General features: G+C 45.8%; 3 protein-coding genes across 4 annotated transcripts; all 3 read left to right on the top strand.

The window, feature by feature from the left end:
* Positions 1-17,720: 17,720 nt before the first annotated feature.
* On the top strand, positions 17,721-18,944 carry LOC109734151 (dof zinc finger protein DOF3.6-like). The gene is made up of 2 exons (XM_020293369.4): positions 17,721-18,078; positions 18,163-18,944. The coding sequence occupies exons 1-2, from the start codon at positions 17,992-17,994 to the stop codon at positions 18,703-18,705; spliced, it is 630 nt and encodes a 209-aa protein (XP_020148958.1). The 5' UTR covers positions 17,721-17,991; the 3' UTR covers positions 18,706-18,944.
* Positions 18,945-19,644: 700 nt separating this feature from the next.
* On the top strand, positions 19,645-26,295 carry LOC123497425 (uncharacterized). 2 transcript variants are annotated; one of them, XM_073509367.1, is made up of 3 exons: positions 19,645-23,370; positions 23,461-25,486; positions 25,557-26,295. In XM_073509367.1, the coding sequence occupies exons 1-2, from the start codon at positions 21,851-21,853 to the stop codon at positions 23,786-23,788; spliced, it is 1,848 nt and encodes a 615-aa protein (XP_073365468.1). In that variant the 5' UTR covers positions 19,645-21,850; the 3' UTR covers positions 23,789-25,486; positions 25,557-26,295. The 2 variants fall into 2 exon arrangements, with proteins under 2 accessions (XP_073365468.1, XP_045089765.2); XM_045233830.2 differs by having other exon boundaries at positions 19,645-25,486.
* Positions 26,296-27,937: 1,642 nt separating this feature from the next.
* On the top strand, positions 27,938-32,244 carry LOC109734161 (acyl-protein thioesterase 1-like). The gene is made up of 6 exons (XM_073509685.1): positions 27,938-30,059; positions 30,841-30,949; positions 31,033-31,180; positions 31,274-31,356; positions 31,465-31,558; positions 31,644-32,244. Exons 1-6 carry the CDS (start codon positions 29,922-29,924, stop codon positions 31,729-31,731), a joined length of 660 nt encoding a protein of 219 aa, XP_073365786.1. The 5' UTR covers positions 27,938-29,921; the 3' UTR covers positions 31,732-32,244.
* Positions 32,245-72,089: the final 39,845 nt, after the last annotated feature.

Raw genomic sequence — 72,089 nt, 5'->3', positions numbered from 1 at the left:
TCTACGAAGATCTTTATCGGTCAAACCGCATAACAACATACGTCATTCCCTTTGTCATCGGTATGTTACTTGCCCGAGATTCGATCGTGGGTATCATCATACCTAGTTCAACCTCGTTACCGGCAAGTCTCTTTACTCGTTCCGTAATGCATCATGCCGTAACTAACTCATTAGTCACATTGCTTGCAAGGCTTATAGTGATGTGCATTACCGAGAGGGCCCAGAGATACCTCTACGATACTCAAAGTGACAAGTCCTAATCTTGATCTATGCCAACCCAACAAACACCTTCAGAGATACCTGTAGAGCATCTTTATAATCACCCAGTTACGTTGTGATGTTTGATATCACACAAAGTATCCTCCGGTATTCGGGAATTGCACACCCTCATAGTCAAAGGAATATGTATAAGTCATGAAGAAAGCAATAGCAATAAAACTTAACGATCATTATGCTAAGCTAACGGATGGGTCTTGACCATCACATCATTCTCCTAATGATGTGATCCCGTTCATCAAATGACAACACATGTCTATGGTTAGGAAACTTAACCATCTTTGATTAACGAGCTAGACTAGTAGAGGCTTACTAGGGACACTGTTTTTTGTCTATGTATTCGCACATGTATCAAGTTTCCAGTTAATACAATTCTAGAAAGAATAATAAACATTTATCATGATATAAGGAACTATAAATAACAACTTTATTATTGCCTCCAGGGCATATTTCCTTCAGTCTCCCACTTGCACTAGAGTCAATAATCTAGTTCACATCGTCATGTGATTTAACACCAATAGTTCACATCTTTATGTGATTAGTTCACATCGCTATGTCTCTAACACCCAAAGGGTTTACTAGAGTCAATAATCTAGTTCACATCGCTATGTGATTAACACCCAAAGAGTACTAAGGTGTGATCATGTTTTGCTTGTGAGAGAAGTTTAGTCAACGGGTCTGCCATATTTAGAGCCGTATGTATTTTGTAAATTTTCTATGTCTACAATGCTCTGCATGGAGCTACTCTAGCTAATTGCTCCCACTTTCAATATGTATCCAGATTGATACTCAGAGTCATCCGGATCGGTGTAAAAGCTTGCATCCTCGTAACTCTTTACGACGAACTCTTTATCACCTCCATAACTGAGAAATATTTCCTTAGTCCTCTTAGGTAACTAAGGATAACTTTGACCGCTGTCCAATGATCCACTCTTGGATCACCATCGTACCCCCTTGCTAAACTCATGGCAAGGTACACAATAGGTCTGGTACACAGCATAGCATACTTTATAGAACCTATGGCTGAGGCATAGGGAATGACTTTCATTCTCTTTCTATTTTCTGTCGTGGTCGGGTTTTGAGTCTTACTCAACTTTACACCTTGCAATACAGGCAAGAACTCCTTCTTTGACTGTTCCATTTTGAACTACTTCAAAATCTTGTCATGGTATGTACTCATTGAAAAATCTTATCAAGCGTCTTGATCTATCTCTATAGATCTTGATCCTCAATATGTAAGCAGCTTCACCGAGGTCTTTCTTTGAAAAATCTCCTTTCAAACACTCCTTTATGCCTTCTAGAAAATTCTACATCATTTCCGATCAACAATAGTTCATTCACATATACTTATTAGAAAGGCTGTAGTGCTCCTACTCACTTTCTTGTAAATACATGCTTCTCCAAAAGTCTATATAAAACTATATGCTTTGATCAACTAATCAAAGCGTATATTCCAACTCCGAGATGCTTGCACCAGTCCATAGATGGATCGCTGGAACTTGCACACTTCGTTAGCACCTTTAGGATCGACAAAACCTTCTGGTTGCATCATATAAATTCTTCTTTAATAAATCCATTAAGGAATGCAGTTTTGACATCCATTTGCCAGATTTCATAAAATGCGGCAATTGCTAACATGATTCGGACAGACTTAAGCATCGATACAAGTGAGAAGATCTCATCGTATTTAATACCTTAAACTTGTCAAAAACCTTTTGTGACAATTCGAACTTTGTAGATAGTAACATTACCATCAGCGTCCGTCTTCCTCTTGAAGATCCATTTATTCTCTATGGCTCGCCGATCATCGGGCAAGTCCACCAAAGTCCATACTTTGTTCTCATACATGGATCCCATCTCAGATTTCATTGCCTCAAACCATTTCGTAGAATCTGGGCTCATCATCGCTTCCTCATATTTCGTAGGTTCGTCATGGTCTAGTAACATGACTTCCAGAACAGGATTACCGTACCACTCTGGTGCGGAACGTGCTTTGTTTGACCTACGAGGCTCGGTAGTAACTTGATCCGAAGTTTCATGATCATTATCATTAGCTTCCTCACTAGTTGGTGTAAGCATCACGGGAACGGTTTTCTGTGATGAGCTACTTTCCAATTCGAGAGAAGTTACAATTACCTCATCAAGTTCTACTTTCCTCCCACTCACTTCTTTTGAGAGAAACTCCTTCTCTAGAAAGGATCCATTCTTAGCAACAAAGATCTTGCATTCGGATTTGTGATAGAAGATGTACCCAACAATTTCTTTTGGGTATCCTATGAAGAAGCACTTCTCCGATTTGGGTTCGAGCTTATCAGGATGAAGCTTTTTCACATAAGCATCGCAACCCCAAACTTTAAGAAATGACAGCTTATGTTTCTTACTAAACCACAGTTCATACGGTGTCGTCTCAACGGATTTAGACGGTGCCCTATTTAACGTGAATGCATCTGTCTCTAATGCATAACCCTAAAACAATACTGGTAAATCGGTAAGAGACATCATAGATCGCACCATATCTAATAAAGTACGGTTACGACGTTCGGACACACCGTTATGCTGTGGTGTTCCAGGTGGCGTGAGTTGTGAAACTATTCCACATTGTTTTAAATGAAGGCCAAACTCGTAACTCAAATATTCACCTCCGCAATCAGATCATAGAAACTTTATTTTCTTGTTACGATGATTTTCTACTTCACTCTGAAATTCTTTGAACTTTTCAAATGTTCAGACTTATGTTTTATTAAGTAGATATACCCATATCTGCTCAAATCATCTGTGAAGGTCAAAAAATAACGATACTCGCCACGAGCCTTAACACTCATTGGATCGCATACATCGGTATGTATTATTTCCAATAAGTCATTGGCTCGCTCCATTGTTCCGGAGAACGGAGTTTTAGTCATCTTGCCCATGAGGCATGGTTCGCAAATATCAAATGATTCATAATCAAGTGATTCCAAAAGTCCATCTGCATGGAGTTTCTTCATGCGCTTTACACCAATATGACCTAAATGGCAGTGCCACAAACATGTTGCACTATCATTATCAACTTTGCATCTTTTGGCATCAATATTATGAATATGTGTATCACTGCGATCGAGATTCAGTAAACCATTTACATTGGATGTAAGACATTCATGTCAACCGAACAACAATTATTCTCTAACTTAAATGAATAACCATATCACAATAAACATGATCTAATCATATTCATGTTCAACGCAAACACCAAATAACATTTATTTAGTACCAATACTAATTCCGAAGGTAGAGGGAGTATGCGATGGTGATCTTATCAACCTTGGAATCATTTTCAACACACATCGTTACCTTGCCCTCAACTAGTCTCTGTTCATTTTGTAACTCCTGTTGCAAGTTACTAATCTTAGCAACTGAACCGGAATCAAATACCCAGGGGTTACTATGAACACTAGTAAAGTACACATCAATAACATGTATATTAAATATACCTTTGTTCACTTTGCCATCCTTCTTATCCGCCAAGTATCTAGGGCAGTTCCACTTCTAGTGACCATTTCCTTTGCAGTAGAAGCACTCAGTTTCAGGCTTGGGTCTAGCTTTGGGCTTCTTCATGGGAGTGGCAACTTGCTTGCCATTGTTCTTGAAGTTCCCTTTCTTTCCCTTGTCATTTTCTGGAAACTAGTGGTCTTGTTAATCATCAACACTTGATGCTCTTTCTTGATTTCTACCTTCGCCGATTTCAGCATCGCGAAGAGCTCAGGAATCATTATCGTCATCCCTTGCAAATTATAGTTCATCCCAAAGTTCTAGTAGCTTCGTGATAGTGACTAGAGAATTTTGTCAATCACTATCTTATCTGGAAGATTAACTCATTCAAGCGATTGTAGTACCCAGACATTCTGAGTACATGGTCACTGGCTGAGCTATTCTCCTCCATCTTGTAGGCAAAGTACTTGTCAGAGGTCTCATACCTATCAAAACGGGCATGAGTCTGAAATACCAATTTCAACTCTTGGAACATCTCGTATGCTCCTTGGCGTTTCAAAAACATTTTTGAAGTCCCGGTTCTAAGCCGTAAAGCATGGTGCACTAAAATATCAAGTAGTCATCATACCGAGCTTGCAAAACGTTCATAACATCTGCATCTGCTCCTGTAATAGGTTCATCACCTAGTGGTGCATCAAGGACATAATTCTTCTGTGCAGCAATGAGGATAATCCTCAGATCACGGACCCAGTCCACATCATTTCCACTGTCATCTTTCAACTTAGTTTTCTCTAGGAACATATCAAAAATATACAGGAGCTACATCGCGAGCTAGTGATCTATAACATAGATATGCAAAAACTATCAGGACTAAGTTCATGAAAAATTAAGTTCAATTAATAAATATTACTTAATAACTCCCACTTAGATAGACATCCCTCTAGTCATCTAAATGATCACGTGATCCATATCAACTAAACCATGTCCGATCATCACGTGAGATGGAGTAGTTTTCATGGGTGAACATCTCTATGTTGATCATATCTACTATATGATTCATGTTCGACCTTTCGGTCTCAGTGTTGCGAGGCCATATCTGCATATGCTAGGCTCGTCAAGTTTAACCCGAGTATTCTCCACGTGCAAAACTGGCTTGCACCCGTTGTATGTGAACATAGAGCTTATCACACCCAATCATCACGTGGTGTCTCGGCACGACAAACTGTCGCAACGGTGCATATTCAGGGAGAACACTTATTCCTTGAAATTTAGTGAGGGATCATCTTATAATGCTACCACCGTACTAAGCAAAATAAGATGCATAAAAGATAAACATCACATGCAATCAAAATATGTGACATGATATGGCCATCATCATCTTGTGCCTTTGATCTCCATCTCCAAAGCACCATCATGATCTCCATTGTCACCGGCTTGACACCTTGATCTCCATCGTAGCGACGTTGTCGCCTCGCCAACTATCACTTCTACAACTATCACTGCCGCATAGTGATAAAGTAAAGCAATTACATGGCGATTGCATTTCATACAATAAAGCGACAACCATAAAGCTCCTGCCAGTTGCCGGTAACTTTTACAAAACATGATCATCTCATACAACAAATTATATCACATCATACCTTGACCATATCACATCACAACATGCCCTGCAAAAACAAGTTAGACGTCCTCTACTTTGTTGTTGCAAGTTTTACGTGGCTGCTACAGGCTTCTAGCAAGAACCATTCTTACCTACGTATCAAAACCACAATGATTTTTTGTGAAGTGTGTTTTTTTAACCTTCAACAAGGACCGGCCGTAGTCAAACTTGATTCAACTAAAGTTGGAGAAACAGACACCCGCCAGCCACCTGTGTGCAAAGCACGTCAGTAGAACCGGTCTCATGAACGTGGTCATGTAATGTTGGTCCAGGCCGCTTCATCCAACAATACCACCGAATCAAAGTCAGATATTGATGGTAAGCAGTATGACTATTATCGCCCACAACTCTTTATGTTCTACTCGTGCATATCATCTATGCATAGACCTGGCTCGGATGCCACTGTTGGGGAACGTAGCATGCAATTTCAAAAAAATTCCTATGCTCACGCAAGATCTATCTAGGAGATGCATAGCAATGAGAGGGGGAGAGTGTGTCCACGTACCCTCGTAGTCCGAAAGCGAAAGCGTTAGGTTAACGCGGTTGATGTAGTCGAACGACTTCACGATCCAACCGATCTAGTACCGAACGTACGGCACCTCCGACTTTAGCACACGTTCAGCTCGATGACGTCCTTCAAACTCTTGATCCAGCAGAGGGTCGAGGGAGAGTTCTGTCAGCACGACGGCGTGGTGACAGTGTTGATGATGTTATCCGCGCAGGGCTTCGCCTAAGCACTACGACGCTATGACCGGAGGAGTAAACTGTGGAGGGGGAACCGCACATGGCTAAGAGAATAATTGATGTTGTGCCTTTGGGGTGCCCCCTGCCCTCATATACAAAGGAGGGGAGGAGGAGGCAGCCGGCCTAGAGGGGGCGCACCAAGGGAGGAGTCCTACTAGGACTCCTAGTCCTAGTAGGATTCCCCCCCCCTTTCCTTCTCTTGGAGGTGGAAAGGGGGAAGGAGAGGGAGTAGGAGAAGGAAAGGGGGGTGGCGCCCCCTTCCCTAAACCAATTCGGCCTCCTCCCTTGTGGGGGGTGCACCAGCCCCTTGTGGGCTGGTTAGCCTCCCTCATATGGCACATATCTTCCACCGGGAGGTTCCGGTAACCCCTCTGGTACTCCGACATGTACCCGATACACTTCAGAACCCTTCCGATGTCCGAATACAACCTTCCAATATATCAATCTTTACCTCTCGACCATTTCGAGACTCCTCGTCATGTGCGTTATCTCACCCGGGACTCCGAACAAACTTCGATCACCAAAACACACAACTCATAATACAAATCATCATCGAACATTAAGCGTGCGGACCCTACGGGTTCGAGAACTATGTAGACATGACCGAGACACATCTCTGGTCAATAACGAATAGCGGAACCTGGATGCTCATATTGGTTCCTACATATTCTACCAATATCTTTATCGGTCAAACCGCATAACAACATACGTCATTCCCTTTGTCATCGATATGTTATTTGCCCGAGATTCGATCGTCGGTATCATCATACCTAGTTCAATCTCGTTACCGGCAAGTCTCTTTACTCGTTCCGTAATGCATCATCCCGTAACTAACATTGCTTGCAAGGCTTATAGTGATGTGCATTACCGAGAGGGCCCAGAGATACCTCTGCGATACTCGGAGTGACAAATCCTAATCTTGATCTATGCCAACCCAACAAACACCTTCAGAGATACCTGTAGAGCATCTTTATAATCACCCAGTTACATTGTGATGTTTGATATCACACAAAGTATTCCTCCGGTATTCAGGAGTTGCATAATCTCATAGTCAAAGGAATATGTATAAGTCATGAAGAAAGCAATAACAATAAAACTTAACGATCATTATGCTAAGCTAACGGATGGGTCTTGTCCATCACATCATTCTCCTAATGATGTGATCTCGTTTATCAAATGACAACACATGTCTATAGTTAGGAAACTTAACCATTTTTTTAACGAGCTAGACTAGTAGAGGCTTACTAGGGACACTGTGTTTTGTATATGTATTCACACATGTATCAAGTTTCCAGTTAATACAATTCTAGCATGAATAATAAACATTTATCATGATATAAGGAAATATAAACAACAACTTTATTATTGTCTCTAGGGCATATTTCCTTCAGCAACAACTAGCGAGGATGCTGGGATGACGCCATCGCGAATGCTACAAAGACTTTTAAAATGCTACAACGCAAGCACGGCGGAGCTACAAATGCTACAACCCTTCACCAAAAAAAGCTACAACCACGTTCGTTAGAGTTGGAACTTGTGTTCACCGGACTTGTAGCCGGGCGACGCCATGCTACAACAGTGTGTCGCAGTGACGTAATTTGCTACAACCATTAGTGCCAAATGCTACGAGCAGTGGCATTTTTTGCTGGGACCAGAGAAAGCAGGGGCTTTGATGGATGTGCGTCGGAGCTGCAACCATTACTGAAAATTGCTACATCCGGCAACCAAGAAAGCTACAACGGGCTTTGAAAAAAGCTTCAATTGGATACGGGGTAGCTGGAGGTCGGCCACCGCAAAAAGCTGCAACCGGCATCGAGAAAAGCTGCAACCCGCTTCTAAAAAAGCTTCAAACAGAGAATGGCTAGCTAACAATGGTGACGTTGGAGCTGCATGGCGGTGCTGCGGCGGGTGCATGGCAAGCTATGATTGCGGCTGGTGGCGATGTTGGAACCCCTCACCCGGCGGTGCTACAACCAGGGGTGGAAGACAAGTCGAGATGCAAAAGGCATGCTACAATAGGGATGACTTTCTTTCGAGCGGCCCGGCGGAGCCGCATCTGACGAGCGGCCCCGGCGAGCTGCGATGGCGAGCGGCACTGGCGAGCTGCGATGGGGCGGCCAAGGGCGAGCAAGAGGAGGCTGACTTGCAGGAGATCTTTTCCTTTTTTTGTTCTCGCATGCGTGCGTGCGGAAGGACCAAGACGGCCTGGTCATGGCAATCTCGCCCTTTGATGCATGCAAAATCCAACATTTGGCAGTCGACTGGCTCAAATTTGGGTCGGCGCACCTGCGCTTATCAGCGCCCATAGGGTGTGTTGGCAAGCGTTAGCCCCCGGCCTATCTTCGTACTATGTTAGTTGGGAGAACATGAGCGTTCTCATAGCTCAGCGACATCTGGCCGTCCATCTCGTTTTCTGATGCGATTCCATCCGTCGGATCGAGCCTCCGGACGATCTGGGCCACCAGATCGAGAGGAGACACTGCTACAATGAATAGTAGTCAAAAACGCGTGCCACCGCGTGCAATTCCGGTGCCCCGCCGGGGGCATTTCTGTCATTTCGCATGACTGGGAAAATATCCCATAGCGGCAGGTGTGAGCGCCTGGTCGTCGCTCTCCCCGCAGACCCGCACTCGCGCCGTGCCCCTCTCCTCTCCCTTCCGCCTCGCCTCTCTCCCTTCCTCCAAACCCTAGCCCCGCCCGCGCCTCCCTGCCCCGCCGCCGTCCAGTTCCAGCCCCTGCCCTGTCGAGCGGCCCATGGCGGTGCCGGATCCGGTGTCGGGGTCGAGGCGCGCTACCCGTGCGTGGGGAGAGGCACCCGGACCTCGCGTGGCCCGAGCTGTATGACGGCGTAGGGCGTGGGTCGTCTCCCTTATCATGCGTCGTCGCCTGCCTCTTCTCCTCCCCTCCTCCTTTCGTTTTGTTGCTCAATCCTCTCTGTAGTCCTGCTCCCTGGTCCATGAGTCGTCGTTGGGTTGGTCGCCGAGGGGCTCCGATGGCGGCGCGCTGGGGTGACGTTGGCTAAGGTGGTTCTCCTCTCGGTTCTTTCCTCTTTTCTGTGTTCGAATTGTCATGCCTGACCAGTTTTGGATCTTGGGTGTCTATTACTTGCAGGTCCGTTGTTCTCCTCCTCACTTGGCCAAGATTTGCTGTGCTGCTGGTCGATCTGTGCCAGTCTTCGTGTTTTCATCAGGAAACTACAGGTCGACCTCTCGTTTTCCTTATCTCTGTTTTTATGTTTCTTGTTTGTCTGTGTGTATTGCTCGGTATAGTGTGTTCATCGATCATATGGGTGTGGACGGTGGCAAATCAGTGAATTTTTTTGGTTTCTTCTTGTATTGGCTGGGTCCTCTAGTTGGATTTTGGTAGTTCACATTTGTCTCTTTATGTTGATGGAGACGAATGGTGGTGTCCTCCGGTTAGATTTTAGTAGTTCTCGATTGTGCCTCCTTTGTTTGCTTGTGCGTGACAGGTGTTTTTTTTCTTAGTTGTTTGGATCTTGCTAGGGCCGGGATTCTCTCTCTATGATTGTAGTGAGATTTTCAGAAGAGGTCGATGTACCAGGGTATTCGCCTTTTGGACTGGTTTGGTGACATTATTCTTTGTCAGGTGACGTGTGAAAAAATAAAGGGTTTGGTCTGTTAATTGGCCTCTGTCGATTGATTTGGTCTGCCTAAGTTATTATGGTTGGGTATCCCTCTGCTTGTTATAATGGTCTCAGTGCTGGATGTTTGCCTTGTCTTAAGGGGTGGATGTTTGGTTAGGAAGAGAGTGTTGGATTTGAGCTCCGCCGGGCTGTTAAGATGTTGTCCATGATGGTTGGCAACTTGGCATGGTTGGTTACAAAGAGAATTTGAGATTGTGTGCTTGATGTGTTTACAGTTCTACTAATGAGGGTGCCTTCTGATAGGGGGTGTCTGCTGTTAGCTTCTTGCTGTGAGATTCGGTTATCTGGTGTCCATGCTTTAGGCTTTCATTCTGTGTCTTTGCATGTTGACCAACTGCTCCTGAATGCGTTTCACGCTTGCTATGCTCATCTAGTCTGCTTGTTTTTGCTTGCCACCTTCAGCTATTATGTTATGTTAGTTCTCTGCTTTAGTGATTATCTGCACTTCTCAATTACAGACTTCATTGCTTCTACATATGGTTTCTCTGTTTATTAATTTGCCTTTCTTTCTTTCATGGTCCTTACTTTCTGTTTGGCAGCTTGTTTCAGTTACAACTGAGTTCTTGGGTTCCACTTTGTTGTTCGAAACTACTTACTGGTGGAGCTCCTGCTCGGTTCATAGGGTAAGTCGTGCCTTGCTATGTTTCCTATTGCTTGCTATTTAGCTGTGTTTATTACTATTTATTTCATAGGCTTCTGTGTTCTTCCCTTTGTATGGTCTGCGTTGGTATTTTTCCGGTTGCTCCTTAATAATTAATTATTACAGGCATGTTTATTATCAGTTCTTCCTGTGTGCCTCTGCTTGAGGCTGTTGCGAGCTATTGTCGATTGCCGTTTCATTCTTATGTTCGAGAGGTGGCATCCGATGGTTGTCTGCTTGGAGGGGTGGAGATTGATGTTCTTACTAGGGATGACGTGGTGCGGTGTCAAACCAATTTTTACAAGGGATATATGGGTTTGTTGTTGCAGATTACAATTACGATAGCATGTTAGCGTATAAAGGTGTTGCACAGTCGGTTCTGGTGCTTGCAGGTGCGCTTGCCCAGCCCGCCTGGCCTCTGGTACATGCAGGCGGGCATGTTGATGTCGCTGGTATAAATACAAGTGTTCAATTACAATTATTGTATTCACAGCTGGTCAATTCGGTGTCTGGGTTCTAAAGCCCATCTAGGAGTGTCTTAGATAGATTATGTCTGGTCATTATATTGTTCCCTTGGTTATGCTTGTAATAAACAGCTCTTTGTATGCATGAATCATTATTATTTCATTTAATTGGCTCTACTGTCTCTTGTGCTCCTGTTTGATACTTTTTTGCATTTACCTGTGCTGTCTTTACTTCGGTTTCGTCTTAATATGCAGTATTTGCATATATGTGTGCTCATTGTTGATGATGGCTCGCCGTCGGAGTGTTTTGCATGCTCCTGTTGTTGGTGTTTGTGGTATTCGTAAGAGAAAGGGTATGTTATCTATATGGTCATTTCCTTAGGTTTTGTTTGGCTTGCATCTGTTCATTTGTGTCGGTTCTGTCGTTTTTTAGGGGATGCCTGGTTCCCAGTGCTCACTCCTGCCATGTCGGCTAGAAATCGGAAGAGGCGTAAATTACTTAGGGTCCTTCGTTGCCATGGTGTTACATGTACTGGTCTTCTTGGTCGAGGTTCCTGTCTTTCCGTCCTTAGTATCTTTGTTTTGGCTGTTGTTTCTCATAACAACTTGCCAACTGATTGGACTGGTTTTCCTGTCGAGGTAGTTGACAATCGCAAATGTACTAACTATTAGGTTGATGTTAGTTTTGTTTTTTCCTTTTCCTGTCATGACGGCCTCCTTGAGTATTGTGTTTTCTGTAGTTTCCTATAAGGACAGATCTTACTATGGTCCTCCTGAGTACCAGTACCCTCACTGCAACGCTTCTTTTTGGTTTGAGGAGAGGGCCAATCCATATTCTTCATGGGTGCTACGTAAAATTGTTTATAACCTTTGTTGCAAAGGTGGAAAAGTCGTTCTTAAACCTTTCAGAAATCCTCCTGCTTTATTGAGTCGTTTATTATTCTGTCATGGTGATCGTGTTTCCAAGCAATTCCTGACAAAGATACGGCATCACAGTTGGACGTTTGCATTTACGTCTATTGTGGCGACGTCATTCGTTCGCTGGAAGGCACGCGGGGGTTAATATCTTCAAAATTTGTGGTCAGGTCCATCATCTTATTGGTTCTCTTTTGCCGATGAAAACGATTGTGCCGTCCAGCCATACCACTGGTGGGCGTTACTACCAGGAGAACTTTCAGGATGGTCTTACAATTTGTCGAGTGGATGAGGCCCCTGATACTTTTACTATTTTTACATGTAGTCCAATGTGGCTTGAGATTACTAAGATGAAGCTTAACGAATATCTAGATGAAATCCAGTCAGGCCATGCCTATGGTCCTATAAACGCTGGTACCATTTTATTTACCCTTTCCATGCAACTACAGCTTGAAATTTCTGACGATGTTTAAGGCTTTCTGTTTTTCTATCTCATTTGCTGTTGTTTTGCTTTGCTTTGCAGTTCTGTACACCGTCGAGTTTCAGAAGTTCCTGGTATTCCTGTGGAAGTATGTTTTTAGACCAGTGGAAGGTCATTTAATGATTAAGTTTACAAAGTGCACTGAACTTGTGGAGAGAACCGGAATGGAAGCAGAGTTCCCCTTCTGTACGTATGCATTGACTCCAACAGCTCAGCTCCCTAGGCCTACAGATATGCCTCCCTAGGCCTACAGATATGCCTGAACGCTTTACAAGTGATTTTGTGACTAATCATCTTTTCTCTCGTTTGTTTGGTGGTGATTTTATAATAACTCTTCTTTGCTTGCTTAGATGTCATTGGAGTGATTACTGGAATCTCTGAAGCTGTTCAGTATGTTAGTGCAAAATCTCAGTGCGTTCTTTTTAAAGACAAAGCAGTTTGTTGACACAGACAAAGAGAGCTTGGTAACTTCCAGATCATCTGTATTTTCAAACGTCTCCTTCCTTCTATGCTTATTTATGCATGTTTCTTCTCACATGCCATTGAAACAGTCTGATCAGTTAATGAGTCTGTCACTGAAAAGGAAAATTCACCACAGCTTGGCAGTTCCATGGAGAAGGATAACTTACCGTTGCCTGATCAGACCTCCGATGCAAAAAGGTGCTCGCCATTTCTTTACTTATACCCAAGTATTTTGCTCGCATTGCAAGATACTCAATCCAGTGTGCCATTTTCAGGCCCCAACCATCTGTCCCTGTCGATGCTCGAAGCAATCCGAGCAAGCGGGGCAGATAGAAGTAGAAACATCGCCTGGGTAATCATAGGGCTTTCTTTTTTCCAAATTCTTCCGGACCTTCTTGTGGTCTTTGTTACCACCACACATTCTCATGAGTGGTTCCCTGTTGGTCTTCGTGCTCTTTCAGTAGGCGAGGCATCTTTTGGAGACCCAAGACTTTTTGTTAACGTTGCTGTAAATGGACGGTTTCTTATTAGTATGCCTGTACGAGCGAGTCCCGTGCTTGAGCTTCGGCTCGTAGGCACTTACCGCCACATCACTTGGTTGCTTATGGGCAACAATGGCAGCTATCACAATCATGTTTCTGTCCATCCGGACTATCAGGCTACTTGGCTAGAAGCTGTATTTTTGTCAGGTTTGAATGATCCAGATTCGCTTATTGCAGTCTCATTTCTTGGTTTAAGCCTTTATAATATTCTGTGCTGAGTCCTTGTCTGTTGCATGTGTGCAGGAATGCAGGGTATGAGATCGATGTATACATGCATGCCCTAGACTCGGTGCCCCGGAGTGAAATGGGAGTCGAACGGCTAGACATGCCATACCCTGCGAAGCGCTTTTAGCCCTTTTATTTCAGTTTCAGTCATGGCGATATCCGTATTTAGAGGCTAGCAAGTACTTCATGCCAAGGTTATTTCCTTTGTAAATATATGGGCGATTGATACACTCTCCTTTAAACTTAATCAGTACCAGGACTGTACTTCAGAATCTGATTTACAAGTGTTCCATCTATTTGCTCCCCTGTGTTGTTCAACTCGTTTTATTTTGTATTCGTGTTCCATATGCTGGGATTAGCAAATTACTTTGACGAGTGCACCTGTTTATTTAGGAGATTGTGAACACTATCTTGTCCTATCAATCATGTTAAGTGCATTGCTAATCAGGTATAAACATGTTTCTAGATGACAATGTTGCCTTCTTTTCCGCAATACCCTGATTACCCAATTCCTGATGTACATTCTGATTCGTGTCTCTACTGCAGAACTTTAGCTCATAGAGCAGAAAACTCGTATCATCTCTCTATGTATGCCAAATAGAGTAATTCCGATAACATCTCATGCATTTTACCTTCAAATTTTATTAACTCTAAACAATTATCGTTATGATATATGTTTACAAGATGCTAAAGTCATCTCCATTAACATCTCAAAGTCTTATCCTTTGGCCCCCTATCTAGTATCATAGTGCTAACTGATGATGAGTGTGAGAGACATAAAAAGAACGAGAAAAAAATGGGAGAAATGCTCAAGGAAAAAAATAGTACTTATTTTTACCTTCACACATATTTATTGTTTTTAAATTCAGGTTACAAGTAGTGATCTCCAAACAAAACAAAAAAGCTCAAACACGAGCGACCTTGACCTACACGAGCATACAAAATTTTCCGCAGCGTGCATGCATTGATGCCCGTACTTCAATCAAGTTCACACACCCTAAACAAACCCTTGGTCGCTATCACGCATCCTAGTCAGAATGATGGGTGTTTTACAGACCTCGTTTTGGGGATCTTGCTGGAAAGCTCGCGTGGATCCGTGGCAGATCATATAATTAACTAATAACAAATCATCCCCCGCAAAAAAAAAAAACTAATAACAAATTATATTAGCGTGACATGTCCATCGCGCTCACACAACAAGTTGATCAGATGATGAGATCCATGACCAGCAATTGTCCTTGGTGCATGTTGAGTGTTGACTAGTATATGGCCCCAACTAGTCATGGTCGATCCTTGCACGTACATACGTACAAATAATAACATATTTTCCTCCGGCGACGGAAACTAATCATTTAAATAAAACGGCGACGGGAACATATTTTCTTTTGTCCCAAATATGTGTTAGTATATTACTGGTAAGTTGTAACAAGAAATTAACAAGTTCCTTTTTTTTTCTGCGGGTGAGAAATTAACAAGTTGATAACTGGGCGAGAGGGGAAGTGGGAGACGTGCGTACACGTACCAGCAGCCGTTCGGGCAAGGCCAGGATAACGGCCATGAGCACCTGTATCTGCAACGCTGAGGCCTCATTCGGTTTGGAGAATTTTGGTAGGAAAAACATAGGAACAAGAATTCCGGAAGCATAGGGAGCGGTTGACGTCCGTGCGTGCATACGGATTGCCGAAAGTTCCAGTTCTCTACTGATTTCTTCGTTGAGCCTTGTACTCCTGGTACAGGTCGAAGCTAAGCTAGCAAGTCTTCTGCCGACACACTCTACTCACGTTTACACTGGATCGATCATCAGAACAAACATGTTAGCTGCCTCGTAACGCGAGCCGGATCGAGATTCGACACACACCCACGTTCGTCAAATCTGATGGCTTGTCAGGGCATCTCCAACGTTGACCCGGCAATTAGCTCCGGTGTCCGTTCACTAATGAGAAATCAGTCTCCGGACATGGATGCGAGAGTCGGTCATCTAAAGCTAGTCGTATATGTTCGCTTACATTTCAAACAGTGTTTCAACTAACCGAAAAAACTCATGCAAATACGACGGATTTCATCAAAGTTCGGATAGAAAATATATAGCACAAATCACTCATACATAGCATGCTAATAAGTCTAGTACAAGAATAGTTTAAATTCAACGAGATTAACCAGATGTTTAACCAGTATTTCATGAAGGGATCTTGTCATCCGACACATACTATACCTTTAGCTTCATCCAACAGTATGTGTGCGTAAATGGCCGTCCCTCTGTCCTGTGGTACATCATGGCAGCATGTGCGGGCTACATAATGTGTATACCATAATTGAGTGAATGATTCAATCAACAAGTTGAATAAGAATAAGCAAAACTTACGATCTCTTCCTCAGTCGCGCGCAATGGCCACCTTGCCTCCAGCCGAGCAACCGCGTCACAAAACTTGATGACGGAAGTATGGATGGCATACTATCGTATCTGCATGTCGTAGGGCACAATGTGCTTTCGCGCGTGAAACAAATAATGCACGCGCTGCCAGATCCCCCCCCCCCCCCCCCCTCTTGCCTACAAAATCCGCGGATACGGCCAATCACACACCGCACAACAACTCATCCTCCATGATCGAGTATACCCCGCCATCCTTCGTACTCTAAGAAAACAACATGGCGTCCGAAAATTAGCTCAACGACATTTGACCGAACATCTACACCGGGCATGGTGTCCGCCATGGACGACGTCGAAGGGAGTGTGGCGAAATGTACTTGACTACGGACGGGTCCTGGGTAGACGACGCCGCCGAGCCGCGTTTCATCCAGAATGCGTTCGCGTAGCCATCCTGAGCGGCCGCCGCCACCACCTCCTCGAGGTCCATGTCACAGCGACCGCCGCCTTCGCCGACGAAGTGCCACGGCATGCGGCAGCGACCGAGGGCTACTCGGGCGACAGACATAAAAAATCTGGACACGCGGGGAGGAGCGGTGACTCGGCACAGTCGCCACCATTGAGCAGGCGGTGCATGTGCACGACATGACGGCGTTCCGTTACTTCGGCAGCCGGGCAAAGCTTAACTTCCCTCCTCGGCATTTTGAAAGTTTCTTTCCAAAGAAGTAGATTCCGTGTGTGTGTTTTCGTTGGAATGAGTATGCCAATATGTATGTAAATGCCCGCGCCTTGAAAGAAAATTTAAAAGAATGAAAATTACACCGCACGACTATATAACACCATCGATTTAGACACGAGGAAATCTTACTTGATTTAGATGTAAAAAATAGTCAGGACTTGACCCTTGACAAATCGTCCAAATTAACTGAAAGAAATCGTCCAAATTAACTGAATCCGGAACCTGCAGAGTAAACAGGACTTGACTCTTGACAACGCCGATCGAGCAGCAGAGGAGCCACCGTATCCGTCGTCGACGAGAGAGACGCGGAAGAATCGCTCAGGCGGCCCTCTGCGCCTAGCATCGGCCAGCCATGAATGAAACTAACCTCGCAGCAATGACGACAGACAGAACCCACGACGGTGACAGCTCCGTCGCCCTCATGGCGCGTAGAAAAAGCGGCACCGGCCATGTCCCCCCTTTGTCCTCTCTCTCGCCTAGCTCGCCAACCTCCGCCGGGCCCCGCGCCGCTTCACGGTAACGCGACGACCACCCGCCAGCTCGAGTCCGTCCCCATTAACGCCGACCCGGCCCCGTCGTCCGTTCGTTCGCCAAGGTTGCCGCGCACCCAAACACACACTGGATGCATGCGTCGGTCTCACCGCGTGTCCGGCCGGCGCCCGCTATCACGGCGAGCTCCCAGTCGCGGCGCAAGAGCGCGCGTGCATGCATGTTTGGTGCTAGCGGCAACTCGCAAGATTCCATCCACATGAACACGACGGTCGAAGACGGGCCGAGAACTCTCCAGTCTCCTCTGCACGATCGGTTTCCTCGGTAAACTGAACGGAACCGTCCTACTCCTACCAAGAGGCATGGCCGTGCCCGTCGGGTCTGCATCGCCGCTCGTGCCAGACATATATAGAACGCGACGGCGACACACACGGATGGGGGCGCACCGTGCACGGTGGAGGAAGCAACCTTCGGACGCAAGGAGAGCATCTAGCTCTGCCGCCGTGCATCCTTGCCGCGTCACCCGCGGGCCCCGCCACCCCGCCGGCTTCCATATATAGGCCAGGACCAACCGCTCCCGTCGACCGATCCGTCAGCTCCATCATCTGATTGCCGCGCCGCCCGTCCAGCTCAGACTGACCGCTACGTCTCACTCTCTCCTACCTCTCCTAGCTAACTGGCTAGCTACGACTACGAGTAGCTCGGTTAGAGCTAGCTAGCTGGTGATCAGACTGACCGCTGCAGGCGGAACGCGAATGTAGATGCCTTTTCCCTGGTGATCACCACGCGCGCCCGCAGCTCGTTTTAAGCCGGCCGGTTCGGACAAGGCATGCGCTGCTCCGTTCTTCCCGCACAAGATGGCTCCAGCTTCCGCCTCGCTCCTCGCCGGCGCCAAGCGCTCCGCGGACGCCGCCCCTGACGCTGCTGAGCTTCCACCAGCGCAGGTCAGTCACTGCATGCTCACTCTGTCTCCTCTCCGGCAAGCGACATACGTACGTACTGATGCGCGCGCGTGGTGAACTTGTCAGGAGGGCGCGGTGACCAAGAAGAACGGCCCGAGCCAGCAGCAGCAGCAGAAGCTGGAGTGCCCGCGCTGCAGCTCCACGGACACCAAGTTCTGCTACTACAACAACTACAGCACATCGCAGCCGCGCCACTACTGCCGCACCTGCCGCCGCTACTGGACGCAAGGCGGCACGCTGCGCAACGTCCCCGTCGGCGGGGCATGCCGCCGCCGCGGCAGCGGCAAGCGCCGCAGGCCCTCCGCTGAGCCCCAGACGACCTCCTCCGACTCGCCGCAGCCGGACATGCAGGAGACGCGCGCTCTCTCTGACCACCCGCTCCCAGTCTTCCCGTTCCTCGCCGACGGCGGCCCCGTCTTCCGGCCACAGTTCGATCTCGGGCTCGGCGGGTTCCCCTGGACACCGGCGACCACGGACCACCTCTACGACGGGCTCGCGGCGCCGTGGGGTGGCTGCGACCGGGCGCTCTCCCTCACCGGCGCGTGGGACGACCTCGGCGGCATCGAGCTCGCCTGGCCACCACCACCACCGCCACCGGCCGGGAACTGATCAGCGTCATCATGTCAGTCAGCGTTTCGCCAGCGCGTTCGAGGCTCCTGTTTTATCATCGCAGCCTCGATCGAGGCTAATAGTGCTAGCTTGCATGGGAAATTGTACGTCTCCTGTTTACAGTAGTAGATATATCTTTTTGACCACACTAATTGTCTTTTTACCTAGCTCGATGCATCTCAGGTTATACTTGCATGTATATATGGATGTGGCTAGAAAGTGTTGGAATTTCGCCCTCAGGATCACATCAAATCACACAAACACACGCGCACGAAAAACTAATAGCCCCGCGCACGAAAAACTAATAGCCAAGGGCTTGTATCTGCCCTGTTTTTCCTCTATTTATTGCTTTTCTTGTTTTCTTCTTTTTCTCTCGGTACAAACTCACGCACCCTGTCTGCGTTTATATATGTTTACGCAGCAGACAAATCTCAACGCACGCACGTACTCAAACTCAACTCCGACTACTACTCTACTCAGACATCTAACTAGTTACTAAGCTCCCAGGAAATGCACGCTCCTAATGAATCGCGGCTGGTGAGGATCGATGAGGAGATTGTATTGCTGTCCTGTGGCCCCTGGTTGTCAGGTATAGTCGGTTTGCTTCTTGCACGTACAAGCCCGACCCTCTCTTCTTTTCTTTGATGTTCTCTTCCTGCTCGAGTCTTCACCCGCTGCTCTCCTGGCCGCCACCGGCCATCTCCTCCACCGCCGCACCACCCTCCTCTCTTTGATGTTTTCTTTGATGTCGACTCTGATAAAAAAATTTATTTGGGCAGGGGAGAGGTGGTCAGCGGCTCAGATTTCCGTGGGGCGGCGCGCACGGCTCCGTTTTCCTGCTGCGGGTGGAGGGCGCTGCCGTGGTTGTTGTATGGGTCGTCCGTCTCGGTCTTCTTCCTGTTTCGGCTACTACGGCCATCTCCGTCCAGACTGGTGCGTTCCTTTTCCTTCATCGTTGGCTCTAATTTCTTTGTTTATTTGGGATGGGGATGGTGATGCCCTGCTGTTGCGGTGGTGCTTGCAAGCCGGCATCGTTCGATTAGGCGCTGTGATTTTTGGGTTGTGGTTGTTGTGGTGGTGGAGTCTTCATGTAGGGGGCTTCCTGATGTTGGTGCGGCCGATTGGGTTCTGGATTGCGCCGAGCACATTCGTTGTGCCACATCGTCTGGTGAGGTTTTGGTGTTTACCTGCGGTGATGGGTTGTGGGTTTCCTTTGTCGGTCGGGCTCGGCTGCGGTGGCGGGGGTGGATTTGGCGGAGTGGTGGCCTGGTGTGGGTCAGGCCATTTTTCCTTCTAATTTTTATTGGGATATTTAAATTAGTGCCCCTGGTTCCTTAGTTGTGCTCACTTTTCCCCACACTCCAAACTTTTGCTCACTTTTCTTCTCTTCCTTAGCTGAAACTCTCACAAATGCTCATAGCGGGCGTTTGCCGTCTTGACCGTCCATTGACCGTTAATTGCTGACGAGTGGGGCCAAGTCTTCGTCTGACTGTTGCTTGCTGACGGGTGGGACCGCAAGGAGACACGTATTGGGCAGCCTGTCTGAATCTGAAACAAATCTAGATAGGCCGCACTGCACCGCGCCGCCCCTCCCCCTCCGCCGGCGTCGTGCCGCGTCCACCACAGTTGTTTCCTCCACCCTATGCCCCTATTCAGTTCGTCGGCGACGCCGCGTCTCCGCCAGATATAGCCCACCTCCCCACCTGGGATTACGTAGCGATGTTGAGTGAGGATGGCCGGAATGCAGTCGACCGTGGAGAGGATTGGGTGGAATCTGCGGCAGATAATTCATGGATTAAACCTGGGTAAGCATTGTTTCCTCTCGAATTGACGTTCTAAGTCGTATTGTAGGCCGTATTTGACTTCTGTTTGCTTGAATCGTTTGAATTTGTGCTCGATTTTACCCGGCTAACTGAAGCCTTTGTTTCCTTCAACAAAATAGGATTGATCCCGCGCTGGCTTTCCGGCTGGCGATTAGAATGGAAACTAGTGTGCTGCGTGGTACTAAACCGCATTTGATTTCATCATTTTTCTATCCCAAAGTGGTAGAAACCAGCATATCTTTCAAAGATTTGCGAGCTGAGCTCCGAAACACCTATCCCTGGAGTGATGCCGATGCTGTTGAACTGAATTACTTCAGCAGTGACGAGCAAAGATTTCTCCCACTAACTTGCGACGATCATATGCCGTTGCTTTTTGCTGGGATTGCTGGCTGCCGATTTGGTAAACTCCAAATCGATGTGCTTCAGCCACGCGCAGAACGGGCGAAGGGGAAGGGAGTTCAGACATCATCTGTCTGGCTAATAGCCAGCACCCCGGCACTCCTTGTAGGTCGACACCAAGTAAAGCAAGTGGTTCATGGAGCCAGAACATGCCTGCTGCCAATTCTGGTTCCGATTCAGCTGCTGCTTCTCGTGTACCTTCTGCAGTTGGTGTAGAAGAAGATGCAGAACCTGACGAGGCAGTGCCTACAAATGATGATGAAGACGAGATGATGTTTCCTGAACTGGTCGATGTAGCCAGTCAGCAAGTAGTGGATGACGAATATATGGAGGAGCCCATCAGCCAAGCTAGGTTTGATGACACTGACGATGAAGAGAAGGTGGAGAACATGGAGAGCTTAATCGAGGATGAATACGATGGTGATGACATGCCAACAATTGAGTGGAACAGGGAAAAACCTGAGCTTAGTGTAGGTACCATTTTCCAATCAATGGTGGACTGTCGGAATGCAGTGACAACATGGTGCATTATATCTGAAAACACCTATAAGATTAAAAGGAGTGAGCCAGCAAGGTTCACAGTATTTTGTCCATATCCTAGGTGTAGGTGGAAGTTGCATGCATCTCGTATGATCAAGAGCAAATATATTCAGGTAATCCAAGTTCAGTTAGTAATTTAGTTTCAGATCGTTGAGTAAGGTTTCTCAACTGTTTTTTACCCTTTTATTTTGTTTCAGATAAAGAAAAACCCACACAAGCACACATGTCCACCTGGAGGGGGAGGGGGAAAGGCCAAAACCAAGCTAGCAAAAACTAGGTGGGTGGCAGATGCTATATTGGATTGGCTGAGAGAAGAACCTGGACTTGGTCCAACAGCACTCCATGGGAAGCTTTTTGAGAAGTACAAGATAGAAATTCCTTACATGAGAATTTTCAATGCTAGGGAAAGGGCTCTTGACAGAATTAATGGTCAATGGAATGACAGTTTTCAGCTGCTTTACACTTTCAAAGCTGAAGTGGAGATGGCAAGTCCAGGGAGTGTTGTAGAGATTGACAAGCATACAGTTCCATTCAAAATAAATGGGAAGTCATTTCAGAAGGAGTGCTTCAGAAGGGCTTTTGTTTGTTTCAAGGCTTGCTGGCAGGGGTTTCTAGATGGTTGCAGGCCCTATTTGGCTGTAGATGCTACACATTTGACTGGAAGATGGAGAGGACAGCTAGTAGCAGCTTCTGCAGTTGATGGACACAACTGGCTATTCCCAGTTGCATTTGGTGTGGTGGAGGCAGAGTCTGAGGAAAGTTGGGTCTGGTTTCTGCAGCAGTTGCGCAACATTATAGGCACACCCCCAGGTTTAGCTATACACGCAGATGCTTGCAAGGGTTTAGAGAGTGCAGTGGAAATTGTATTCCCTGGAGTGGAGCATAGGGAATGTATGCGACACCTAGCGCATAATTTCAAAAAGAAGTTCAAAGGTAAAGTTTATGATGAGAACTTATGGCCAGCATCATACACATGCAGCAAAAGGAAGCATGAACACCATTTGAGAGTGTTGTATGCTCAAAATCCTCTTGTGAAGGAGTACATGGATGCACATCATGGTAAGGTGTGGTCAAGAAGCCAATTCAACGAAATCTGCAAAGTAGATTATGTGACCAGTAACCTTGCAGAATGCTTCAATTCAAAGTTCAAGTCAGTGAAAGGGCTCTTGTTGTGGCAAGCATTTGACAAGATGAGGCAAATGATCATGATAAAGATGGCTCTTCGCAAAAGAATTGCAGAAACACAATATGTTGGTCATCAAATGCTCCCATCACTGATTAAGGCATTGCACTTGAAGGCAAGAGGACTGAAGATGAAATGTATTCGATCTGGTACATATGAGGGAGAGGTTACATATACTGACACTAAAAATAGGGTATGGAGGTATCCTGTGAACCTAAGTACTAGAGAATGTACTTGTAGGCAATGGCAGATCCGTGGGAAGCCATGCATACATGCCCTACATCTGATGACCGTTATCGGGGATGCAGATGGTGAAGTTGATCAATATTGCTCTGAGTATTTCTCTGTTGCCAAATTTATGTCTGCTTATGCTGACAATGTGCCTGCACTATTGGGGAAAGATCAATGGAACATAGTAGATCTAGGGTTCAAACTCCACGCTCCTGTCATTACTAGACCACCAGGAAGACCAAGGAACCAGAGGATTAGAGCAGGTGAGGAGGGTCGTCTACCAAAGAAACGTGCTTGCAAAAAATGTGGAGTTCTGGGGCATATTGCTAGGCTTTGTACCAATGCAGTGGATGCATCATTTGGAGAGGAGGAAAGATGGACAGCAGCCAATGCTGAGGAGAATGCAGCAGCAATGGAGACTGAAGATGCAGTGGAGAATGCAGCAGCAATTGAAGCAGTGGAGAATGCAGCAGCAAATGAAGCATCTTGGTATGTGTTTGCACCCTTTGTAGAATGCAGCTACCCTTTTGTTTGCATTTGTTGTCTTTTTTGCCTATGGCTTATAATTTTATTTACCAGCTCTAGGGAGAAAAGGCCAAGAGATGAAGAAGCAGAAGATTTTGAAACCATGGCCTTTGATGGTTTTGAAGCTATAAGAGAGGAAGAGGAGGGGGTAATTTTTCCAACTGTGCCTTTAAAGATTATTGAACCCATAGATGACCGTCAAATGGACGTCAAGTGCTCGGCGAGTGGAACTACTCCATCAACACCTCCACGGGAAAAACCCCAAGTAAAGCCCAAGATCAAAAGGAACAAGAGTCTGAAAGAAAAGAGCATCTCAACTAGGGAAACCAGGAGCAAGACGGTGAAGCCAGCTGCAAACACAAGGAGCAAGTCGAAAATTTGAATTAAGTTGTTGGGAAATGTTTGTGTTGTCAATTTGAGGGCGAGTCGATCGCTTAAAACTTTGTAGATTTGTATTAAGATGTTGGCATCTTAAAACTTGGTATATTTGAGCTACTGTGAAAACTTATCAGTTGTAATAAGGGATCCCTTGTAATAATGTTGCTTCTACTTTGGTTTCTTATTTGTGTCAGAATTCAAATTTCCATCAAAATTTGAATTTAAATCAATATTTTAATTTGGGCCAAAATTTGGATTCGAGCCAAAGTTGAAGTTGAACATTGGAGGTTCATTGCTCTGTGTGGTGTATTTGATCGAGCATTTGAAGCCCAATATTCGTAGGTGAACAGTCCGAATGAGAAATGTGCTAGAAACAAGCTCGAAAGCTAGGGTAAACAGCCCTATTTGAAATCAAGTTTTTTTTACCTTGGCTAAATGAGGCATATATATTTTTATGAACACTTGTTCCATATATATATATGGTAAAAACGAAGTCTCACTATTTATTGATTAATATTCATATTACTACATTTTTTTTGAAAAAATATGCTTTTAATTCAAAACCGTGAAATAACACGTTTTGGATATGAAAATGAAAAAGTAAGTTCAGATCCTTCTTATTCACTCGAAAATGAAGCTATGGAGATTTTTTCTGATTTTTTTGATTTTTTTGATTTTTTTTCAAACCCTAAACCCTCTCTCCCTATTATACGAACTCTGAACATGTTCATAGGTGATAGCTCATTTGTGTGAAGCCTTTTTTCATGAAAATGACCTACACCAAGTTTATATTTTTTTCTCATAACCTTGTCACATATGACGGCTATGTGCACAAGAATTACAACATTTTGAGTTTTTTTGAATTTTTAAAAAACATTTGAACTTGATTTTGACAGATCACTTCAAAAAATGATTTTTCAAAAAAATGCCCCTATACCGAGTTTATATTTTTTTATGGTAACTAGGTCTCATAAACGGACGAACTACATTTGTTTTATATTTTTGCGATTTTTTCTAATTTAGTTATGGCCATTTGAAATCTGGTCAAACCCTAATAACCCCGTTGACTCGCTCATAACCCCGCAGAAATGCTCCAAACCCTAGCGTCGAACGTCCGTCGTCGGATCCTACCAAGCGCCAAACACCACCCGTCAGATGTGGGCAGGCATGCGCGATCCGCGTGATGCATCCTGATTGGCTACTGCACTGTCCTTCTCGGGTTTTTACGATCTGCCCCACTTTACATATGAAATTGTATTTTTCGCACATGACCACCACATGTCAGTGTTAAGAGTTGGTTCAAATATTCAAACTACAAAATACAATGTGGCAAATCGTCAATATAGCTTCCCCTTCTCCTCTTCTCCATCTGACAGACAAAGGCATCGAGCAGATAGGGCAATTCCTCTGTTTCTTTCCCCATCTTCTCGTTCTTCTTCCTCTCGAGCAATTCCTCTGTTTCTTTCCCCATCTTCTCGTTCTTCTTCCTCTCGAGCAATTCCTCTGTTTCTTCCTCTCGGGCGATATGTCGACCTCCTCGTCAGCCCCCCGTTCCACGTGGCCGGTGTATGGTCCAGTGCCGATGACTCGATGCACTGACTGCCCACGGACTGCGCCACTGAAGCGGTTGACTTCGAAGGAGGAGAAGAATGGGAACTTTGGGCGCGAGTTCGTCAAATGCGAGAGCAAGCCGGAGGGGCAGGTTAGATCTGAGTTTTCCTCGCATCCTTTATGTCTAATTTCTCAAAAAATCTATCACATTTCGTTTTCAGATCGTGAAGAAATGCCACCATTTCGAGTGGATGGATGATTACATCCAGAGGCTTCAAGGGTTGGGCTTGCTGGATTCGAGGGGGAATGCAATCCGCGAGTTCAATCTGCCCCATGACAGTGCCGCTCCGGCAGCAACAGCGCGTCCGGAATACCCGACGGTGGTAGATGTCGAACTGAAGACGGAATTGAAGAAGATGAACAAGAACTTCAAGCAGCTGATTGAGTTGAAGAAGCAATCCAATCTGATAGCTTTAGGAATACTTGCTCTAGGAATTTTTTACTTGATGTCCATCTCTCGTTAGAGATGTTTGTCTACTGTTGTTGCCACTGTTTAGCAATCCAAGTCTGTTTATCTCAAATGCAACTCTGTTTAGTGCAACTGTCGATCTCTGAATGTATGCAGTTTACTGTTAAGTTTCGACACTTTCAGTTTCGGCAGAAGACAAGTACCAGTTCAGTGATAGGATTATTTTGTTAGCAAATAACCTTGAGTGTTGGATCATACCCTAGCTCGTCAGATGACAGTAAGTAGTACTTGAGCAGCACAAGGGATATACATCAAGTTCATCTCTTCTCTCTCGCACTTGCCAAACTTTTGTCCTCGAGTTCGTCAGTTCTGCTAGAAACCTAGTTCGCGGGCCCAAAGAGAATCAAGCTGCAATAGGCCCACAAAGGATAAATGAGGCCCAGAAACAAGCGATGTTTCTTTTTTTTGTTTAGGAACGATTGCTTTGTCCTTTTTTGTTTCTGATTGCTTTTTTCATTAATTTGATTGCCCAATCTCTTCTATCTCATTGAGGATTTTTTTTGCTTTCCTTTATGGGTCCCTTTATTTTTTAGAATCAAAGTATTTGCAAACCGCAGTATTATTATGCCTAGAGAACCAATACTTCATGATTGGAAAAAGAGGTCCAACCCTCTTTTTTATATACTTCAAACATAGTGTAGTTTTCTACATATTAAAGTATATAAAACTACACTTTTGACTAAAGCCAAACATCTCAAAGTATTTGATACTTCAATATTTCTGAAAACCAAAGTATTCTTGGAATACCTAAAAAATACAGAGCTCTCAAACCAAAGCCGTGTACAAATGTACAATATGTTCTTATTTTTAGAAGGCATCTATGAACACATCATTTTTAGTTAGTTTGGTTAATTTTCCCCACGCCAATTAGCCGTGTCTAAACTTGGGACAAACAAAATACAAAGGGAAATACAAACATAACAAAGCATTAATATAACACACATAAATTAACTTAGATAGTAGGGTTGCTAGGGCAACAAACATAACAAAACATTAATATAACACACATAAATAGATAGGGTTGCTAGGGCAACATAAGTTCCCAAGTTCTTACATAGCTAGGTCGGGCAACACGCACACCAAACTCACACTCACACTACATAGTAGATAGGGATAGGGTAGCTAGGGCAACACGCACACCGCCGGCTTCACCGTCTTCTTCGCCGTCGGCTTCAGTACTCCTCCTCAAGGCCGTTGTCGCCGACGTAGTACGGGAGGCTGTGCATGCGGTTGCGAGCGGGGAAGACGCTCTCGAAGTCCGTGAAGATGTTATGGGTGGTGAATGCGATGAACTCGCACCCACACCAATACACCTTGCCGAGCAGGTAGTAGGCATCGAACCTGCTGGTGAAGTGGACGACGAGCCCTACCACTGGAGCGTTGGCGTGGGGACGCTGCTCCACGAGGTTGAACATGGGCGGCGAGCCCGGCGGGAGGTGGTGGAAGCCCGCATGGAGGAACCCCCGTGCAAGCTCAGTGCTACCCCTCCAGCTTGAGATCGCCCACACGCGGAGCGATGCCTCGACGATGACGTTGGCGGGGTACCGCCGTTCCGGCACGGTGGGCGGCGCTTGGAACGTCGGCCCGTTGTACTGCATCTTGAAACGCTTCGCTGAGTGGAACGGCTTTGGCTTTTGGGGGAAGAAGAGAAGTGGGAGGCGCAGATGGATCTGTAGAAGAAGAGGCAATGAAGGGCAGTTTAAATAGCCAGGAGAGACGAAGTGGGTACACGCGCAAACGGCGTAGATCGTGACTCAGTGCATGCGTGAACCGATGCGATCATAAATGTGTGAACGTGAATCCATGCGAACGTGCTTTGCGTGCTCTGCGTTGGCGGCTGCCTGCCTCCCCCTTCTGCGTGCTCTGCGTTGGCGGCTGCCTGCCTCCCACAACTGAATCGAGCGGCACTCGTGCCGCGTGAACCGATGCCTCGACATAGACGCGAGCGTGCGTGCAGCCTGCCCCTTCTGCCACCGGCACGTATGCCTGCGACGCGTGAAACGACGCTGCGGAGCGACTAAATCCACCGGCAACCGGGCGGCAAGGATCGATGCGTGCGTCTCGGCGTGCATGCATGCGTTTAGGTCTAGGTCACTAGATGCGTGCGTGGCGGTGTTCGCATGCATAGCAGGCTAAATCGATGCCAAAGCCGGGCATGCATAGCAGGCTGCATCCATCGATAGAAGGCTTTTTTAATTTATTCCCAACAAACTAACGGGCCCGTCCTATGAACACAAACACGGCCCAACCAGCGAAGCCACAACCACAGTCAACAGAGTCCAACGTGGCCCCACAAGTCAGTTAACGGCCAAGACGGCAAACGTCTGTTATGAACATTTGTGAGAGTTTCAGCTAAGGGAGTGGGGAAAAGTGAGCAAAAGTTTAAAGCGTGGGAAAAACTGAGCACAACTAAGGAATTGGGGGCACAGATGGAATAAGCCCATTTTAATTCTATCATGTCCATGGCTAAGTGGTCGTACTGATTTGTTCGGCGTGTGGCAGGGTTTTCCTTTTGTTGTGCTCTGCTGCGGCAGAGTTTTTGGTGCATTAAGCTAGCTGCATGGAGTACTTGAGTTTACAAGTTTAAAACATTCTTCTGATGCTGGATTTCAAAGGTACTCTCTATTGATGATGGCTAAGAATAAAGAAAACATACTTTCCGACAATTCAAACTGCTCTAACTTTTATGTCCCTGAATAGCTAGCAGCTGAAGGCTTCCTTTTTTTCTTTCCTGCCGAGGGATAATCTGATATCCCCATATATGAATTCTTTCTAATTTTGCAACGTGGTTGACTTTTCCAGTTTTCTCTTTCCTTATGTTCTATGTCTGACATATATAGGATGCCTGCACCAAAAGTTTAAATTCCGTCAGTACCTGTAGATATGTTAGGAACAGACATGTTGTTCCAAGCAACAATACAAAATAATATGAACTATAATAGCATGAACCATAGCAATGTACCATTACTGTTTTCGTGTAAGACTATTTGTAGTTTTGTCACTGCCCAACATACAAAGACAGAGATACACAAGCAGAATTGTCATCATGCAGTAGTATTACTATAGAAGCAACAGAAATATAGAAATGAGATCAACGGAGATAGTATCTTTTGATGTAATCTGTACCCTTCAGTTCAAACACAAAATAATGTTATCACTATCAAATCGGACCATTCAGTAGCAATACCATGAAATTCTGAAACCAATGTGCAAATCTTACACCAACAGGTCTGCAACGATGCAGTTGACTAACCATGATAGGGCTTCCTGGTTGTTGAGAATTAAGGGAGAACTCATAGTAAAATCTTTGTTCATACTTTGCACACTAATAGTGTGATTGGTTGGGTGTATAAGCTTAGGCTATGCTGAGTTTGTGCAGAATCCTTTTTTTTTCATCACACTGAAATCCTTGTCCCTTTTGAACCATCGGTACATTATAGATGACTAAATTGTATGCCCCTTGATATGTGCAAAGCTTTCAGAGGAGCTGCGACGCGCAAGAAACAACGTAAGTGTCTTTCCTTATGCAAAATTTGCATGCATCTCCTTGCGATCGATCCATGTCGCAGTGGCGGCTGGCGGTTGGGCCAGCTCTTCCTGCATGATGTGTGTGCGTGTTGTGTGTGTGCAGTGCCTGGTGCTTGTGGATGTGCTGGATCGTGTGTGCGAGATGGATGGTGCTCCACTTGCTGTTAATTGCTTTAAATGGGAAACCAAATATTGTGTACTTGCTCAATTATGAATTATATTTTCATAGATTGAATTATTGTTTACTGTATTTTTGGCCTTCGCATTGCAATACCTATAGATGAGTGTTTTTGTGAATTGTCACAGGTTAGATCCCATCTGCAAATTTTACCAGCCTATTTTATTTGATAAATATCATTGTTAACACATGATCCCATTGTTGTTTAGGTGATAATTGTTTGTGTGTGACAGATGTAGAGTAGGCATAGATCACAATTTCTTAGTTTCTTACAGTTATTTGACATGAAAATATAATGGCTCTCACCATTGTTGGTTTCACTGGTATATAGATCAAAATATTAAGGTGAAAATGACAATCCAGGAGGAGGGAGCTACAGAGGTTGACAGTGATGACATGGGCGGTATCGATGCAGTTGACTACACAAGTGGTGGATTGATTGTCCTTTCTATTTGTTTAGGATTAGGAAAAAAGGGCTTATTTAATTCAGTATGTTCGTGGCAACGTTGTGTTTATATCAGGCAATTAACTGTTTTCGATGTACTGGGGGCATGATGTGTTTATATCAGCCAGTTTAGCTTCAGCTGTATAACCCGGTCTACTAGCACGAGTGGCTGGTGTGGACTGAGAGCCACGAGGTGGGCGAGGGTTTCTGCTGTGTGCGCAACCTCAACTTTAAAGCCCTCGACAATGAAATTGTTCCGGGGTGACTCACATACCAGTGCTAGAATACCCTTCCCTGCTCTGAGTAATATGATCCAACTTGATGGACTATCTTCCACTGTTTGTTTTGTATTATTAAGTGTTGCTTCTTGCGACTACAGAGATGTGACTCGGAGGTCCAGAAGCCAGCATCAGCATCACCATCGCCATTAGTTAATATGGCCTCCTGTGGTTGCGTGCTCTTATACTGCTAGCTAATAATGCTGCTAGTGAAATATAACCACGCATGGTACATGGCAATGGTGCCTGATGTGTGTGTATGCGTTGTGACTTGTGAGCCGGCTTCCAAGATAGTGGAGTGAGTAGGATGGCTTTTGAATTCCGATATAACTCATCTGTGTATCTCAAACAGGGGTTTGTACTACTTTGTGGCCTGCATTGTTTTCTTAATTTTCTTCAGTCTAATCAATGAGCTCACTATCTTGCACCTTGTTGTCTGTTCTGTTCTTCCTCTGTTGTTGCTATGACCAGTTTATCAGATAAAATTAGCTGGATTGCATACTGAAATGACCATCTTTGCACTGCATTGCATACTGAAATGAAACAGGGTCCGATCGATGTGGAGGAGACTTCGGTTGACGGCCCCGACGACGTCCAAGGGCTGGACGCATCCGCCGCACACATAGTAAACTTGCTATCGTCCGAGCCCTCTGATGGTAATCTGATTTTTTTCGACATGTACCACATTCATTTAGCGAATAAAAATTATGTACTAATGCTAATAGCGCACGATCTCCAGTGAGGCTTGGGATAGGCGGTTTCAGCATGGGAGCCGCCACTGCGTTCCACTCTGCCGCATGTTATGCTCATGGAAGGTTCTCAAACGGTGTTGCGTACCCTACCCTCAGCGCTATCATTGGGTTGAGCGGCTGGCTTCCCTGCTCCAGGTCTGACACTGATATTTTTGACGAAAAAACAGTCATGTTATTGATACAGTATATTGGTAGTATCTGTTAAGCTCATATTCGAATATTGTTTAGGACCCTGAGGACCAAGATTGAGAGCTCACAGACTGCTTTCAGGAGGGCTGCTGCCTTGCCGATAATGCTTGGCCATGGAAGAGGTTAGCATTGCCTATTGTTTTGCTGTCCATGTGCTGAATTAATCTCTTCTGAATTGTGAAATTTACTACTACTAAAAATGCTTAATTTCCTTCTTTGTGTTCCTGCAGGGGACGAGGCAGTCACGTACAGGAACGGTGAGAGGTCAGCCGAGTTTCTGCGGAACTCGGGCTTTTCTTACCTGAATTTCAAAGCCTACAACGGGTACTACAGATGGACATGCACAATTTTCCCACTTCGTATTTTTCTTCTGAAATTTAGTAGTACTGACATCATGTCATTTGTGCAGACTGGGCCATCACACCACCCCTGAGGAAATGGACGATGTCTCCAAGTGGCTCAGGGCAAGGCTCGGGCTTGATCGCTCTTGCGGCTAAGTGGAGAAGCTTGTGCCTTGGTGGCTGACACATGACATGAGAGAAAAGTATTGACACTATAGAGGAGAAGGTTGATATATATAGGTTAATCATATGAAGAGACCACGACCGGCATGTGTTGATATATAAGTCGTCACTACTGAATTTCATGTTACACTTATATTGTACTAGTAAGAGTTGTACCCCAGTTATATTGTTTGTTTTGATTGACCACACCAGTAATTCATGACGGTAGCTTTTAATATATGGTTGTGTTCTACTTCTATATCAGTCCAGTGTAGACTTTTCACGTCACGTCATATCATCATCAAAACACACCAGAGAGATTCATAAAATTCTCAGGGAAAAGATTTGGAAGATAATAATCATATATGTACCAATTAGGGATTCATAAAATTCTCAGGGAAATTATTTGCGGCTATTTGGAAGATAATAAACTACACTGAGCAAATCTCAAACTAGGCGAGCTGTATGTATCAGCATCACAATACTCAAGTGGAGTATGGTTTTAAGTTGATCATCAGCTTCATCAAGATCGAATTCCACTGAGTTTGTTGATCTGGCTACCATGGTGGAGAAGATCACAAGTGTCAGTTTTTGAAGGGCCCTGCTCTAGTAGGGAGTTTGCGTCATTGCTCAGCGATGCATCGGCCTGCTGCGCCAACCCCTGATGTGCTTGGGGATCAATATTGTGCTGAAAGTCTGAATAGAAGATGATGTCCTCGAGGCCGCCGTCACTACACAAAGGAACACATGATTAGAATGCTAACACATCCTATTTACCGTAAACTGTCACTTGCATGTTGTTCCAATGAAGACCGTGGAGCAGGTGTAAACACATCACAAAGAAGACTATCACGACAAACTGTTCTTTTAAGAAAGGGGACGTTCATAAAAGTTTGTCGCGGCAAAGTCTGGTAAACTGGATAACTTACCAATTCGATTTTTTTTCTTTTGAAATTTCACTCCGCTCGGCATAGCAGTAGCGCAGGAGTAGATGGCATTTGACAAGGATGTTGAAAATATAACTCACCCCAGGGTTTGAGTTGGTGGACCAAGATCAACATCCATGTGACTCAATTCGCTGGGGATGTGGATATCGTCCATGATGCTTGTTTCTGTCAACTGAGAAGCCATGTCGTCGTTGATGATTGCGGACGATCCATTAGAACGGGCAAGTGTTTCACCGGAGCCGCCAGATGTTCCTTCAGGACTATCACTATGTGCTTGTTGAGCCGCTGGCAATTGATCATGCAAGAACACGACTGAGCATAAATGTATAAATGCTATAAATAAAGGGATAAGTATATTTTTCGTCCTCGAACTCTTCCGAGAGTTTAGAAATCGTCCCTCAACTCTAAACCGGAGAGTTTTCGTCCCTCAACTATCAAAACCGGATAGTTTTCGTCCCTCGTGCCGCCTCGGGCGGTTTTAGTCTGGGATGAACAGTAAATCGGTGAACAATAAAATCGAAAAAATAGCAAAAAGAAAATCAAAAAAATCTGAAATTTTACAACATCGAAGATAATATGGTGTGCAAGACCCGTGCAAAATTTCGTGGTGTTTCGACATTCAAGCAGCTCGTGGCAAACAAAAAACTGTAAATATGTGCGTCGGTGAACAATAAAAAAAAAGCAAAAACAATAATAAAAATTGAAACATTTTGGCATCAAAGATGCTCAGGTATGCAAGATGCATGCAAAATTTCATGATCAAATGACATACGAGGAGCTCTAGCAAAAAATAAAATAAAATAGCGCACTTTTTCAAAAAAATAAATCTGAGCCAAATTTTGTTTTTTTGTCACGAGTTCATACAATACCCAAACATCATGAAAATTTGCACGCACGTTGGGCACCCAAGCCTCTTTTATGCCAAAACAATTCATACTGCTTTGAAATTTTTTGCTATTTTGAATTATTGTTCACTGACGTACATATTTATAGTTTTTTGTTTGCCACGAGTTGCTCGAATATCAAAACACCACAAAATTTTGCACGTGTCTTGCGCACCAAAGTATCTTCGATGCTGTAAAATTCCAGAGTTTTTTGATTTTTGTTGCTATTTTTTTGATTGTACTGTTCACCGATTTACTGTACACTCGGGACTAAAACCGCCCCAAGCGGCACGAGGGACGAAAACTATTCGGTTTTGATAGTTGAGGGACGAAAACTCTCCGGTTTAGAGTTGAGGGACGATTTCTAAACTCTAGGAAGAGTTCGAGGGCGAAAAATATACTTATCTCTTAAATAAAATAAATGAAAGTAGAAGAGAATATATGTGTGGCGATCGATGCACTCACCGCCTTTCACTCCGAAGGTGTTGGCGCACCCTGTGCACTGGCACTTGTCGCTGCACCCGACGCCGTGCTTCGATTCGAGACAGCCGCAAATCGAGCATGAGATCGAGCACCGACAGCACATGAAGTCATGCAAGGCAAAACCAAATAAAAGCAGAGGAGACGTGAGTATGTACGTACCTTGAAGCACTCGCAGTAGAGCTTCTTGCATTCAGAATTGCGGCAGTTGCATCCCTTGACGTGCACCCCTGCTGCTCGCTGCTGCTGCTGTTGCAGCCCAGGCCCATCGCCGGCGATGATCTTGGGCTTGAAGGCGTCGGGCTTCTTCTTCATGATGCACTCTGCGCGCTCATCCACCTCGTCGGAGTTGTCCTCTGTGTTGCGGCAGCCCTGGCAGGAGCACCCCTCGTCGCAGAACACCGAGGCCTCGAAGCAATGGCAGTAGCTGCATGCATGTGAATGCGGTTTCGGTGAGGAGGACCGTAAGAGCACGTCGGCGGCGTCGCCAGTGGCTTACTTACCGCTGGAGGCACTGGGTCTTCTCGCAGGTGCAGTGCGGCAAATCGTCCATGGCGGCCAAGGAAGAAGGGTCAGAGGGGAGAAGACTGGGTAGGAGGCAGATCTGTTCGAGTCTGATGCACGAAGTCTTCGAGGAACAAAGATGCCCTATACAATACAACTGCAGACACAGAGTCCATGCAATTCCAGTGACATTCCAAGTCCAACCGGACAGCTCTTTTCCGGTCCAGTCAAACTTGCCTATAAATTAATCAATCGGCAACGCTGATCCCAACTTAGACCTAATCTGACTCATACGTATACTACTATGACACGTCTAAGTGCAACTCTACCTGGAGTAGTATTCCCACCCCTACAGTTGGACTAGGAAACTAACTCAAACTTACCTAATCCTTGCAACACATGTTTGGATTATCCAACAGAAAGTTCATGAGATACAGTTGTTAAGTACTTTTCTTTTTGTAGAAGTGAATGTATATGCATGAGCCTGCGTCTGTATCTAATAAAACAAAGCTAGATATCACTAAAAAAAAATCACACGTTGCCGTGCGTCTGCATGTTAGCCAAGTGTAAAAACACGTATTCTCGAAATGGTGTAAGTCGAGTACCGATCAAAGCACACACAGTAACAAAAGTGAACTCGGCTTACGTAGAGGCCGTAGAAAAACACCTTGGCTTACTCAAAAATCTTGGCATCAAATTTAAAAGTACCCGCTTTAGATAGGGCTCTCGGCTACGTTTCTTGCCGCATGGCCGTCGTCGGCGCGTTTAACGACTAGCGCGACACTCAGTCTCACGTTTGAGTTATGGATCGTGGCCACCCATGCGCCCGACCCCTTCGTCTTCAAATTTTGCACCCGATCAAGCTCGTCGCTGCTACCGTTGCTGCCCTCTGCACCGATCAAGCTCGCATATCTATAGTGTTTTTTCTTTATTTAATATATAACTTTGGTATATGCATATGTGTGGATCCAGCCCGCTCCCGACCCCGACCCCGCTCCCCGCTCCTAGGGTTCCACCGCGGCGGCGGCCGGAGCCCGCCGGAGCCGCCAGCCCCTTCCCCCTCACGTTCCCCTTCTCCTCCCCCACCCCCTCCATTCCCCGTACCCCCGCGTTGCCTCCCCGAGCAAGGCGGCCGGGGGCCATTCCCTCGCGCCCCTCCAGCTCTCCCCCGCGTCCCTCCTTCCTCCCGCCGCCGTCAGCGTGCGCTGCCGGTCCCCGGCCGCGTGGTGCTGGCAGCAGTGGTATGCCTCTCCCCGCACGCGGCCTTCCCATTCTCGGGCGGTGATGGCCGGCGGCGGTGCACCTCGGCCGGCTTCAGTGCTGCCCGTCGGTGGTGATGCCGCGGGCCGTGGTGGTGCTCGACACGGCGGTGCGGCCGTTGGCCGTGGGGCGGCGCGGTGGCGCTGGGCCTGGCGGCGCCCGCCCAGCCCAGATCTAGGCCATTTTGGGCCTCATCCCGGTTGGGTGGACCGGTGGCTCGGCGTTCGGCGGCGTTGTTCCCTGGTGGTGGCGTGGGGGCGGAGTTCTCGGGCGGTGTGGGCTTCGTCGATCAGCGCGCTGCAGCGTGGTGACAGGATTGTCCGGGCCCAAGTGGACCCGGCCGGGCATTCGGTGCCAAGCAAGTCCTTCTCGCCGCGTCCGATCGGCCCCGCTGAGGCGGTGGAGGTTGTCCCCTCCCTCCGGTGGCGTTGTGGTCGCTCCCGTGGCCGTTGTTCCCTTTCCATCTCCAGGTCTCGTGTTGGCAGCTCCAATGAGGCGGCGAGGGTTGCCCGGTAATCGTGGGGGCACATGCTGGTGGGCGGATGTTGGGGTGATGCATGTCGAAATGCCAGGGGTGGTGGTGGTGGTCGTGGATCGGGAAAAATCCATGTCGGCTTGTCCGGCACCGACGCGGTGACGCCTGCAGGCGCAATCGGCCCCTCTTGAGGGGCGTCGGGTGTAATTCCCCACTATCCCCCGTGTACCGGGGGAAACCCTAGAACTTGTTCGGGCAACAACGGCGGCGCCGTCTCATCCCTTCTTGAAGGTGTTGCTTAGTGCACGCCGCTTCGAGATGCTTGGAGCGTGGTGGTACTTCTTTAGAGGGTGCAGCGGTTGTCGGGCTTCCTTTCTCCATTGATCTGCCAATGTCGGCATTTATTTCTCTTCTTTTCTCTTCTTGTTTTTTCTTTGGGCTTTGCTGTGCTGTGGCCCCAGCAATCTGGATGTATCGGTCGTCTGCTTTATATATAAAGCGGGGGGGAACCCTTTATCACAACATATGTGTGGATCCAGCTATATATAGGGTTGATATAGTTCAACAATCTTAACATTTATTTTATGATAGATGATTTATATAGTTTGTGATAAAAAATTATTGAAAAACTATAGGGTTGGGAGTGAGGCACAAATAGATCATGGAAGAATTGAGACAGTTGGGAGTGGTGGTTGCCGTTTGAGAGAAAGGAGGAGAACGAGAGGGCATGGTTCGGGTGGGGGAGATGTTGGAGGGCGGTGAGATGAGAGATTGTTTGCAATTTATACAAGTTCATAGTTTTCTGCTCATGTTGATACGTTCCTGTGTAGAGTTCATATGCTACTACTGTTATATCGGTAAATGGTTCTGCTTAGTAATGATCTCTAGCTTGAACGTGTTTGGGGTTTAGGTTAGGACTAGGGTGAAATGGTGTTGAGTTGTCTTCTAGGTTAGGGGTTTAGGGGCCACACATACGTCAGCATTGATATTCGATATTTGTGTGTAATTTCAGTCCGAAGGTGCTCCCTTTGTAAGAGATATTCTCAGAGGAAGGATACCGACCGTTGTCGTAGGGGGTCGGTCCTTCTCGTTCTCCCGCTCTGAGCCCTTGGTAAAGTAGGGGAGAAGGAGAAGGACGACCATCATCGATGGTCCAAATAACAAAGAGAGATGAGGGATGTTGTGAGAGGAATGATACCGGTTGTTGTCGTAGGGGGGCGTTGCTCCTCGTCCCTTTCTGTGAGACCTTGATAACGTGGGAAGGGACGGGAGTAATGACCATCATAGATAGGTTGAAGTACATGGCAGGGAATGCCCTACCATATTAACCATCATTTGAGAGATAGGAGTTATTGAAGGGAGCATTGACGACTGAAAGTCAACCCACATGTTGAATAAGCGAGCCTTCTACTAAAGAGAGGAAGTGACAGGGTTGGGCATTCATCATTTATTGTTAAATGTTGCAAAATCATGTTTGACACAGGGAATGTTGTCGCAGGGATTCGTGCAGGAGGATGGCGCCATGATCCCTTCAACGAGCAGGTTTCGTGGCGTTCGACTCCAGGAGTCGCACCACTATGCCGCTAAGATCACCTGCGATTGATCGGCTGTGGCTCGACACGTTGTATACCCCCGAACTGCGCGTACGATGTGGTGGCTTGCATGTATGGTCGGGGCCCGACTAACCTCAACTTCCCTGAAGATGCCAAGCATGCGGGGTTCCTTGCCTCTACTTACCGGATGTATTCCCATAAAAAGGAGAAGGCGCACGATATGTCAAGGATGGATGAGGTCGCCATGGCTAAGTACGTCAAGGCCAATCCGCAGCTCATGGCGGCGGAGCTTGAATTCTGGGCCAATAAGTAGAAGGAGCAGAGGATGAAAGAGGACGCTGGGATGGATGCCCTAATTCCACGCGGGTTGACAAGACCTTTGATGAGCTCGATGGGGAGGGTTACTTTGTCGATGATGATGTGAGGTCGTGCAGCTAGCTACCCGCAATAATGTTGAGGAAGCCCCCTCCGTTGGACCTCCAGAGGTGATCGACCTCATCTCCAAGGACGAGCTTGAAGCGGACCCAGAAACCATCAAGCTCCTTAGGCCTTATGGTGTATTTTGATCTATTAGAGTAGTCAGTCCATAGTAGTGCCAGTCTATCGTAGTATTGTTAATTTATGTAATGTTATTCTATGTAATAGTGATGATCTATGTATTGCACATTTTTGTGTTTGTATTGTTGAACAATGTAGTCGTTTAATTGTGTAGTAGTGTGGAAACGGTTATGGTTATGGTGAAATGGTCTCGAGTCTTTGAAGACGAGCCTTCTAGGTTTAGGGTTTAATTTCATTCCAATGGACTCCCTTTGAGATAGATCGATGTTCTTGGAGGAAGGATCCTGACTGTTTGTAGTAGAGGGTCGCTGTTGTACTTCTCCTCCCGCGAGACACTAGTAAAGCAGGAGGGGAAGTACAACAACGACCATCACCAACAACCGAAGTACCAGTGAAGGAGTGTCCATGCCACCACTTGAGAGAGAAGACTTGTTGAAGGGAGACTCGACGGACCAAAAGTCAACCCACATGCCCAATAAAAGAGCCTTCTAGGTTAAATTATGCTTTGTTGTTTGATACATAGGTTATATTTCCTTCCTAACACATTTTTTTTCATTATTGAATTATTTGGTGTTAGCGACGACCTCGTAAATATGTTGTCACCCGATGATTCCACTCATTTTAGGGTTGACTCCCTAGGAGAGGAGGAGGATGTGGACCGCATCACGCATGTTGTGTATATTCATTTTCATTATCCCAAGCTTGGTGTATATTCATTTTATTTCCGTTTGTTTCTATATATACCTAGGGTCAAATCCTCACCCATTTGGATTCTTGTTCAGTTGCACATGTTTGGCTCTAGTTACTTCTATATACTGTAAAAGGTATGTACTTATATAATTGCCTATGCTGTGCCCATGTAGACTATTCCAAGCTAGGTGTGGCTGGACGGCGGTGGGAAGCAGTTGTGACAATGGCCGATTGAGGAGATAAAGATACTGAGGAGCAAAAGAGGTGGCCATCAATTGGTTGGAGTGCACGTGAACACCGATGGGGTGAAGGAGATCATTGGTGCGGGAATAGAGGCTAACGTGGAGGCCGTCTTCCACATCCCAGCTTGGAAGGGGACGAGACTTTTGAGCCGAAGTGGCTATTGGACCTGCAAAAGTCGTGCTGGAAGAAAGGTGTGTCCATGCTAGGCGGGATTGATTTATTAGGTTTTCTCGTCATGGCCTTCGGCAACCTGCGGGAGCACACATCTATGTTCTTTAGTCTATTCAGACACAACCACAAATACAAAATCCTCATATGCACTTACCTCACAAGATACAATTACAACATAGCTCCCCTAATTCAGATGGATTTTAAAAAGGAACACAGTACGTTCCATTACATTATATGGCTGGACAAATCGCCAACAACAACATCTTTCAGAAAGTCCGAAACCTAGCCAAGCCAGATCTCACACAAACTGTGTCCCAGTTTAGCACTGGCAGAGCTAGACGGAATTTCTTTGGTGGGGGGGGGAGGCAAAAGATGAATGTATGGTGGAGCCAAAGACTAACCTTTTCCCAGCCTAAACCCTCCTAAGTTTTTTCCTTCACGATTTGGTCAAAGGCTAGGGAGCAATGCCCCCCCCCCCATGAGCTTCGTCTCCGAAGTTTAGAACCACTAGATGATACCCCGCATGTTGTAGCAGAATGTTTTGCAATATATTTCAATGCGATTTGATTGCATGGAACATGAATATTTGAGGTAACAAGATGATAAGTGAAACTAAAAATACATGTAATTTAATGTGTTTTATTATTGGATAGTTGTAAATTATGTAGCATGGTAGAATGGAAATTCTAGTGAATGTTTGCATGTTGAGGTGATTTTTTCCTATGCATCGTTGATGTACTGTAACAGGTCTCTACTTATATAATTGCCTATGATGTGCGCATGCAGACTGTTTCAAGAAAGATGTCGCTAGAGGGCGACGGGGAGCAATTGCTACAATGGCCGATTGAGGTGATAGAGACACTAAGGAGCAAAAGAGTCGGTCTTCAGTTGGTTGGAGTGCACGTGAACACCGGTGGGGTGAACAAGATCACTTGCACGGGTGCACATGCTGACGTGGAGGTCGTATTCCACATCCCAGCCTTGGAAAGGGCCAAGACCTTCAAGCCCAAGTGGTTGTTGGACCCGCAGAAGTTGTGCGGGGAGAAATGTGTTTTCATGTCTTGCTAGGGTCGACCCATTCGGCTTGCTAGTGATGGCCTCCAGCAACCTGGAGGAGCTCAGGTCTGTGTTTCTCAGGGTTTTTAGACACAACCCAAGCACAAAATCCTCATGTGCACTTACCTTGCAAGCTACAATTAGAGCCCAGTTTAGATGCATTTATTCTAAAGGAAGATAGTGTGTTCCATTACATAGCATGCATGGCTGGACAAATCGCAAGCAATAATATATTTTACAAAATTTGGGACCTGGCCAAGCCAGATCTCATAGAAACTTGGTCCCAGTTTAGCACTGGCAGAGCTAGACGAAATTTATTGAGGGCGGGAAGGCACAATATGAGTGTTTCGTGGGGCCAATCTTTAATTTTCCCAACCTAAACCCTCCTAAATTGTTCCTTTACAATTTGGTCAGAGTCTAGGGGGCAATGTCCCCCGCCCACACACAGTACACATAACTGCACCTAAGCAGTTTAGAACCACTAGATGCTACCACACATGTTGTTGTAGAATGTTTTGGAACCACTAGATGCTACCACACATTTGAAGTAACAATATGAGAACTAAAACTAAAAATACATGTAATTTATTGTGTTTGATTATTGGATGGTTGGAAAATATGTAGCGTAATATAATGGAAGTTCTAGAGGATGTTTGCTTGTTGAAGTGATTTTTATTCCTATGCATGGTTGGATAGTTGTGGGTAATGGAGTCAAATCCAGCAGATCTCGGGTTGGGGTCCCGAATAGGTAGTCTTGGTGCGATGGTAATAGGTGATGACCCACAAGTATAGGGGATCAATCGTAGTCCTTTCGATAATAAGAGTGTCGAACCCAACGAGGAGCAGAAGGAAATGACAAGTGGTTTTCAGCAAGGTAATTTTCTGCAAGCACTGAAATTGTCGGTAGCAGATAGTTTGATAGCAAGATATTTTGTAATAAGAAAGTAATGGTAACGGTAAGTAAGGTGCAGAAAGGTGGCCCAATCCTTTTGTGGCAAAGGACAGGCCCAAAACAATTTCTTATAATAGGCAAAGTGTTCTTGAGGTTACACGGGAATTTCATCTAGTCACTTTCATCATGTTGGTTTGATTTATGTTTGCTACTTTGATAATTTATGTGGGTGGACCGGTGCTTAGGTGATATTCTTACTTGAACAAACCTCCTACTTATGATTAACCCTCTCGCAAGCATCCGCAACTACGAGAAAAGTATTAAGATAAAATCTAACCATAGTATTAAACATTTGGATCCAAATCGGTCTCCTATGAAATAGCGCATAAACTAGGGTTTAAGCCTCTGTCACTCTAGCAACCCATCATCTAATAACTACTCCACAATGCATTCACTTAGGCCCAAATATGGTGAAGTGCCATGTAGTCGACGTTCACATGACACCACTAAGGGAATCACATCATACATATCATCAAAATATCGAACACATATCAAGTTCACATAATTACTTGCAACAAGATTTCTCCTGTGACCTCAAGAACAAAAGTAACTACTCACAAATGATAATCATGCTCAAGATCAGAGGGGTATTAAATAGCATAATGGATTTGAACATATAATCTTCCACCAAATCAACCATATAATAATCAACTACAAGATGTAATCAACACTACTAGCCACCCACAAGCACCAATCTAAGGTTCCGGTACAAAGATTGAACACAACAGATGAACTAGGATTTGAGAGGAGATGGCGTTGTTGAAGATGTTGATGGAGATTTCCCTCCCAAAGATGGGAGAGTTCTTGGTGATGACGATGACGATGATTTCCCCCTCCGGGTGGGAAGTTCCCCGGCGGAATCGCTCCGCCGGAGGGCAAAAGTGCTCCTGCCCAAGTTCCGCCTCGAGACGGCGGCGCTTCGTCCCGAAAGTCCTCCCCATGTTTTTTCTAGGTCAAAATGGCTTATATACCAGAAGAGGGGCACTAGAGGTGGGCCGAGGAGGGCACAACCCACCAGGGCGCTCCTGGGGGCCTGGCGCGCCAAGGTGGGTTGTGCCCACCTGCTGGGCCTCCTCCGGAGATTATAGTTTCTCATGCCATGCTTAAGTAACTATGAGTGGATAATGATTTATCTTGGATGTCAACATTGCGTTAACATGATTGTGATGTAGTATGATAATATGGTATCCTCCTCTGAATGTTTCGAGTGGCTTGACTTGGCATATGTTCATGCATGCAGTTGAATCAAATCAACATAGCCTCTATGATATTTATGTTCATGGTGTTCATATCCTACTCATGCTAGTATCCAATGTTCATTATGCATAATGCATGTTCATGACCGTTTTTGCTCTCTAGCTGGCCACTTCCCAACCTATTTGCTACCCTTCGCCTGTACTAAGCGGAAATACTGCTTGTGCATCAAAATCCTAAAACCCAAGTTATTCCAGATGAGTCCACCATATCTACCTATATGCGGTATTACCCTGCCGTTTTAAGTAAATTTGCATGTGCCACCTCCAAAAACTTCAAATAAACACCCATTTTTGTGTGCCTAGATTGTTCATAGAGTGACATGATGTAGTCGATATCTTCCATGCTAAGAGGGTTATTCTCATGATCAGTGTTTATTCACTCGTCCATGCACGAGAGGGGCGGTAATAGGGATTCCCAGTCCCGAAATCAAAATTGCAAATAATTAAACAAAAATCCCCCACGAATGATGTTGGTATGGATGGTACCCATGGATGCGGCTAGCCGTGGAGTGTGTTTGTTGGTGGAGGGGGAGTAAAATTTTACTTTTATCGCTTGGGAACCACCACTAATGTATTTAGCATGGAAGATATCGACAACTAATGGTCGCAAAGTAAACAGGAAGGGTGCATTTCTCAAAATTTCATTTACCTCTGTTTTAAAAACTGAGCTCTGGCACCGCTTCAAATCCCTGCTTCCCTCTGCGAAGGAACTATCTATTTAGTTTTATGTTGAGTCATCACCTTCTCAAATAAGCGCCAGATTCGAAGAGCCCTGTTGTCATCCTCATGCATTGTATATAGTTAATGTTGGATGCATCATGACTGGATCTTTTCTACCATGAATTACAATGTTTAGTCGATGCTTGAACTTTGGAGGTGCTCTGCATTTATGTTTTGCGGTCTCAGAAAGGGCTAGCGAGATACCATTATTGTAATATTATATCATGATTGTTTTGACAAGGTGTTGTCATTTGAGATACTTTATTATTGCTCGCTAGTTGATTATGTCATTGATATGAGTTAATATAATTCTTAAGAGTTATTGTTGACATGGTTAGTTATAACCCTTGCTTAAAACCTGGGTGCTACTTAAGCTTATTTATGTAAACAAGAGCAAAAAGAGTTCGTAAAAGTTTTTCTTTTCCACTTTTAGTTTATCAACTGAATTACTTGAGGACAAGCAAAGGTTTAAGCTTGGGGAAGTTGATACATCTCCATCATACACTACTGGAATCAGCTTCTTTGCTGTCCGCCATGGCGGACGGCAAAGGCACAGATCCCGGACGGCAAAGGCCTTTGCCGTCAGCCAGCAGACGGCAAAACGTTCGGCTGAATGAGCGACGGCAAAGGGCACTTTGCCGTCTGCTAGCGGACGGCAAAGGTCATGGCTCTTTGCCGTCTGCTGGCAGACAGCAAAGACAGGCTCTTTGCCGTCTGCTGGCGGATGGCAAAGACTGGATCTTTGCCGTCTGCCAGCAGATGGCAAAGAGGCCCCCCTTTGCCATCTGCTGGCAGACGGCAAAGACTGCAGGCTCTTTGCCATCTGCTAGCAGATGGCAAAGAGACCAAACAGGCATTAATTATGTATCTTCTTATATCCATTCATTTTCACAGAAAATCAAACACACACACACACACACACACATATATATATGACCAATATAGGATATCCAACACATGTTACCAATAGTAGCATCAATATACATAGTTTCATCCATACATATACATAGTTTTATCAATATTACACAGTTTCATCCATAGGTAGCAAGTTTCACAAAGTAAAAACAAACACTGAAGACAAGCACTCCATATCTGAAATTACAAGAAATGACCTAAAACTAAATATCTATTTTCCTAGGTAGCACACACTTGACCACCATAGCAGCTTGCCGGACCGTTGTATCTGTGGAGCACAAAACAGTAGTCAGCATGATTAGAAATTTTAAGGAGAGCAGTGCTAGTTTAAGAGTTATGAACAGATAGAAATGGTGCATAAATTCCTATTATTCAACAAACATAAGTTATTTCCAAGTGAAACACGGGGCAATGTTATCCACTTCAAAACAGAAGAAAACAGGACCAAATATTATTCATAGTGATGAGAGCCCGAGACACTTGCATCATACATACATAGATACAGGACCAAATATGATTTGAAATAGATAGAACCAAAGTGCAAGTAGCCTAGTATATACATGACCTCAGCAGGAACCAGAGTTATATAACAAGTAGTCCTACACAAGAACGTACTATCCGGTGGCATCAAGCACTAAACCAAACCTCATCACACACCCACCCACCTAGTTTGGTTTCACAACCAGCAGCATAGAAACTAACTAGGCTACAATAGAGCAATGTTTGCAGGGAAATAACCAACCTCACAGTGAGGGTCGCGGTGGATGACCTCATAGGTAATCTGAAACCATGCATGTGACAGTGAAAATTAATGCCTGAGCCATTGTTTTAAAGGCGTCCGTATCTCGTCGCTATAACGGACGCCATACAGACCCAGACTCGCAATACCTTTATGGCGTCGCTATATCGTCGCTATAATGCTATAAAGGGGGTGCTCGCCATAAAACGCAATACGCCATTAAAACAATGGCCTGAGCATTACGAATCACAAGCCAATTCTTTTCTTTGAAACTAAAATGAATAGGTGGGCATGTATCGCAAACCGACTCCTTGAAAAGACAAGCTAATGTCTGGACATTATGAATCATAAACCAATTCTTTTTGTTTGACAACCACAACTAGCAGTACATGATCGAAACAAATCATGCGAAAATTAGTCTGGATATCAAAAAAATTGCAAAGATAATAGCTAGTAGCACTGTCCAGAAGCATGTGTATGTGTGACAACAAAAGCAGCCATTTTTAGAAAAATTAAACCAATCCAAAATGTTAACCAATTAAGCAGCTCTCTGGTTCGCACAACATATAGGAGGGTAGTGGTCTACTATGTTTAGAACTAGAGCCCACAGACATGCATGTATCAAAATTTAGAAACAAGATTAGCTCACTTGATCTGCATTATTTCTCACACAGAAGTTAAACAAGCAACCAGCCATAGTAATCAAACGGAGGAGAACACCATTGGTATTCAACATGCTGTAAAGAAATCTACTCTGGAATAAGAGAGCATGCAACATAAAAAAAATTAAACAAGGAACGTTGAGACCTCCATGGACATGCAGATCGCCCCACCTCCCTTGCCCTTCTTCTGGTCTTTCTCCTCCTTCCTCACCCCCTTCTACTAGTTTTCTCTGGACACAGAAAGCACCAAATTAATGCCCCTAAAAACAAACCCGGTCAAATCAGAAATTGCACAAGGGAAAAAGGAAATTTTTTCCCAAATCGAAAGAAATAGGGGGTTGAGAGAGGGAGAGAGGCGAGATGGGGGAGGAGGACCTTGGCTGCCGTTGCGTGGTGGTGGATAAGGCCCTCCTCTGCCTCTGCCTTGTGGTGGAGAAGCGGCGTCCAGCAGGCGTAGCCGCGTGAGGAGCCATGCGAGGAGGCGTAGAGGACCGCCGGAGGCACGCCGGCGGCGGAGATGAGGCCGCGCACCAAACCCTAGCCGCAGAGGGATGGGTTGGGCGTGAGCGTTCGAGGGAGGGAGGGACGGATCTGGCCAGAGGAATCGATGCAGCGGGGCGGGGTGAGCTCGATAGCGTGATGCGCGCCGACCATGGCCGCCGGAGCTCGCCGGAATAAGGTCGGTGGCGGTGGCGGCGGCGGCGGCTGTGGCTAATCCTAGGGCGCGGGAGAGCAGAGAGGAGATGCGGGTGCGGGGGCAGTGGGTTCAACGCGGCCGGGTGGGGAGAGAGAGAGGAGGTGGGGGCAACAGTTTTTTTACACGCAAAAAAGATAGCCCCCTCTTTGCCATCTGCCAGCAGATGGCAAAGAATCTTTGTCGTCCATGAGCAGACGGCACAGAGTGGGGTTGGACCGTTGCAGTATAGTGGCATCCGGTGGTCTTTGCCATCTGCCAGCAGACGGCAAAGAAATAGCAGATGGTAAAGACCTTCTTTGCCGTCCGCCAGTTCTTTGCCGTCCGTTGTTTGGTAGCTGATGGCAAAGACCTTCTTTGCCGTCTGCAAGCAGACGACAAAGAACTAGCAGACGGCAAAATCCCTGATTCCAGTAGTGATATCAACTTTTCCTAACTCTTTTCCTCTTGTTTTGGACTCTAATTTGCATGATTTGAATGAAACTAACCCGGACTGATGTTGTTTTCAGCAGAACTACCATGGTGTTGCTTTTGTGTAGAAACAAAAGTTCTCGGATTGGAACGAAACTTTGTGGAGAATGTTTACGCAATAAAAGAAAATACTGGAGCCAAGAACCATCGGAGAGGGGCCCCTGGGTGAGCACAACCCACCAGGGCGCCCCCCCCCCCCCAGGCGCGCCAAGGTGGGTTGTGCTCACCTAGTGGCCCCGCAGACCCTGAGTCCAACTCCATAAATACCTATTTTTTAGAAAAAATCAGGGAGGAAGAATTGTCTCGTTTCACGATACGGAGCCGTCGTCACCTCCTGTTCTTCACACGGAGGCCAGATCTGGAGTCCGTTTTGGGCTCCGGAGAGGGCGGGTCTTCGATCTTCGTCATCACCAACCCTCCTTCATCGCCAATTCCATGATGCTCCCCACCGGGAGTGAGTAATTCCTGCATAGGCTCACTGGTCGGTGAGGAGTTGGATGAGATTCATCATGTAATCGAGATAGTTTTGTTAGGGCTTGATCCCTAGTATCCACTATGTTCTGAGATTGATGTTGATATGACTTTGTCATCCTTAATGCTTGTCACTTTGGGCCCGGGTGCCATGATTTCAGATCTGAAACGTTTATGTTATCACCATTATATCTATGTTCTAGATTCGATCTTGCAAGTTACATTCACCTATTACATGTTATGATCTGTAAACCCCGGAGTGACAATAGTCGGGATACTTTCCGATGATGGCCGTAGATTGAAGAGTTCATGTATTCACTATGTGTTAATGCTTTGTTCCGGTTCTCTATTAAAAGGCCTTAATATCCCTTAGTTTCCTTATGGACCCCGCTGCCACGGGAGGGTAGGACAAAAGATGTCATGCAACACTAGTGGAAAAAGCCCCATTCGTTCCGGTTCGTGAGGGCCTTCTGTCCCGGTTTATGAACCGGGACTAAAAGGTCATTACTAATGCCCTTGGCCTTTAGTTCCGGTTCTTACACGAACCGGGACAGATGGGCCTCCACGTGGCCGTTGCGGCCAGCCCAGGCAGGGGGGCCTTTGGTCCCGGTTGGTGACACCAACCGGGACCAATAGGCATCCACGCGTCAGCATCTGGCTGGAGCTGAGGTTTTTTTTTGAAAGGGGCTGGTTTTGGGGGTTAATTTAGGTTGTTATTAGGTAGCTAATAGAGAGAAGTGTCCTCTCTTATATCTCCGTGCTTGGTTTACCAACGCTACTGCTATGCCTAAACATGGCTTAGATTGAAGTGAAGGCAACATGTGGTGCATGTCGAAAGTAATACTAATCCTAACTTGATCAAGTTTGGATTGTACTACTTTCGACATGCACCACATGCATGTTGCCTTCACTTCAATCCAATCCATGTTCATTTCACCCGCTGATATATAATAAGTCTTCATGCTTGCATCATGCATCATCATATATAATAACAAGTCCTACTAATCATCATCATACAACTTCTACTCGTTATTAATAACAAGTCATACGATCATCATCCTCATAGTCATCGAACCAATCCTACTTAATTTTTCTTAGCACATGATCATCAGTATTAGGTAGGACCTAAATACCCTCTTTAAGGTAAAATAGCATAAAACAATATAGACCCTGACTCTCCATTATGGAGAATGGAGATCATCCTGTCTCCAATTCTTGCACTTCGCTTCCTTTTGCTTCCAAGAACCTCCTTACGACTGTCCATACATTTTTTCCACTCCTTGATTTTCATGTCTCCACTTCTTTTAGAAATCCGGTATGGACAGTTGAGATTCGTAGGATGACCTGGACGTATGTTCAAAACATCAAGGCGACCACTCTGATACATCAAATGAGGCACACAATCCTCTGGGATCATCCGTTGAAAAACATAGTAATAACTTCATAGTTAGCAATGATGTACTAGTTTTAGAAGTATGCAAAAGATGCACGGATGTCGTAATAGTAAAAAATCTTACCAGGGTATCTCCATAGTAGTTACCGTAGTTCAACACGTGCACTAGTGGCACGTATTGACCATAATGTGGAGGAGTTTTACAATAGATATTGTAATTCTCAAGATCAGTACAAAATCCGACCAGATGATTTTTCTCCCTATAAGTTAACTCAGAGACATCGGTGTAGTAGGTTCTGTCTACCATGTTCCGCACATTGTTTGAACAATCAAAATAAGCTGTCAATGGAAATAAGCTGTGAACTATTTTGAAATGAACAATATAAATTAGTTAATAACTATGTTTGAGAAACTCACATAGGGGAAGAATTGGAAGCGTATCAACAAGGACCCAAATCTCCATATTGTCTTGCTCGATTTTAGTATCACCAAGATCCATGGTGACAAGCATACCCTCATCAAAACCATAGATCTTGCAAAGTGCTTCCCAATTTTTGCAACCAAAATGGGTTACACTCTCAGAATTGTACAGCTTTACTTCAAAATCCACACCATGATGGGTCCTTAGGTGAATTTTCTTAAACCCATCCTCTCCAAGACATAGCGTCTTGCATAGCATGGGATAAGCTAGTCGAATTGGAAAAGATGAAAAGTACACGTTCAAATAGTTGAAGTCGTGCTGAATTACGAAAAAAACTCTTGTCGTCGTTGCGTACCGTTTCAACATCGAAGGTCTCCTCGAGCTTAATGCTGACGCGCCGATCTTCGTCCAGCTCAAGGAACCTGTCGCACATACCTCGGCCATCGTGGCACCAGTCGCACTCCCCCGGGCGGTTTTCGTCGTCCGAGTACGACATTTCCTATGTTCATAATTCAAATATTAAACTTGTACAATTAAATATATGTACTAAAAAAACCTAAATTAGATCATTATTATTCATCACGGGTTGACTATCGGTCTGTCGAGCCTTTTCTTGAAAACTCTCAGCTCACGTGGTGTACATATTTGACCGTCGGTGATGGTAGCTCCTGTTGGAAATATGCCCTAGAGGCAATAATAAAATGGTTATTATTATATTTCCTTGTTCATGATAATTGTCTATTGTTCATGCTATAATTGTGTTATCCGGAAATCGTAATACATGTGTGAATACATAGACCACAACGTGTCCCTAGTAAGCCTCTAGTTGACTAGCTCGTTGATCAACAGATAGTCATGGTTTCCTGGCTATGGACATTGGATGTCATTGATAACGGGATCACATCATTAGGAGAATGATATGATGGACAAGACCCAATCCTAAGCATAGCACAAAGATCGTGTAGTTCGTTTGCTAGAGCTTTTCCAATGTCAAGTATCATTTCCTTAGACCATGAGATCGTGTAACTCCCGGATGCCGTAGGAGTGCTTTGGGTGTACCAAACATCACAACGTAATTGGGTGACTATAAAGGTACACTACAGGTATCTCTGAAAGTGTCTGTTGGGTTGACACGGATCGAGACTGGGATTTGTCACTCCGTATGACGGAGAGGTATCTGTGGGCCCACTCGGTAATGCATCATCATAATGATCTTAAAGTGACCAAGTGGTTGGTCACGGGATCATGCATTACGGTACGAGTAAAGTGACTTGCCGGTAACGAGATTGAACGAGGTATTGGGATACCGACGATCGAATCTCGGGCAAGTAACGTACCGATTGACAAAGGGAATTGTATACGGGATTGATTGAATCCTCGACATCGTGGTTCATCTGATGAGATCATCGTGGAACATATGGGAGCCAACATGGGTATCCAGATCCCGCTGTTGGTTTATTGACCGGAGAGTCGTCTCGGTCATGTCTGCATGTCTCCCGAACCCGTAGGGTCTACACACTTAAGGTTCGGTGACGCTAGGGTTGTAGAGATATTAGTATGCGGTAACCCGAAAGTTGTTTGGAGTCCCGGATGAGATCCCGGACGTCACGAGGAGTTCAGGAATGGTCCGGAGGTAAAGAATTATATATAGGAAGTCCAATTTCGGCCACCGGGAAAGTTTCGGGGGTTATCGGTATTATACCGGGATCACCGGGTGGGGCCACCTATCCCGGAGGGCCCCATGGGCTGAAGTGGGAGGGGAACCAGCCCCTGGTGGGCTGGTGCGCCCCCCATGGGCCTCCCCCTGCGCCTAGGGTTGGAAACCCTGGGGGTGGGGGCGCGCCACCTGACTTGGGGGGCAAGTCCCCCCCCCCCCCCCTGGCCGCCGCCCCCCATGTAGATGGGATCCCCAGGGGCGGCGGCTCCCCAGGGGGCCTATATATAGTGGGGGGAGGGAGGGCAGCCGCACCACAGCCCCTGGCGCCTCCCTCTCCCTCCCGTGACACCTCTCTCTCCCGCTTGCGCTTGGCGAAGCCCTGCCGGGATCCCCGCTACTTCCACCACACGCCGTCGTGCTGCTGGATCTCCATCAACCTCTCCTTCCCCCTTTCTGGATCAAGAAGGAGGAGACGTCGCTGCTCCGTACGTGTGTTGAACGCGGAGGTGCCGTCCGTTCGGCACTCGTTCATCGGTGATTTGGATCACGACGAGTACGACTCCATCAACCCCGTTCACTTGAACGCTTCCGCTTGCGATCTACAAGGGTATGTAGATGCACTCATCTCTCTCGTTGCTAGATGACTCCATAGATTGATCTTGGTGATGCGTACAAAATTTTAAATTTCTGCTACGATCCCCAACAGTGGCATCATGAGCCAGGCCTATGCATAGTTTCTATGCACGAGTAGAACACAAACTTGTTGTGGGCGTAGATGTTGTCAATTTTCTTCCCACTACTAGTCTTATCTTGTTTCGGCGGCATTGTGGGATGAAGCGGCCCGGACCGACCTTACACGTACGCTTACGTGAGACAGGTTCTACCGACTGACATGCACTAGTTGCATAAGGTGGCTAGCGGGTGTCTGTCTCTCCCACTTTGGTCGGAACGGATTCGATGAAAAGGGTCCTTATGAAGGGTAAATAGAAATTGGCATATCACGTTGTGGTTTTACGTAGGTAAGAAACGTTCTTGCTAGAAACCTATAGAAGCCACGTAAAAGCATGTAACAACAATTAGAGGACGTCTAACTTGTTTTTGCGGCATATGCTTTGTGATGTGATATGGCCAGAAGATGTGATGAATGATATATGTGATGTATGAGATTGATCATGTTCTTGTAATAGGAATCACGACTTGCATGTCGATGAGTATGACAACCGGCAGGAGCCATAGGAGTTGTCTTTATTTTTGTATGACCTGCATGTCATTGAATAACGCCATGTAAATTACTTTACTTTATTGCTAAACACGTTAGCCATAGAAGTAGAAGTAATCGTTGGCGTGACAACTTCATGAAGACACGATGATGGAGATCATGATGATGGAGATCTTGGTGTCATGCCGGTGACGAAGATGATCATGGCGCCCCGAAGATGGAGATCAAAGGAGCAAAATGATATTGGCCATATCATGTCACTATTTGATTGCATGTGATGTTTATCATGTTTTACATCTTATTTGCTTAGAACGACGGTAGTAAGTAAGATGATCCCTTATAACAATTTCAAGAAAGTGTTCCCCCTAACTGTGCACCGTTGCGAAGGTTCATTGTTTCGAAGCACCACGTGATGATCGGGTGTGATAGATTCTAACGTTCGCATACAACGGGTGTTGACGAGCCTAGCATGTACAGACATGGCCTCGGAACACACGCAATACACTTAGCTTGACTTGACGAGCCTAGCATGTACAGACATGGCCTCGGAACACGGAAGACCGAAAGGTCGAGCATGAGTCGTATAGAAGATACGATCAACATGAAGATGTTCACCGATGTTGACTAGTCCGTCTCACGTGATGATCGGACACGGCCTAGTTGACTCGGATCATGTTTCACTTAGATGACTGGACGGATGTCTATCTGAGTGGGAGTTCATTGAATAATTTGATTAGATGAACTTAATTATCATGAACTTAGTCTAAAATCTTTACAATATGACTTGTAGATCAAATGGCCCACGTTGCCCTCAACTTCAACGCGTTCCTAGAGAAAACCAAGCTGAAAGATGATGGCAGCAACTATACGGACTGGGTCCGGAACCTGAGGATCATCCTCATAGCTGCCAAGAAAGATTATGTCCTAGAAGCACCGCTAGGTGATGCACCCATCCCAGAGAACCAAGAGGTTATGAACGCTTGGCAATCACGTGCTGATGATTACTCCCTCGTTCAGTGCGGCATGCTTTACAGCTTAGAACCGGGGCTCCAAAATCGTTTTGAGCAACACGGAGCATATGAGATGTTCGAAGAGCTGAAAATGGTTTTCCAAGCTCATGCCCGGGTCGAGAGATATGAAGTCTCCGACAAGTTCTTCAGTTGTAAGATGGAGGAAAACAGTTCTGTCAGTGAGCACATACTCAAAATGTCTGGGTTGCACAACCGCTTGACTCAGCTGGGAGTTAATCTCCCGGATGACGCGGTCATTGACAGAATCCTTCAGTCGCTTCCACCAAGCTACAAGAGCTTCAAGTGGGAGACTGTTGGAAATATGCCTTAGAGGCAATAATAAAATGGTTATTATTATATTTCCTTGTTCATGATAATTGTCTATTGTTCATGCTATAATTGTGTTATCCGGAAATCGTAATACATGTGTGAATACATAGACCACAACGTGTCCCTAGTAAGCCTCTAGTTGACTAGCTCGTTGATCAACAGATAGTCATGGTTTCCTGGCTATGGACATTGGATGTCATTGATAACGGGATCACATCATTAGGAGAATGATGTGATGGACAAGACCCAATCCTAAGCATAGCACAAAGATCGTGTAGTTCGTTTGCTAGAGCTTTTCCAATGTCAAGTATCATTTCCTTAGACCATGAGATCGTGTAACTCCCGGATGCCGTAGGAGTGCTTTGGGTGTACCAAACGTCACAACGTAACTGGGTGACTATAAAGGTACATTACAGGTATCTCCGAAAGTGTCTGTTGTGTTGACACGGATCGAGACTGGGATTTGTCACTCCGTATGACAAAGAGGTATCTCCGGGCCCACTCGGTAATGCATCATCATAATGAGCTCAAAGTGACCAAGTGGTTGGTCACGGGATCATGCATTACGGTACGAGTAAAGTGACTTGCCAGTAACGAGATTGAACGAGGTATTGGGATACCGACGATCGAATCTCGGGCAAGTAACGTACCGATTGACAAAGGGAATTGTATACGGGATTGATTGAATCCTCGACATCGTGGTTCATCCGATGAGATCATCGTGGAACATGTGGGAGCCAACATGGGTATCCAGATCCCGCTGTTGGTTATTGACCGGAGAGTCGTCTCGGTCATGTCTGCATGTCTCCCGAACCCGTAGGGTCTACACACTTAAGGTTCGGTGACGCTATGGTTGTAGAGATATTAGTATGCGGTAACCCGAAAGTTGTTCGGAGTCCCGGATGAGATCCCGGACGTCACGAGGAGTTCCGAAATGGTCCAGAGGTGAAGAATTATATATAGGAAGTCCAGTTTCGGCCACCGGGAAAATTTCGGGGGTTATCGGTATTGTACCGGGACCACCGGAAGGGTCCCGGGGGTCCACTGGGTGGGGCCACCTATCCCGGAGGGCCCCATGGGCTGAAGTGGGAGGGGAACCAGCCCCTGGTGGGCTGGTGCGCCCCCCATGGGCCTCCCCCTGCGCCTAGGGTTGGAAACCCTGGGGGTGGGGGGCGCCCCACCTGACTTGGGGGGCAAGTTCCCCCCTCCCCTTGGCCGCCGCCCCCCCCATATAGATGGGATCCCCAGGGCCGGCGCCCCCCTAGGGGGCCTATATATAGTGGGGGGAGGGAGGGCAGCCGCACCACAGCCCCTGGCGCCTCCCTCTCCCTCCCGTGACACCTCTCCCTCCCGCTTGCGCTTGGCGAAGCCCTGCCGGGATCCCCGCTACTTCCACCACCATGCCGTCGTGCTGCTAGATCTCCATCAACCTCTCCTTCCCCCTTGCTGGATCAAGAAGTAGGAGACGTCGCTGCTCCATACGTGTGTTGAACGCGGAGGTGCCGTCCGTTCGGCACTCGGTCATCGGTGATTTGGATCACGACGAGTACGACTCCATCAACCCCGTTCACTTGAACGCTTCCACTCGCGATCTACAAGGGTATGTAGATGCACTCATCTCTCTCGTTGCTAGATGACTCCATAGATTAATCTTGGTGATGCATAGAAAATTTTAAATTTCTGCTACGATCCCCAACAGTAGGGTCTACACACTTAAGGTTCGGTGACGCTAGAGTTGTTATGCGAAATAGTATGTGGTTACCGAAGGTTGTTCGGAGTCCCGGATGAGATCCCGGACATGAGGAGGAGCTCCGGAATGGTCCGGAGGTGAAGATTTGTATATGGGAAGTCATCATACGGTCACAGGAAATATTCGGGGGTCTACCGGTATACCGGGACCACCGGAGGGGTTCCGGGGGTCCACCGGGAGGGTCCACCTGCCCCGGGGGGCCTTATGGGCTGTAGGTGGAAGGGAACCAGCCCCTAAGTGGGCTGGGCGCCATCCCCCTAGGGCCCATGCGCCTAGGGTTGGGGGGAACCCTAAAGGGGGGCGCCCCCCTTGCTTGGGGGGCAAGCCCCCTCCCCCTTGGCCGCCGCCCCCCCTCTAGATCTCATCTAGAGGGGCCGGCCCCCTTCCCCCTTCTCCCTATAAATAGAGGGGTGGAGGGAGGGCTGCAGCACCACATCCCTGGCGCAGCCCTCTCCTCCTCCAACTCCTCCTCCTCCTCCGTAGTGCTTAGCGAAGCTCTACCGAAGAACCACGGGCTCCATTGCCACCACGCCGTCGTGCTGCCGGAGATCTCCCTCAAATTCTCCTCTCCCCTTTCTGGATCAAGAAGGAGGAGACGTCCCCGGGCTGTACGTGTGTTGAACGCGGAGGCGCCGTCCGTTCGGCGCTAGATCGGATCTACAGCGATTTGAATCGCCGCGAGTACGACTCCATCAACCGCGTTCTTGTAACGCTTCCGCTTAGCGATCTTCAAGGGTATGAAGATGCACTCCCTCTCTCTCGTTGCTAGCATATCCTAGATTGATCTTGGTGACACGTAGGAAAATTTTGAATTATTACTACGTTCCCCAACAGTGGCATCATGAGCTAGGTCTATGCGTAGATTCTATGCACGAGTAGAACACAAAGTAGTTGTGGGCGATGATTTGTTCAATTTGCTTACCGTTACTAGTCTTATCTTGATTCGGCGGCATTGTGGGATGAAGCGGCCCGGACCGACCTTACACGTACTCTTACGTGAGACAGGTTCCACCGACTGACATGCACTTGATGCATAAGGTGGCTAGCGGGTGTCTGTCTCTCCCACTTTAGTCGGATCGGATTCGATGAAGAGGGTCCTTATGAAGGGTAAATAGCAATTGGCATATCACCGTTGTGGCTTTTGCATAGGTAAGAAACGTTCTTGCTAGAAACCCATAGCAGCCACGTAAAACATGCAACAACAATTAGAGGACGTCTAACTTGTTTTTGCAGGGTATGCTATGTGATGTGATATGGCCAAAAGGATGTGATGAATTATATATATGTGATGTATGAGATTGATCATGTTCTTGTAGTAGGAATCACGACTTGCATGTCGATGATTATGACAACCGGCAGGAGCCATAGGAGTTGTCTTAATTTATTGTATAACCTGCGTGTCAATGAAAAACGCCATGTAATTACTTTACTTTATTGCTAACCGTTAGCCATAGTAGTAGAAGTAATACTTGGTGAGACAATTTCATGAAGAGACGATGATGGAGATCATGGTGTCATGCCGGTGACGAAGGTCATCATGCCGCGCCTCGAAGATGGAGATAAAAAGGCGCAAGATGATATTGGCCATATCATGTCACTTTATGATTTGCATGTGATGTTTGTCATGTTTACATCTTATTTGCTTAGAACGACGGTAGCATAAATAAGATGATCACTCACTAAAATTTCAAGAGATGTGTTCCCCCTAACTGTGCACCGTTGCGAAGGTTCGTTGTTTCGAAGCACCACGTGATGATCGGGTGTGATAGATTCTAACGTTCGCATACAACGGGTGTAAGCCAGATTTACACATGCGAAACACTTAGGTTGACTTGACGAGCCTAGCATGTACAGACATGGCCTCGGAACAAAAGAGACCGAAAGGTCGAACATGAGTCGTATAGTAGATACGATCAACATGGAGATGTTCACCGATGATGACTAGTCCGTCTCACGTGATGATCGGACACGGCCTAGTTGACTCGGATCATGTATCACTTAGATGACTAGAGGGATGTCTATCTGAGTGGGAATTCATTAAATAATTTGATTAGATGAACTTAATTATCATGAACATAGTCAAAAGGTCTTTGCAAATTATGTCGTAGCTTACGCTTTAGTTCTACTAAGATATGTTCCTAGAGAAAATATAGTTGAAAGTTGATAGTAGCAATTATGCGGACTGGGTCCGTAAACTGAGGATTGTCCTCATTGCTGCACAGAAGGCTTATGTCCTTAATGCACCGCTCGGTGTGCTGAACCTCGAGCGTCGTTTGTGGATGTTGCGAACATCTGACATACACGTTTTGATGACTACGTGATAGTTCAGTGCGTAATGTTAAACGGTTTAGAGTTGAGGCACCGAAGACATTTTGAAACGTCGTGGAACATATGAGATGTTCCAAGAGCTGAAATTGGGATTTTAGGCTCGTGCCCACGTCAAGAGGTGTGAGACCTCCGACAAGTTTCTTAAGCCTGCAAACTAAGGGAGAAAAGCTCAATCGTTGAGCATGTGCTCAGATTGTCTGAGTACTACAATCGCTTGAATCGAGTGGGAGTTGTCTTCCAGATGTGATAGTGATGGTTCTCCAAAGTCACTGCCACCAAGCTACTAGAGCTTCGTGATGAACTATAACATATCAGGGATAGATATGATGATCCTTGAGCTATTCGCGATGTTTGACACCGCGAAAGTAGAAATCAAGTAGGAGCATCAATTGTTGATGGTTAGTAAAACCACTAGTTTCAAGAAGGGCAAGGGCAAGAAGGGATACTTCATGAAACGGCAAATCAGTTGCTGCTCTAGTGAAGAAACCCAAGGTAGAACCCAAACCCGAGGCTAAGTGCTTCTGTAATGAGGGGAACGGTCACTGAAGCAGAACTACCCTAGATACTTGGTAGATGAGAAGGCTGGTAAGGTCGACAGAAGTATATTGGATATACATTATATTAATGTGTACTTTACTAGTACTCCTAGTAGCACCAGGGTATTAGATACCGGTTCGGTTGCTAAGTGTTAGTAACTCGAAATAAAAGGCTGTGGAGACTAGCTAAAGGTGAGATGACGATATGTGTTGGACGTGTTTCCAAGGTTGATGTGATCAAACATCGCATGCTCCCTCTACCATCGGGATTGGTGTTAAACCTAAATAATTGTTATTTGGTGTTTGCGTTGAGCATACACATGATTGGATTATGTTTATCGCAATACGGTTATTCATTTAAGGAGAATAATGGTTACTCTGTTTATTTGAATAATACCTTCAATGGTCTTGCACCTAAAATGAATGGTTTATTGAATCTCGATCGTAGTGATACACATGTTCATGCCAAAAGATATAAGTACCACATACTTGTGGCACTGCCATTTGAGTCATATTGGTATAAAACGCATGAAGAAGCTCCATGGTGATGGATCTTTGAACTCACTCGTTTTTGAAAAGATTGAGACATGCGAACCATGTCTATTGGTATATATGCATGAAGAAACTCCATACAGATGGATCGTTTGGACTCACTTGATTTTGAATCACTTGAGACATGCAAATCATACCACATGGGCAAGATGACTGAAAGGCCTCGTTTTCAGTAAGATGGAACAAGAAAGCAACTTGTTGGATGTAATACATTTTGATGTGTGCAGTCCAATGAGTGCTGAGGCATGCAGTGGATATCGTTATGTTCTTACTTCACAGATGATTTGAGTAGATGCTAAGTATATTTACTTGATGAAACACAAGTCTGAATTATTGAAAGGTTTAAGTAATTTCAGAGTGAAGTTGAAGATCGTCGTGACAAGAGGATAAAATGTCTATGATATGATCATAGAGATGAATATCTGAGTTACGAGTTTGGCACACAATTAAGACATGGTGGAAATTGTTTCACAACTAATACCGCCTGGAACACCATAGTGTGATGGTGTGTCCGACCATCATAACTACACCCTATTGGATATGGTGCATACCATGATGTCTCTTATCGAATTACCACTATCGTTTATGGGTTAGGCATTAGAGACAACCGCATTCACTTTAAATAGGGCACCACGCAATTCCGTTGAGACGACACCGTATGAACTATGGTTTAGAGAAACCTAAGCTGTCGTTTCTTTAAAGTTTGGGGCTGCGACGCTTATGCGAAAAAGTTTCAGGCTGATGAGCTCGAACCCAAAGCGGATAAATGCATCTTCATAGAATACCCAAAACAGTTGGGTATACCTCCTATTTCAGATCCGGAAGCAAAAGGGATTGTTTCTAGAATCGGGTCCTTTCTTGAGGAAAAAGTTTCTCTCGAAAGAATTGAGTGGGAGGATGGTGGAGACTTGAGGAGGTTATTGAACCGTCACTTCAACTAGTGTGTAGCAGGGCACAGGAAGTTGTTCCTGTGGCACCTACACCAATTGAAGTGGAAGCTTATGATAGTGATCATGAAACTTCGGATCAAGTCACTACCAAACCTCGTAGGTCGACAAGGATGCGTACTGCTTCAGAGTGGTACGTAATCCTGTCTTGGAAGTCATGTTGCTAGACAACAATGAACCTACGAACTATGGAGAAGCGATGGTGGGCCCAGATTCTGGCGAATGGCTCGAGGCCATGAAATCCGAGAGAGGATCCATGTATAAAACCAAAGTATAGACTTTGGAAGAACTACTTGATGGTCGTAAGGCTGTTGGGTGCAGATGGATTTTAAAAGGAAGACGGACAATGATGGTAAGTGTCACTATTAAAAAAGCTCGACTTGTCGTTAAGATGTTTTCCGACAAGTTCAAGGAGTTGACTACGATGAGATTTTCTCACTCGTAGCGATGCTAAGAGTCTGTTGGAATTATATTAGCAGTTACTGCATTATTTATGAAATCTTGCAGATAGGATGTCAAAAAAAACATTGTTTCCTCGACGATTTTCTTGAGGAAAGGTTGTATGTGATACAACCAGAAGGTTTTGTCAATCCTGAAAGATGCTAACAAGTATGCAAAGCTCCAGCAATCCTTCTAAGGACTGGAGTAAGCATCACGGAGTTGGAATGTACGCTTTGATGAGATGATCAAAGATTTTGGGTTTCACAAAGTTTATGAGAAACTTGTATTTCCAAAGAATTGAGTGGGAGCATTATAGAATTTTTGATGAGTATATGTTGTTAACATATTGTTGATCAGAAATGATGTAGAATTTCTGGAAAGCATACAGGGTTATTTGAAAAGTGTTTTTAATGGAAAACCTGGATTAAGCTACTTGAACATTGAGCATCAAGATCTATAAGGATAGATAAAAAACGCTTAATAGTACTTTCAAATGAATACATACCGTGACAAGATTTTGAAGGAGTTCAAAATAGATCAGCAAAGAAGGAGTTCTTGGCTGTGTTACAAGGTGTGAGTATTGAGTAAGAATCGAGACCTGACCACGGCAGAAGAGAGAGAAAGGACGAAGGTCGTCCCCTATGCTTTAGACGTAGGCTCTACAGTATGCTATGCTGTGTACCGCACCTGAAGTGTGCCTTGCCATGAGTCAGTCAAGGGGTACAAGAGTGATCCAGGAATGGATCACATGACAGTGGTCGAACTTATCCTTAGTAACTAGTGGACTAAGGAATTTTCTCGATTATGGAGGTGGTAAAAGAGTTCGTTGTAAAGGGTTACGTCGATGCAAACTTTGACACTAATCCAGATGACTCTGAGTAGTAAATCGGATTCGTATAGTAGAGCAGTTATTTGGAATAGCTCCAAGTAGCACGTGGTAGCTGCATCTACAAGATGATATAGAGATTTGTAAAGCACACACGGATCTGAAAGGTCCAGACCCGTTGACTAATAACCTCTCTCACAAGCGAGATATGAACAAACCCCATGGGTTTTGGATTCATTACAATCACATAGTGATGTGAACTAGATTATGGACTCTAGTGCAAGTGGGAGACTGTTGGAAATATGCCCTAGAGGCAATAATAAAATGGTTATTATTGTATTTCCTTGTTCATGATAATTGTCTATTGTTCATGCTATAATTGTATTAACTGGAAACCGTAATACATGTGTGAATACATAGACCACAACATGTCCCTAGTAAGCCTCTAGTTGAATAGCTCGTTGATCAATAGATGGTTATGGTTTCCTGACCATGGACATTGGATGTCATTCATAACGGGATCACATCATTAGGAGAATGATGTGATGGACAAGACCCAATCCTAAGCATAGCACAAGATCGTGTAGTTCGTTTGCTAAGAGCTTTTCTAATGTCAAGTATCGTTTGCTTAGACCATGAGATTGTGCAACTCCCGGATACCGTAGGAATGCTTTGGGTGTACCAAACGTCACAACGTAACTGGGTGGCTATAAAGGTGCACTATAGGTATCTCCGAAAGTGTCTGTTGGGTTGGCACGAATCGAGACTGGGATTTGTCACTCCGTGTGACGGAGAGGTATCTCTGGGACCACTCGGTAATGCATCATCATAATGAGCTCAATGTGACTAATGAGTTAGCCACGGGATCATGCATTACGGTACGAGTAAAGTGACTTGCCGGTAACGAGATTGAACGAGGTATTGGGATACCGACGATCGAATCTCGGGCAAGTAACGTACCGATTGACAAAGGGAATTGTATACGGGATTGATTGAATCCTCGACATCGTGGTTCATCCGATGAGATCATCGTGGAACATGTGGGAGCCAACATGGGTATCCAGATCCCGCTGTTGGTTATTGGCCGGAGAACGTCTCGGTCATGTCTGCATGGTTCCCGAACCCGTAGGGTCTACACACTTAAGGTTCGGTGACGCTAGAGTTGTTATGGGAAATAGTATGTGGTTAACGAAGGTTGTTCGGAGTCCCGGATGAGATCCCGGACATGACGAGGAGCTCCGGAATGGTCCGGAGGTGAATATTTGTATATGGGAAGTCATCATACGGTCACCGGAGATATTCGGGGGTATACCGGTATTGTACCGGGACCACCGGAGGGGTTTCGGGGGTCCACCGGGAGGGTCCACCTGCCCCGGAGGGCCTTATGGGCTGTAGGTGGAAGGGAACCAGCCCCTAAGTGGGCTGGGCGCCATCCCCCCCTAGGGCCCATGCGCCTAGGGTTGGGGGGAACCCTAAAGGGGGGCGCCCCCCTTGCTTGGGGGGCAAGCCCCCTCCCCCTTGGCCGCCGCCCCCCCTCTAGATCTCATCTAGAGGGGCCGGCCCCCTTCCCCCTTCTCCCTATAAATAGAGGGGTGGAGGGAGGGCTGCAGCACCACATCCCTGGCGCAGCCCTCTCCTCCTCCAACTCCTCCTCCTCCGTAGTGCTTAGCGAAGCTCTGCCGGAGAACCACGAGCTCCATTGCCACCACGCCGTCGTGCTGCCGGAGTTCTCCCTCAACTTCTCCTCTCCCCTTGCTGGATCAAGAAGGAGGAGACGTCCCCGGGCTGTACGTGTGTTGAACGCGGAGGCGCCGCCCGTTCGGCGCTAGATCGGATCTACAACGATTTGAATCGCCGCGAGTACGACTCCATCAACCGCGTTCTTGTAACGCTTCCGCTTAGAGATCTTCAAGGGTATGAAGATGCACTCCCTCTCTCTCGTTTCTAGCATCTCCTAGATTGATCTTGGTGACACGTAGGAAAATTTTGAATTATTACTACGTTCCCCAACAGCTCCTCCTTTCATTCCCGAGTGCATTACACCAAATTGTCTAGCACACGGGAATGAAGGGGAAGCTACGCCCACGACAATAGTCGGGATTCTTCGTCCTCTCATATATATATGGTTGGAGACTCTCCCTCACTGATTCCTCTCTGACATTTGCGACCGTCGGTGATGGTAGCTCCTCCTTTCGTTCCCGAGTGCATTACACCAAATTGTGTCTAGCACATGGGAACGAAGGAGAAGCTACCCCCACGACAACAGTCGGGATTCTTCGTCCTCTCATATATGGTGGAGACTCGAAAGACTTAAAGTCAACCCGAGGACTCATATTATAGGACTCATATTGACATGGAGATTTGGCTGGTCTCACCTCGAGGTCGGAGGGGGGTCGTTGACGGGGATGACAGCGCGGATGATGGAGGGGGCTCCTAGATTTCTGTAAAAACAAAAACCCTATAAGCTATCAAGTAATCAAATGCATACGCCTTGCATAGTGCTCTCCGATTTTAGCATTCAAAGTAGGAGTACTTTTCCAATTTGAGCATTCAATAAGCAAAACCAAATCGTAAAATAAAGTAGTATTCAAATTAGCATGCATTCAATTATAAGCAAACCTACATCATCTCTTGTGTCCGTACATCGTCGAATATTATCACTAATACCCCTCGAATACTATCATACATATAGCATCGCTAATACAGCTGCTAGAACCGTAGCGCCCGACGGGTATCGTCGCAGGCGGTGGACACCCAAAGAGAAGGGGCCATCAAAGGATCATAGCTCCAGTGAGATCCTTGAAGAACCTGCCAGGTATTGTCGAACCTGCCCTCCAACGCAACCATGTAGCGACGGACGTGCTCGTCCTCCTCGCTAACACGGTGACGTACCACCTTCGCGGTGTCCGGAAGCCTCGGCACCATCACTGGCCCATGCGACCGCCACCAAACAAGGATCGGGTCAACGATGGGCTGGCTCCTCACCAACCTACGCCCCCGGAAGGTAGCACCTCCCAATACCAGCCCGGCGGAGCCCAGCCCCGGACATGGCCCCTCTGATCAAGCGGGCCTCCTCCGCCGAGTCGACGACGAGGATGCGGATAGGCATCGTCGACGCCGATGCGGGAATAATTGCTTGAACTAAAAAATAAACTATTTATATTAATTTTCTTGCTAAAAATAAACTACTTCTATAGTAAAATAAAGTAGTTTTACTAAATCAACTAGTTCAACTACTTAGCACTTATTATAAATAAAATAAAGTAGTACTTACTAAAAATAAACTACGTACTTCTATATATAGTAAAATAAACTAGTTCAACTACTAAGCACTTAAAGAAAATAAAGTAGTACTTACTAAAAATAAACTAGTTTAACTAGTTCTATTATTTTTCTAACTAATTATATTAAACACTTTCTCTTCTTATTTTCCTTTTTCCTCTCCTGCTTTTTCTTCTAAATATGAACATATATATACATAAATGACTTTGATCATACACAATTTTCCTATATATACACAATATGAACATATACATAAATTGACAAAGAAAATTCTATGAACAAAAAAAATCATTAAATTTCTATGAACATACAAACATTTGCATATTCAACAATAATATCACCAAAAAAATCTATGAACAGAAAAAAATTCTAACACAATATGAAGAAATTACAACAACTCAATTAACTACACATCTAAACTACACATCTAAATTAACTACACATCTAAATTAGGAAAATTCTAACACAATGAGCTCACTGCGCAAGGGGGCGGCGACGAGGAGGCAGGGCACGAGGATGGCGACGGTGAGGGGCGCGGCAACAGCGACGGCGAGGGGCGCAGCGAAGGGCAACGAAGCTGGGGCACGGCGACGGCGACAGGCGACGAGGAGGCAGGGCCGGCGGCGTCGGGGCAGGGGGCGCGGGGCGGCGACGGCGTCTGGGCGGGGCCGGCGGTGTGGGTGCAGGGGGCGCGGGGCGGCGACGGTGTCTGGGCGGGGTCGGCGGCGTCGGGGCAGGCGGGCGCGGGGCGACGACGGCGACGACGAGGCGCAGAGGGGCAGCCTGGCGGCGTCGTCGGGGCGGGGAAGACGGACTGAATGAAAATTTTCACAAGTGCTAGTTATATAGACGAAGCATTGGTCCCGGTTCGTGACAGGAACCGGGATGAATGCCTCCTTTAGTCCCGCTTGGTGCCACCAACCGGGACCAAAGGCCTCTTTTCAGCAGCCCAAAGGGCGGGAAGCGGAGGCCTTTGGTACCGGTTGGTGGCACCAACCAGGACTAAAGGTGGGCATTGGTACCGGTTTGTGGCACCAACCGGGACCAAAGCCCCCCTTTAGTCCCGGTTGGTGCCACCAACCGGGACCAAAGGCCTTGCACAGCGGCGTGGTGGTGGGAGTTTAGTCCCACCTCGCTAGCTGAGAGAGAGCCGCACCTGTTTATAAGGTGCGGTGCGCCTGAGCTGTCGAGCTCCTCTCTAAAGCAGGCTTACGGGCCTAACCTCTCTATACATGCCTGTGGGCCTACTGGGCCTTCTACGGGCCTGAATCCTGGCCCATGGATGGGTTTCTAGTCGTATTCAGGCCGTGGTGGCCCAGTAGGTGGCATAATTTTTACTTTTTTCCTGTTTTTTTGTTTTCTTTTTTGCTTTATTTATTTCGTTTTGTTTCTACTTACAACAAAAAACTTATTTATTTTATTCTATTTTGTTTCTAATTACTTATGTATTTTACTTTATGATAATTCTTTGTGCTATTAAAGTTTCTAACAAAAAAAGTTCTTTATGAAAATTCTTTTTGCTTTTAATGAATTTGAACAGAAAATACTTTGACAATTTTAGTTGCATCAATTTTATATAATTTTAATTTCAATAATACTAGAGGTTGCTTATAATGTTTTGAACAGAAAATACTTTGATAATTTTAGTTTCATAAATTTTATTTATGTTATTGAAGTTTATTTTATTTTGTTTCTACTTATATATTTTATTAAAGTTTATATTATTTTGTTTCTAATTACTTACGGCCCATCTTTTATGATAATTCTTTTTGCTATTAAAGTTTGTAACAAAAAAGTTCTTTATGAAAATTCTTTTTGCTTTTAATGATTTTGAACAGAAAATGAACTCTCAAAAGGTTGAAAGTTGGCATAGTATCATCATTTCATCCACATAACTTGTCTGTTACAACAGGCATTTCAAATGAACTACGAAAAGGTTGAAAGTTGGCATGGTATCATCATAATAGTTGTGGAGAAAGTCTTCACTTTTTCTTCGCTTGTGTCCTTTCCTTATTGCGCCGTAACCATGGATAATCTTCATCATTTATCAGGATGCTTGGGTCAGCCTTGACATTGAAGGGAGGAATTTCATGAAACTTTTCATAATCTTCGAACATGTCTGTCTTGCCCTCCACTCCCACGATGTCCCTTTTTCCTGAAAGAACTATGTGGCGCTTTGGCTCATCGTATGATGTATTCGCTTCCTTTTCTTTTCTTTTTCTCGGTTTGGTAGACATGTCCTTCACATAGATAACCTGTGACATATCATTGGCTAGGACGAACGGTTCGTCAGTGTACCCAAGATTTTTCAGATCCACTGTTGTCATTCCGTACTGTGGGTCTACCTGTACTCCGCCTCCTGACAGATTGACCCATTTGCACTTAAACAAAGGGACCTTACAATCATGTCCGTAGTCAAGTTCCCATATGTCCACTATGTAACCATAATATGTGTCCTTTTCCCTCTCGGTTGCTGCATCAAAGCGGACACCGCTGTTTTGGTTGGTGCTCTTTTGATCTTGGGCGATCGTGTAAAATGTATTCCCATTTATCTCGTATACTTTGTAAGTCAGTACAGTCAAAGATGGTCCCCTGGACAAGGAGTACAGCTCATCACAAACAGTGTTGTCACCTCTGAGACGTGTTTCCAACCAACTGCCGAAAGTCCTGTGTTCACATGTAATCCAGTCGTCGCACTGCTCCGGGTGTTTGGAGCGCAGACTGTTCTTGTGTTCATCGACATACGGGGTCACCAAGGTAGAGTTCTGTAGAACTGTGTAGTGTGCTTGAGACCAAGAATATCCGTCCCTGCATATTATTGAGTCCCCTCCAAGCGTGCCTTTTCCAGTTAGTCTCCCCTCATACCGTGATTTAGGGAGACCTATCTTCTTAAGGCCAGGAATGAAGTCAACACAAAACCCAATGACATCCTCTGTTTGATGGCCCATGGAGATGCTTCCTTCTGGCCTAGCGCAGTTACGGACATATTTCTTTAGGACTCCCATGAACCTCTCAAAGGGCTACATATTGTGTAGACATACGGGGCCCAGAATGACAATCTCGTCAACTAGATGAACTAGGACGTGCGTCATGATATTGAAGAAGGATGGTGGGAACACCAGCTCGAAACTGACAAGACATTGCACCAGATCACTCCTTAGCCTTGGTATGATTTCTGGATCGATCACCTTCTGAGAGATTGCATTGAGGAATGCACATAGCTTCACAATGGCTAATCAGACGTTTTCCGGTAGAAGCCCCCTCAATGCAACCGGAAGCAGTTGCGTCATAATCACGTGGCAGTCATGAGACTTTAGGTTCTGGAACTTTTTCTCTGGCATATTTATTATTCCCTTTATATTCGATGAGAAGCCAGTCGGGACCTTCATACTAAGCAGGCATTCAAAGAAGATTTCCTTCTCTTCTTTGGTAAGAGCGTAGCTGGCAGGACCTTCATACTGCTTTGGAGGCATGCCGTCTTTTTCGTGCAAACGTTGCAGGTCCTCCCGTGCCTCAGCTGTATCTTTTTTCTTCCCATACACGCCCAAGAAGCCTAGCAGGTTCACGCAAAGGTTCTTCGTCACGTGCATCACGTCGATCGAAGAGCGGACCTCTAGGTCTTTCCAGTAGGGTAGGTCCCAAAATATAGATTTCTTCTTCCACATGGGTGTGTGTCCCTCAGCGTCACTCGGAACAGCTAGTCCGCCAGGACCCTTTCCAAAGATTACGTGTAAATCATTGACCATAGCAAGTACGTGATCACCGGTACGCATGGTGGGCTTCTTCCGGTGATCTGCCTCGCCTTTGAAATGCTTGCCTTTCTTTCGACATTGATGGTTGGTCGGAAGAAATCGACGATGGTCCAGGTACACATTCTTCCTGCATTTGTCCAGGTATATACTTTTGGTGTCAGCTAAACAGTGCGTGCATGCGTGGTATCCCTTGTTTGTCTGTCCTGAAAGGTTACTCATAGCGGGCCAATCGTTGATGGTTACAAACAGCAACGCGTGCAGGTTAAATTCCTCCTGTCTGTGCTCATCCCACGCACGTACACCGTTTCCATTCCACAGCTGTAAAAGTTCTTCAACTAATGGCCTTAGGTACACATCAATGTCGTTGCCGGGTTGCTTAGGGCCTTGGTTGAGAATTGCCATCATAATGAACTTCCGCTTCATGCACATCCAAGGAGGAAGGTTATACATACATAGAGTCACAGGCCAGGTGCTGTGATTGCTGCTCTGCTCCCCGAAAGTATTAATGCCATCCGCGCTTAAAGCAAACCATACGTTCCTTGGGTCACCTTCAAACTCAGCCCAGTACTTTCTCTCGATTTTTCTCCACTGCGACCCGTCAGCGAGTGCTCTCAACTTCCCGTCTTTCTTACGGTCCTCACTGTGCCATCGCATCAACTTGGCATGCTCTTTGTTTCTGAACAGTCGTTTCAACCGTGGTATTATAGGAGCATACCACATCACCTTCGCAAGAACCCTCTTCCTGCGGGGCTCACCGTCAACATCACCAGGGTCATCTCGTCTGATCCTATACCGCAATGCACCGCATACCGGGCATACGTTCAAATCCTTGTACGCACCGTGGTAGAGGATGCAGTCATTAGGACATGCATGTATCTTCTGCACCTCCAATCCTAGAGGGCATACGACCTTCTTTGCTGCGTACATACTGTCGGGCAATTCGTTATCCTTTGGAAGCTTCTTCTTCAATATTTTCAGTAGCTTCTCAAATCCTTTGTCAGGCACAGCATTCTCTGCCTTCCACTGCAGCAATTCCAGTACGGTACCGAGCTTTGTGTTGCCATCTTCGCAATTGGGGTACAACCTTTTTTTGTGATCCTCTAACATGCGATCGAACTTCAGCTTCTCCTTTTGACTTTCGCATTGCGTCCTTGCATCGACAATGACCCGGCGGAGATCATCATCATCGGGCACATCGTCTGGTTCCTCTTGATCTTCAGCAGCTTCCCCCGTTGCAGCATCATCGTGCACATCGTCTGGTTCCTCTTGATCTTCAGCAGCATCACCGTATTCAGGGGGCGCATAGTTGTCATCGTCCTCTTCTTCTTCGCTGTCTTCCATCATAACCCCTATTTCTCCGTGCCTCGTCCAAACATTATAGTGTGGCATGAAACCCTTGTAAAGCAGGTGGGTGTGAAGGATTTTTCGGTCAGAGTAAGACTTCGTATTCCCACATTTAGGGCATGGACAACACATAAAACCATTTTGCTTGTTTGCCTCAGCCACTTCGAGAAAATCATGCACGCGCTTAATGTACTCGGAGGTGTGTCTGTCACCGTACATCCATTGCCGGTTCATCTGCGTGCATTATATATAATTATGTGTGTGAAAAGTAAGGAAATTTGACAAGTATCTATGTAAAGTAAGAATTTTTTTCTTTCAGAAAGAAGATAAGACCAAGAGGCTCACCACGGTGGTGCCGGCGATGAGATCGGCGCGGGCGATCGACGGCGGTGAAGACGGGGACGGGGCGTGACGGACCGCTAATATAAACCTAGACAAATCTTGGGAAAAATGGAGCTCGGAAGTCGAGCTTCGAGAGGAGAAAGCTTGACTAGTGTGGCTCGGGAATTTCATCGAACACCTCATGTGCATAGGAGGTGAGCTAGAGCACCCAATGCCCTCCCCCTCGTCGGCCAGCAAAAAACAGAGCACTGTGGAGTGCTCTGCTGCGGCGATGGGGTATATATAGGCAATTCATTTGTCCCTTTTCGAGGCTAGAACCGGTACTAAAGCTCCTCCTTCTGTACCGGTTCTAGGCACGAACCGGGACCAATGTATGTGGGCCAGGAGCGAGGACCATTGGTCCCGGTTCGTGCCTAGAACCGGGACAAATGGGTCGAAACGAACCGGGACCAATGCCCACGAGGCCCCGGCCGGCCCCCTGGGCTCATGAACCGGGACTAATGCACCCCATGGGTCCCGGTTTGTGCGGAACCGGGACTAATGGGCTGGCCAGGCCCGAACGAAAGCCCTGTTTTCTACTAGTGCAAGTTCTTTCCATAAGCACGTATGACTATTTACAGAATACATGCCTATATTATATTTATGAACCGGAGCTAGTTTTGTATCGCCTAGGTTATGACAGTTATGTGATGAATATGATCCAACGAATCCACCGATCCAATGCCTATGAATTTCTTTCATATTGTTCTTGCTAAGTTACCACTACTATTGTTACTGTTGCACTTGTTACAAAATCATTGCTACCACTGTTACCATTACTATTCTTGTTGCTACTACTATCAAAACTATCATATTAGTTTGCTACTAATCATATTGCTGCAGATAATTAATCTCCAGGTGTGGTTGAATTGACAACTCAGCTGGTAATACTTGCAAATATTCTTTGGCTCCCCTTGTGTCGAACCAATAAATTTGGGTTGAATACTCTACTCTCGAAAACTGTTGTAATCCCCTATACTTATAGGTTATCATGCACGTCAACGCATGCCTTGATAAGCTCTGTTTGGGGTCAGCACATGCATTGTCTCCAGCACAGCAGCAAGACCTCACATTGGCTATGCTGCCACCTACTATTGCACAGGTCAAAGTCGCTACAGTGTTGCCAAAGACCGAGGTAATGTCAATGGTTAATGGTGTTGCGACCACCTCCTCTGATGGCGCATATTCCCTTTCTACAGGAAGACGTCTTTTCGATGGTGCAAGTTCCGGATAATGTCCATATGATTGGTCCTATCGCAATGGCTCTGTCGCCACCTTCGGTGGTCGATCTGGCGCCTTATGATGATGTTGATGCTCCCAGGACCCTGGACCGAGATCCCCGCCATGGTAGCTGCCCCGACGCCTAGAGCAGCCACAACCTGCCAACTACCAGAAACTGTGTGACATCTTCATCAAGGCAGGGCTGGGATATTTTTCTCGGCCTCGTTAAACCACACTTCTACTATCTCAATAGGTCATCTCCTATAACTATCGTGTCGTCTACATGTAGAGATGTGGCGATAGACATACCTACTTTTTTGCTTGATTAAATATTGTTGTTCTCGGAGCCTTAGGACATCTTCAGAGTGTGAATAGGTTCCATGAGCTGCACTCAATTTTGAAAATTTCTTAGTGGATGTGTTTCCTTCCTTTAATGTCATCCATTGTACTTGACAACGGATTTTACAGTGTAATCTTTTCATGACACTATTTAATGGAGAACGGGTGCTAAGAAATTTGCTCGCGTTAATTTTGATTAATTATCTCCATTTGATCTTGTTCATTGCATATTTTGTTCCCTAAAACATGTTTACACGAGTTATATGACTAGCTCGTTTATCCATTTTTGTGATCGTGGAATTACGAGACAGAAACATAAACTAGTTGTATACCCATATGCACAAGTGATGGTACATGTACAATGGCCAACTGCAATTAATTTTTTTTTCATGGTTCAATGGTTGCATATATACATATCCTAATACATGCAAACTTAAGTCGATCAGCTGATTAGTAGAATCGAGAATACTAAAAAGAGGGAGAAATTGACTATCATAAGAACTAATCATGTACATGGGTTAGTGGAAGTTAGCTATCCCACGTGCCAGAACCATGACCAGGTTTCTAGATCTTATGGTTTTTATTCTAGCATAGCACCTTGTTTGGGATTGAAAGGCTTAGTTGTTGTTGTTGTTGAAAGCATACCAGTAAGACGCGCTTTGAAAAAAAATACTCTGGCACGGCCAGAGCCATCTTATCTTATATTTACTAATTAGAAGCACCATACGAGCTTCCATGTTAATGCTCAGAAGTGCTTTAGAATAACCATCTGATCTAAATTATACGTCCAGGATTAAACAATATAAGCAAATTCTACACCTCACGTAGAAGGGCCAAGAGTCCATACATGTGACAACGTCCAAGAGTCCATACATGTGACAACGTCCAGGATTAAATAAGATAAGAAAACTCTAGCACTTCA

The sequence above is a fragment of the Aegilops tauschii genome, chromosome 2 (assembly GCF_002575655.3).
Source record: "Aegilops tauschii subsp. strangulata cultivar AL8/78 chromosome 2, Aet v6.0, whole genome shotgun sequence".
Lineage (NCBI taxonomy): Eukaryota > Viridiplantae > Streptophyta > Magnoliopsida > Poales > Poaceae > Aegilops > Aegilops tauschii.
The sequence above is the reverse complement of the archived record's forward strand: the minus strand, read 5'-3'. Positions and strand labels throughout refer to the sequence as shown.

Excerpts from the sequence above, each read along its gene's own strand:
- LOC109734151 (XM_020293369.4), top strand. The coding sequence starts at position 17,992 with ATGGCTCCAGCTTCCGCCTCGCTCCTCGCCGGCGCCAAGCGCTCCGCG. Across the intron at positions 18,079-18,162 it reads CTGAGCTTCCACCAGCGCAG|GAGGGCGCGGTGACCAAGAA; the intron begins GTCAGTCACTGC and ends TGAACTTGTCAG.
- LOC123497425 (XM_045233830.2), top strand. The coding sequence starts at position 21,851 with ATGAGAATTTTCAATGCTAGGGAAAGGGCTCTTGACAGAATTAATGGT.
- LOC109734161 (XM_073509685.1), top strand. The coding sequence starts at position 29,922 with ATGACAATCCAGGAGGAGGGAGCTACAGAGGTTGACAGTGATGACATG. Across the intron at positions 30,060-30,840 it reads AAAAGGGCTTATTTAATTCA|GGTCCGATCGATGTGGAGGA; the intron begins GTATGTTCGTGG and ends GAAATGAAACAG. Across the intron at positions 31,181-31,273 it reads GGCTGGCTTCCCTGCTCCAG|GACCCTGAGGACCAAGATTG; the intron begins GTCTGACACTGA and ends AATATTGTTTAG.